Source organism: Brassica napus, chromosome C3 (assembly GCF_020379485.1).
Source record: "Brassica napus cultivar Da-Ae chromosome C3, Da-Ae, whole genome shotgun sequence".
Classification (NCBI taxonomy): domain Eukaryota; kingdom Viridiplantae; phylum Streptophyta; class Magnoliopsida; order Brassicales; family Brassicaceae; genus Brassica; species Brassica napus.
This window is the reverse complement of record NC_063446.1, coordinates 30842868-30899779: the sequence shown is the minus strand read 5'-3', so window position 1 is coordinate 30899779 and position 56912 is coordinate 30842868. Positions and strand designations below refer to the sequence as shown.

The following is a 56912-nucleotide window of genomic DNA, read 5'->3' as shown; positions in this document are numbered from 1 at the left end:
TAAATTTAGGGCTCCACTTATACATTTTACTTGGTTTACTGATCAAAACAGAATGCATCTAAGAACATATCCAATGACACTTTATTTTTTCTTCTATAATTTACTCTATTCTATAGTAACTCTATTATATAATAACTTTTGTTCTAATGATATTTATTATATAATTAATTATAAAGTAATACCATTGGAACAAAAATTACTCAAAAATAGAGTTACAATACAATAGAATTACTCTAAAATAGAGTAAATTATAGAATAGAGAATAGAGTGCCATTGGAGATTGTCTAACTTCATAGTTGGTCAATTACTTACATTATAATCTCTCCGTTCTAAAAAGATTCATGTTTCAAAAACAAATTTTAAACTATTATAAGAAACATACTAGATCTCAATCCGCGCAACCGCGCAGGTTTTTGTTTTCATTTATTTTTATATAAATATTTTGTTTTTAATTCTAAATTGGTATATATTATAATATATATGTGTCTGTCAATTTTTAAAACATAATAAGTTTACTGAATATTTTTTCATTGAATAGATTATTTCAAACTTTCACATGTATTTGTATCTTCTTCTTTATATATATTTTTGGATTATTATCTATACTATTAAAATAGAACTCATGACTTATTTCATGTGTGATTTTTTTATTTGGACCATCCTTAAAAAATTATTAAATTTTCCATAACTTAATTATAATCTCTTTTTATTTTATTTGGAATACTAATAAATATCTTAAAGAAATGTCTAAGAAAATATATCAAATATATTTTAGAATCTTTTTAAAATATATTTTCTAAATTAGTTAATTAAAATTTTAGTTAACTCAAAGTATAATTAGAAACTAAATTTTTGTTTAGTTTTGATTGTAATTTTTTATTAATTATATAAAATACTTTTAATATATTTTAATGATAATAACAATTTTAAATTTATTTAATTTTAAAAATTAAATTTAAGAAGTATTTTAAAAGATGTTTTTAAAAAGAAATATTCATTTCTATTTCTAATTTAAAAATAAAAATTCTTATATATTTACCACAGAAATTATGGCTTATTTTATATGTGATTTTTTAAATTTAGACCACTTAAAAGTCACACCTTTAAATGATTTTACCCTGTTTAACTAACTAATTTACACCTTTTTCATAGATGAAACATTTGATCTTTATTTATATCGTATATGTAAGACTTTACTCTACTGTTATTAACGTCTGTATATTCTCATGAGTTAAAAACAATTGGGTTTATTATTTAAACAATTATATTAAATTGGTTTAATTAATAACTATATACCAAATGTTTTTTAAAAAAATAAACTTTTCGCTTCATAGATTTATATTATCGAGTAAATAATTAAACATTTAGTTTTTTTTTTAATTTTTAAAATAAACTATATAGTTTAAAATTTGTTTTCATTGGTTTAAGTTAGTAAAGATTAATCATTGTTAGATAATATTTTTTTTTTAAATCTTTATAATTTTAAAAGTTAACATCGACAAATATTTAAGTATTTAGCATATAGAGGTATAGTATTACAACATTAAATTAAATCTATTTAATTTATACTGTCTATAAATCCAATGGATCATCTATTGTTTAAATCCAATTATTGATAGCCCACTAAAAATTTCTGGTATACCCAAAATTTAAATGATAAGATTAGATATTAAATGTAACATGACTTTCTATGAATATGTACATTATTTCCATTTTTTAAAAAATCACACATGAATCAAGGTTGTGACTTCTGTTTTAATATATAAGATATATTACAAATGAGCAAGACCTACATCTTTCATGATGCATAAATGATGGTGAAACCTAGAAGTCACTAGTGATGGTACTTTCCTTTTCCTCGAAGATTTATATTCTTTGTTAGATTTGAACCAAACTTGGAACATAACTGAGAAGAATTGAGATAGAAGATTTGTCTGTATGATACACTTCTATGTATTTATCCTCTCCCACAATGTGTATCTGTTGTTAGAAAACCTGTTGTTAGAAAACCTGTTATTACAAGACAATACAACTTTATTCTCCTGTCGACCAAGAAACTCATCCTATTATTAGGATCAGGACGATAGCATGCATCTCTTCCCGACACTTTTACGAACTTACTCCACGAGCTCACTTTTAGTTGCCACCCATATGTTTGTTTCAGTAAATTCAAATACTTGAGTAGCTAACATACAAAGCTGTTGCCCTTCTCTACTCACTGATAAGGCTACATCATTGTGATTAAAATGACCTTTTGGATCCTCTGGAAGAGACACTTGGATCTTCTTTACTCAAACCAAGCCAATAAGTATTTCCATTCACAGACACATGACCGCATATCTTTGAAATGGACCAGTCTCTAGTTTCATGAAAAATCTTCCACGAATTAGAGGCAAAGTCATATACTTCATACTCAATGTGAAATGTATCCATCCTCAAGATTTTGTAACAAGAGGACTTTTTATCATAACCAATAGTATAATAGTTAGAATCCTTATAAGAATTTCTAGGTTGAATCCACATGGTCTTCCCTGTACATGGATTCCAAACCACACGTCTATTGTCTTTGGTGGTGCATAGCAATAAGCCTTCACAGTGAAACACGTCTTGTATGTCGACTTCTTCATAAGAACTAGAAAGATAATCTCTGAGCCTGAGTTGACTTGTTATCTTTACAGATGGACAATGTTGTTGAACTCCACATAGATTGACACTCAATAAACAAACTCTGAACTTATTCAACAAAATAACAAGAGACTGCTTGTGCTTGCAAGGTCGGTGCAAGGTCGGCCCATGCCTATAATAGGCCCTATTCAAATTTTAAATTAAAGGCTTTCTTTGGGAAAATGGATTTTTTATTCCCCAAGTATTTAAAATTAACATTTTTAATACCCAACTATGGGTTGCGCAAATTTAATCCTCAAGTTCTGGTTGATTATGCAAAATCAGACTTAAGAAGGTCAATCATTAATTGTTTAACGGAGACGTTAAATAAAGTAGAAAAATGATCGAGTTCTTGCTTTCAAAACCCCAGAAATCTCTAAATTGATTTTTTCATGCGATTTTGACAGAAAAGAGACTATTTCCGGCAAGTAGAGGTCGGTTCCAACAGTGGAGAACGTTTGGCGAAAACTGACAAAGCTCAACAGTGTTTTGGTCTGTACCAAACCCTTTTATTTTGCTAGTTTTCCAAGTTGAAGTAATAATGTCTACAGACACTTCGACAGGTGAGATTTTAATGGATATGTTCTGTTTGTACCTGCAGATACTGAGATTCTCTTAAAAGTCTTCATTTGAATTGAAGTTATACAGAGCAGGAGTGAGAAATAGGTTTTTGTATGCTCTGTCGTTAAACTACACACAAGCTTTTTCTCAGTTATTGTATGATTAATTGAAATGGTGGCAATACACTTTTAAACCAGGATATTGTAAATTTGATGCAAATATTTTGAGATAAATGTTTCTCAAACTGTCAATGCTTGAACAACATAAAAAAAGTCTTGTTTAAACAGAAACAGTGAGGAGGCCGTGAAGTAACAACTTAAAGAAGAAAATCATTTGCAAAGAGTTTGTACCCCCAAACAAAATTAAAATCTTTCGATCCAACAAAAAAAAATTAAAGATTCATATCTTCAAACTTATTAGGTGAGGTACCCGAAAACAACATCTCTCCCTGTAAGTTTCCTGTAGACACAATCATTGTCTTAAGCTTGTACTCAGTGTTACTCCTCTCCTTAGAGCAGCTGCAACGGTGATTTTAGATGAATCCTTACCGTTAATCCTTAGCATTATTTCAATATAATATTATTATTTTGGTTTAATTAGCTAGGGATCAATCCTTCGAGAGGGATTGGAAGGACTCAATCCTTAACACACGTGTCTCTCTCTGTCTCTCCTCCCACGCTCTCTCTCGATGTCTCCTCGCTCCATCATCTCCCACCATGGCTCCTTTATAATCTTCCTCTTCATCTCCCACCACGTCTCTTGCTTTACTGCTTTCTCCGTTCTTTCGGTAGGCGCAAGTGTTCATCATCCATCCGCCCTCAAACACAGAAGAGACAATCGTTTCGTTCGTCATCTTTGAAGGTATTTACAGTACTTTCCGATTAACGATTAGCTTAATATTTGATTAATTAACCATCTGATCCGACTGTTGTTCGAAAACTCTGGAGTGTAGATTCATAAAGTATCTATCCGTACTCTATCAATTTGATTGGCCCATGGTTATTCTCCATAAATTTGTAATGGAATCGGTAGAAATTGATTGTACTTGTCCTGGGTTTGTTAATTGTAAATCCCGGAACCTCTCTTTGTTTTCTGTTAATTTTTGTTTTTTTTTTTGTTTGTGTGTTTTCAAGATTTAGGAAATTTCCGGTTAGATCTCCGGCTTAATCTTGTACAGTTGGTATTGGATTTTGTTTATATTGCCTTGTTGTTTGAAATTGAAACGCTCAAGTTTTTGTTTTGCTTAATATGAGAATGTTTCCGCATTGTTTCCTTTTGCTTTGTTTCCTTTTCATCAGTATTCTCTTCTCTGTAATGGTATTGTCACCAACCTTGTATTGATCGACTTGTAATATACTCTGTTTCTCTATTAACCAAGCAAGTACAAGGTTCAATTAAAAAAAAATTTAATAATTTTTCTAATGATTCTATCTTCGGGAACACCATTGGACGATCAGTTTTTATTCGAATCCTTAACTATTCAAATCAAAAAAAAATTATTAAAAAATTGTTAAGGATTCATGTGTTGTTTGAAAACTCTGGAGTGTAGATTCATAAAATTAAAACATTTTAAATAAGAGCTTAACGCAATGAAAGACCAAGCAGAATGTGTTAGCCTTTTACCATCATGATCTTGGTGCCATCAACATGGTATCTGGTTCACTTTCCAGTAATCTCAGCAGGATAAGAATGATTTAACTTTTTTTAATCAAAAAGAACGATTTAACTAAGTTAACTACCTTTCACTCTCTAAGGGTTGGGAACTTCGGGTTCTACATTCAATGGCGCCCTTTGATTCAAATCTTCTTTCGTCTTCCTCCATGATTACTGGAGAAGGTTTTCACCATCTTCTCGTCTGAACTCACCTTAATTATTCTTTTCTCATCAGAAATCGTCTCCTCTCTGTCAAAATCGCATGAAAAAAAAAAATCAATTTAGAGATTTATGGGTTTTGAAAGGAAGAACTCGATCATCTTCCTATTTTATCTAACGTCTCCGTTAAAATAATTGATGATTGACTTTTGTAGGTCTGATTTTGCATAGTCAACAAAAACTTGAGGATTAAATTTGTGCAACCTATAGTTGGGTGTTAAAAGTGTTAATTTCAATTACTTGGGGAATAAAAGACCTATTTTCCCGGCTTTCTTTCTATTATAATTTTTTTTTAAAAAAAAATTCAGCTGAAAAAACTCAAAAAAATTATGGGCCCTAAGCCATGGCTTACTTTGCATATGCTCTGGGCCGGGCTTGCTTTGGTGCATTAGCATAGTGCTTTTTTGCAAGTCTTACATCTCTGATCAAAGTGGGATGTAGTTCGAAATCGTGCCAACGATATTGCGGGGACCTTAGAAAGTATTTCCACTAGCAAATCTTCTGGAAGGTTTATGCGCGTCATCTCTCACAAGATGTTCAAATAAATTTCAAAGTAAGCAAATGATGGAATCAACACACGGTAGTTGTTTCTTGTTCAATTTTGTCTTTGTATCTGAGAAGATGAGATCATATATATTGAGGTAACATTTAAGGGCAATTCTCGTAAATAGACTATTTTTAAGTTTTGGTCACAAAAATAGACCACATGGAGGAAAATGACTAAAATGTTTCATTTAATAGGTAAAAATATACTAATACCCTAAATATATTTTTTTTATATAGTTTTAGATTATATGTTTTCAAATTCGAACTTTTTTATAATTTTTTTTTTGATTTTTTTTTTCGAAAATTTGTTTTTATTTTTTTTTTCAAATTTTCTTTTGCAATTCGAAAATACTTTTTGAAACTATTTTTAAAATTTTCATTTTCAAATTTTTAATATTTATTTTCTATTTTATAAAATTTTAAATCTCAAACTCAAATCTCTACCCCTTAACTCTAAATCATAATGTTTGGATTAGTTAATCCTAGGGGTATAGGTGTATATTTATCTCTTTAATAAAATATTTTGGTCATTTTGATTTTTAGAGTCTATATTCGTGATAAAATTTTTTTTAATGTTATCATAGGCTATTTCCCAATATTTAATGCACATTAAAGATTGAGAGATACTCTTTCTCGGAAAAAAAAGATTGAGTGATACTCCCACATTTTTTTTTCCTTCCAACTTACCTGATTTTCTAAGGACAGATATTAGGATCATCCCCTAGGGTGAACCTTTAAATTCACCCCATCTTTTAGAACCAATTAAAGTGACACATAAATTATTAATTAAAAATATTAAATTAAATAAAAATAGCTACAAAAAATAAAAACGCTAATTTTAACAACGCAAACGCTTCCAGTTAAACCCTAAACACTAAATCTTAAATTCTAAACTCTACACCCTAAATTCTAAACCCATATCCAAACCCCTAAATCCAAACCCTATACCCTAAACCCTAATCCTAGACCCTAAACCCAAATTATATACCTTAAACCCAAAAACTAGACTATAAACCTAAACTCTATACCCTAAACTCAAGTCCTATACCCTAAACCAAAACCGTAAACCTTAAACTCAAATTATATACCCTAAACCCAAAACCTTAACCATAAGTCCAAACGGTAAATCCTAAACCCAAACCGTAAATCCTAAACCCAAAACCTATACCCTAAACCCAAATCCTAGATGTAAAACCCAAACGGAAAACCCTAAACCCAAACCCCAAACTTAAATGCTATAAGGTTTGGGTTAAGGTTTACGGTTTGGGTTTAGGGTATATGGTTTAGGTTTATAGTATATTTTTGGGTTTAAGGTATATAATTTGGGTTTAGGGTCTAGGATTAGGGTTTAGGATATAGGGTTTGGATTTGGGTTTAAAATTTAGGGTATAGGGTTTAGAATTTAAGATTTAGGGTTTAGGGTTTCGCTGGAAGCGTTAGCGTCATTTTTTTTTTTTTTTTGTCATCTACTTTACAGACTCATATAGACTCTGTGAACCAAACTGGGAGATCTTGATCCATGTGAACTACAAAAGACGTTTCTTTCCTAGCGCTACGGGCTAAGCTATCCGCCTGCTTGTTCTGCGTTCTTGGGACATAGATAATCTCTGCACAGGAAAAACTCTCCTTCAAGCTGTTTATATCCTCCAAATAACTTGCAAATGCTGGCCAATCCTCTGGTGTTGAAACCATCTTCACCAATTGAGAACAGTCCGTTGCAAACGTAACCTGAAATTGTCGTAAGTTTTTCATACATTCCATTGCCCATAACAAAGATTCCATTTCTGCATGAAGTGGAGAAAGGGACGCCCGGACATTCCTTGCACCCATCAAACCCGCAAATCCCTCTAGAGTACTATACCATCCTTGTCCTGAGAAAATATCATTGTCTTTCTAGGAACCATCCGTAAAACACCATCTTCCTGGGATTGACGGAAGAACCATTGCACCAACCTGTTGAACTCTCTTTTCATCAGTCAGAATTTGCGACTCAGCCCAAAGCTTTGATTTCGTATCAGCCAGTTTAAGGGTATCTAGCGGATCTACATCCATATTACTAAAGACTTTATTATTTCTTCCCTTCCAAATATACCATAGTATCCATGCAAACTGATGATCCTCCATCTGTGGAAGCACTCTCCAAAAAAGATGATCCATGTTCACAAAGAGGGAGCTTGTCGGAAACATATTTGGATTTGTTGGAATCTTTGAAAGAGCCCATGTCTGAAGTGCAGGAGGGCATTCAAAAAACACATGGTTGATTGATTCCTCCTCCGCACCACATCTTGCACACACAATGTCTCCGGGTATCCCTCGCTTATGCAGATTTTTCTTGACTGCTATACACTCTGTCACCAATTGCCATAGGAAATGTTTAATCTTTGGTGGATACCGTATTTTCCAGCAATGTGCCTTCAAAATATCCACCGTAGGTCCAAACACTACTGGTGGTTTTTCCCTATATGGATATATCCTTTCCACCTGATATCCAGATTTAACCGTGTATTTTCCATTATTGTGAAATGCCATCCATCTTTGTCTGCCATCCGAGTCCTACTCAAAGGTATACTCTCTATTAATTTCACATCCTGTGGGTCCACCAAAGCCCGAATCGCCTGCGAATTCCATCTTCGCAAATGAGGATCAATAAGCGAATCCACTGTAAGGTCTGAGTAAAGATTGTGTTGATTTTTATTTGCTGGTCTCGGGAGAGTGGTTGGGAGCCAAGGATCATTCCATACAGATATGGAGGATCCTGTTCCCACCCTTTTGATTAGTCCTTTGCTTACCAGAGATCTAGCAGAAACAATACTCCGCCAACCATAAGACGGAGAGTATGAACGAATCGGTTCCAGGGGTGAAGCATTCCTGTAATACCGACCTTTAAAAACTCTAGAAAATAGAGTATCTGCCTTTTCTATCAGCCGCCATAATTGTTTCCCAAGCATTGCGGTGTTAAAGTCAGTGATATCTTTAAACCCTAAACCTCCATCTTCCTTACTTACACATACTTTGTCCCATGATTTCCAGTGCATTCCTCTTGTGCTACCGCTTGGGCTCCACCAAAACTGAGCTATTGCACTCGTCAATTTTTTTGCAGTAGCCTTGGGTAAACGATAGCACGACATCACATGATTTGGCAAAGCCGTAATCACGGATTTGATGATCACCTCCTTTCCTCCTTTTGTAAAAAACTTAAAAGTCCAACCATTGACCCTATTATTTAATCGTTCCTGAACAAAGACAAAAACTTGTATCTTAGAACCTCCAAGACTCTCCGGTAATCCTAAGTATGTTCCCATTCCTCCCAAATTTTGAATGCCCAAAACATCCCTTAGCTCCTGTCTGACAGATTCTTCAATTTTGTGTCCAAATTGAATTGAAGACTTATCAAAGTTTATAAGTTGACCCGAAGCTTTCTCATATTCCTTTAATATCCTTAGAATAGTATGACACTCCTCCTTTTGAGCTTTGCAGAAGAAGAGACTATCATCCGCAAAAAGCAGATATGATATTGATGGGCATGCCCTGGCCACCTTTATTCATGTTAATTGTTTCTCCCTCTCCGCCTTCTTAATATTTGATATCAGAGCCTCAGTACACAGAATGAATAAATAGGGAGATAAAGGATCTCCTTGTCGTAAGCCCCTCTGTGGTATAATAAGTCCTTTTGGTTGGCCATTCAAAAGAACCCGATATTGAACTGATGATATGCATTCCACCATTAGTTTAATCCAATGCTCATGGAACCCCATCTTTTGTAATAATGCCTTAATAAATGCCCATTCAACCCGATCATAAGCCTTACTCATATCCGTTTTGACTGCCATATACTTGCCTTTACACGCCTCATTAGTCCGTAATCCATGAAACGTTTCCTGTGCTATAAGGATATTATCAGAGATCAGTCGCCCTGCCACAAATGCCGATTGCGTTTCTGAAACTAGGGAAGGCAGCAATACCTTCAGCCGTTGACACAAAACTTTCGAAATAATCTTATACCCTACATTACATAAGCTGATAGGTCGCAACTCCGTCATCCTTGTAGGTCTCTCCGTCTTTGGAATCATGCAAATATTAGTAATATTTAACCTTGAATCCATTTCTCCAGACACCAAAAAATCATTCACCATCTCCACCAAATCCCCTTTAATAATATGCCATGAATGTTGAAAAAACAGAGCTATCATGCCATCCGGTCCTGGTGCCTTCTCAGGATGCATCATAAACAGAGCCTCTCTGACTTCCTCCTCTGTCGCTATCCTCAATAATCGTTGATTCATCTATGGAATTATACCCGGTGTTACCTCTGAGAGAAACGCATCAAACTCCGATGGAGAGGTAGTAGTAAATAAATCCTCAAAATATTCAACCGCCACTCTCTCTATTCCAATGTCCTCTGTAACCCAATTTCCTTCCCCGTCATGTAACCCAACTATCCTATTCCGGACCCTTCGTTGCTTAGTTAAAACGTGATAGAATTTTGTATTGAGATCTCCAGATGAATACCACATATTTCTACTTTTCTGATGCCAATACTCTTCCTCATCCTTATATGCCTCTTGTAGCTTCCTGGACACCTCAATAATATCCTCTTGAGTTCTAGTATCATCTGTTTGTACCTCTTCCAACGCTCTCTGTAATTCCGATATTTTTTCCTTCCCATAAGGTGGATTATTTTTCCTCCATTTGGCTATCTCACGACGACAGTTACTAATTTGTTCCACTATACCCGGTCTTGTGTCTCCATTATTATCAGACCATCCCAGTGTGATTGATTCGATAAGACCTTCCTTACCAACCCATCTTTTATCGAATCGAAACTGGCCTTTCCTCTTGGGGACTTTATCTTCTAGATAAGCCACCACAGAACGATGATCCGATGCCACCATCCCTAGATATTCTGTATAAGAACAGGGAAAAAGCGTATGCCATTCTTCATTTGCTAACGCCCGATCTAACCGACATCTAACCATAACTGCGCCTTTGCCCTTACCCCTCCTTCCTTGCCATGACAACTTATTTCCTTTAGCCAGAAACTCAAGTAAACCACAATTCCTTATCATATTATTAAAAGGAACAAATGAACTCACACTCCGTAACCCTCCCCCTTCCTTTTCATGATTTCCTGTAATCTCATTTAAATCACCAATAATAAACCAAGGTTCTGAACGCGAGATTCCATATCTGGTTAATCATTCCCACACTTGTTCACGCAAGTCTTGCACTGGTTCTCCATACACAAACGTCATATAAACCATTTTCTCAAGAGCCACTGCTTCCACATCTTTCATTCGGTTACTTGAATATAACACGTTAACCTGATACTCATTATTATAATAAAGCGCTAATCCACCACTTCTTCCAGCCGGATCCACTGTGACCAAATTATCAAATCCGAAATGACCTTGAAATTTCTGGACAAACCCAAAATCTTGCTTTGTCTCCGATAAAAATAAAAAATCCGGTTTTGTGTTTATTCCATATCTCCGTTAAATAACTTATCGTCCACTTACTTCCTACTCCTCGGCAATTCCAACTTAATATTCTCATTTAAAAAACTCTTTTAAGATGGCGAAAGTGGGTGTAATGAAACCCTGAGTTCTCCCCAAAAGTGACCAAAGAAAAACCGTGTTGCCAATAAAATAACACTAGACCAATCAAATGTATTTTCTTTATTTCTACTACCCAATACCACATTACATATTCCACATGAGAGCCAATAATGAGTTCCTCAAACTGTTGCCACTTTTCTAAGAGAACCATGACTCCCAGCACATAAGCGGACCACACATTTATATGCATTCTGAAATCAATGCCGCTGATCCAGGGACCAAAATATGCCCTGACCCTCAAACCACTCCACCAAGCGAAAACCAAATACCTCCAGACCCAAATGTCCCCCCTGGAATCTGATCTTGAAGAAAACATATCGCAACAAAAGTAGCAACAAGCAAAAACCCATTTATTCCCAACCAACCAAGAGACAACAATACATACCGAAGTCAAAAGCCTACTAAGATACCAAGAAACCACAACAAAATAATATAGATAAAACGTGTTATCCTTGTCCCACCTGTGTCCATGAACCAATAACCCCAATTCAAAACAAATATAACTCCCTATATCCTTAGGTTCACCACCAGTTTCATGCATCAGTCCCTTCATCGAGTAGCCTACTACATCAGAGACAACTTCTATATTCACATACCGCCAACAACATAAAGCACCATTTTTATTCCAAATATTAAAAAATAACAACAACCACAATACGAAAAGACAAAACCACAGACCCTTAGCTGCAACTAAAACACAATTGCCCATAAGGCTAACCAATAAAAGGATCCAAATCAAAACTTTAAGATCAGAGCCAATACCATCAGAGATCTGCGATTTCGTGTTAATGATGATCGAAATCTGACCCAGATCGCTCATAATCCTGTCTTTCCTTAATATCCCGAGATTCCCTTCGCCCATAACCACCAAATCTGGAGACGATCTCCGATACCATTCACCATTATTGTCAACATAACCCTTGTCTCTTCCCGAACACTCCTCTTTACCAATACCAGGATCCCATCTTCGCAAAATCATTTTGAAAACCTAGATCGCCATTCGCGTCGCCATCAGAGAGAGAGAGAGTCCGTGTTCCATTTACAGTTAGCGTTAGCGTCATTAAAATTAACGTTTTTATTTTTTGTAGCTATTTTTTATTTAATTTAATATTTTTTAATTAATAATCTATGTGTTACTTTGATTGGTCATAAAAGGTGGGGTGAATTTAAAGGTTCACCCTAGGGGGTGAACCTAAGTTTTGTTCATTTTCTAATATATATATCAATTTTTTTTTTTTTGAAACTATATATGAAAACTTTTTAAAGTTTGTAATCTGTTTCATATTTTAAAGATGAATATCCTATGTAAATTTATTTGTTTCACAAATATTTTAATTTTTGTTAACTATACTAAAATTTAGAATTTGCATGTTTTTAGAATAATTTGATTTATTGGGTGAAATTACATATATTTTATACAAAATTTGGTATATCAAAGTTGATTAGTTACATGAACGTGACACATAATAATAAAAATTAATGTTAAAAATAATTACATATTTATAAATAAAATTGTTATAACATCTGTCACAATATTAAATTTGTTTATTAACATGTGTAGGTCAATCATCAATTTGTTTTTTTTTTTAAATTACATATTAAAATTTGAAATAACTAAAACAGATCATTTATAAATTAGATAAAATAATAATTAATATACTTAAATATTTAATTAAAAATTTTAAATAAAAATTTGTTACACCGATAACTTTTAACTAAGCAGATACTTTTCATATTTAAACTGCTGGTTAGAAGAGGGCCATTTTGTTGAGCTTTTATTCCACTACCTTCATTTGCTCCATGCCAAACACTACATTCTCTTTATGCATGTCGGACAGTGACCAACGAACGGGTTTCTATCAATATTTTTAAACAATTTTGCATTCAGTGTTTTTCAAATGAACTAAATTTTTCATGAATAAGAGTTTGTCTTGTCATTATGGAAGTCATCAATAGTGGTTTTCCTTCCGGCCTCCGTCTGAAACTCCAATCGAGGTAAAGATTCAAGCTTTGGTGGCTCTCCTGTTTTGCAGTGGCTGTGTCTTCAGCCTGTTTCGAGTGGTTTTGTGACAATTTGAAAGGGTTTGAATCCGGTTCTTATCTCTGGGTTTTGAGAGTGTGGCTTAGTTGGTCTTTGATTTAGCAACGGTGTAGCAGTGATGTGGTGGTGTGTGTTGAGCTGGTGAAGGTTCTGGTCTTTGTGATGAAGTTGGTTCAAGGTTACATTTTCACCTCCTGGTATTGAAGTGGCCCTCCTCCGCCCTTTTAATAAATGACCTCCCTATGCTTTTGCTCTCTTTATGTCCTCGGTGGCTTTCTTTTGTTAAGCAATATAATGAGGCTGAGGTGCAAAGGCTTCCAGATGAAGGTGCGTTTGAGTTAGGTATTCCTTTGGTTACTGTTTTCCTGGTTTCTGCCTTGGTATAGGCGTGGTGGTTCGTTGGTTATCATCGTAAACTTGTGGTTCAGATGAGATCGTTGTGGTTCGGGTGTTGTCATCGTGAACATGCTGTTCAGATGAGGTCTCTGCTCTTCACGAAGAAGTCTTCTACGTTGCATGTTCTTGTGCTTAGTTCATTGCAAGTTCTCCGGCTAGTCATAGTCTTTTTTTTGAAGTCACTGCTCTTGTATCTTTTGAGTGTTTGGTTCTGGGTCATTTGAAGGAGCATTAGGATTCGTTTTATATTTCGATGTTGGTATGTGACCCGTATGTTTGGGTTCTTGCTCCCCTTGTTCATGTTGGGGTTAAGTTTCCGGGGATGGTTATGTGTTCCACCGTCTCTAGTGTTTCACTCTGGTATTCTTCCTTTGCTATCAATAAAAATGAAAATTAGATGGGGAAAAAATTCAATTAATTGGGAAAACTGATGGATATGATGGTGGGACTGAAAAGTTGAAGATAATGAATAGTGATTTGTAGTGCTGAAGAACATTCAAAGATAATGAAATTGTCTGATTTTCCACATATCGAACAAATGTTATCACATTTCATATTACATCTCATTTCTGATTCGTATAAGATAAATTTTACTTGGATATTGCGTAAGTATTGATAGCCCTACTTTTAAAAAATAAATAAAAAAAAAATTTGATTATTTTTTACCTTGTTTGTTTAAATATTAAAAAGTATAAAAAGGAAATTTCGCTCACGAACCTTTATCCTATAAGATATAAAAAGGAAACTTGGATATAAAAAGGAAATTTCGCTCATGAACCTTTATCCTATAAAAAGGAAACTTGGATATTGCGTAAATATTGATAGCCCTACTTTGTTTTGAGCTAATTGTTTAAATTTATATTCAGTTGACCCCGTAAAGTATAAAAAGGAAATTTCGCTCACGAACCTTTATCCTATAAGATTTTTATTTACAAAAATTGAATTTTATTGGTGCTTGGCGAGCTAAACTTAGGCCTTAGGGGCAGCCATGTTTGTATCTCTATCTCTAAGATTCTAGAAGAAAAAAATAATAATCCTAACAAAAATTTTGGGTTAGCTTTGGTTCCCCGAACAAAACCTCCACCCATGGAGCATAGGCGAGGGAAGCGACCGCTTAGAGCGTCATATATTTTAAGCGAAAACTATAGTTGTATATAAGGCATAAAAAAGATTTTACATGGATAACAAAAGCATAAAATTTTAAGTGAGTTTAGGGCGTCAACAAAAAAATTGAATATGCTGGACCGGCACTTCTTCCACCAGGACTACCACTGGCGTTCCTATACCGTGTATCATGGGTTTATTATAGTCTTTGTCGTAGAAGTCAAATCTTTTTTCTTTTTTTTTTTTATCAAGTCAAGTCAGTTGAAAATTCTTGAGAACCAAATCCCAAACACACGGTGTTTTGATAGAACAAAAAGAATGGGGTGCTAGCTAGTCAATGTAACCCGTCTCACACTTCTATACACACAGCCAAAGATGTAAACCGGCGGTCAGCGTTATATAAACTAAAGAATAAAAAAAAGGAAATTTGGGAAAAGAGAACAACTAAACTGTGTTATTCCTTAGTACAAAATCAAATTTTGTCACTATTGAATTTTCACTACCCTTCAAAGTTATAAAAATTCATATCAATTAATTTACAATGCAAAAAAATTAAGAAAAATCTAAAACATGAAGTAGTGTGTATATATGAAAAATATTTTTGGATTAAAAAAATATTTGGAATGGTAAATTGAAAAATAGGCTAAAGGTGTTAGTATATAAGATCTACCTTCTACGGCGATTCAGAATATGCATTCTAACTGATACACAATGATCTACATACCGAAGAATGCGCATTAGACCGGAAACATTAAGATCTAAGATGGCAGAATACAAAATCAATAATTTCTTCTATGTTCTGCCTTTCTAGTAGATCATAAGTAATAATAAACGTTTTTATATCTTCTATGGAAGAATATACATTCTTCTCACTTCTCATATATCTATAATATATGTATTCTATATCTACCACATTATCTTTATTCTACCATACGTAGAATGTAATTTCTACTAGATTTTAAACAAAATCCAAAAATCTAGGAAAAAACGGTTAGAAAATATTCCCTAAATCTATTAAATCTTTTTTATTTCATTTTTTAAATCTCATTCCCTAAATTTTTGTTTCTTCGTTGCCAACCACGATTTGGACCAAAAAATCGTGGAGCTTCTTCTCTTTTTCATAGTTTCTCCAAACTTTTGTCAATCTAACGTGAGAATATGCACATCTATGCCTATTCTGGTTTTTGGAGATCGTTCAAAACAAAAGGGTGGAATTTTCTTGTTGATGAAGAAACATGAGGTAGATTACTTACTTTCGACACAAGCAAAAACTTTGACAACCTAAGAGTTATGGTTTGTGAGGACTTTGGAACCGATCTAAACTTGGTCAATATCGAGCTGAGTTACTTACCTTCCGATTTGGTGATTGGCCTCGACTCACCACCTATTTTCATCACCAATGATCGACAATTGCAAAATTTTCTTACATATGTGAAGACCAAAGCTTCAACAAGGTTATGTGTGTGTATTCGATCTAAGGTTGGATTTAACTTGAATGAAGAGCCTGCTGAGTTGCCTAACAGAGAGGAAGTGGGTATGTCGGGTGAAGTTTCAGATGATATTGATGGTGAATCCGAGCTTGAAGAAGAAGATGCGAAGATAGATGAAAGTGATGATGAAAACAAGTGTGAGAAAGATATGATCAACAAAAAGTATGTCTGTTTTTCTCTGGTTGATGTTGTAAAGAAGGGTCAACATTTTACTAGCAAAGCAGTTCTGCAGGCAACAATGGAAATATGCGCAATGAAACATAATTTCGACTACAAGGTTGGCAAAACGGATAGAAGAGTTTGGTACGTTCGTTGCGCGGATGATGATTGCCGCTGGCGTGTTCGCGCAGAGGGATTAACAGGTTCTTCATATTTTATCATCAAAAAGTATGTACCTGATCATTCATGTGCTCCATCATCAAGGAACCACTCTGTTCGGACCGCTTCATCAAAAACAGTTGGTAGCCTCATTAAGCATAAGTACGAAACTGTCAAGGAAGGGCCGAAACCTAATGATATCATCCAGTTTATGCGTAATGATCATGGAGTTGAGATATCCTACTCTTTAGCTTGGGAGGCACGTGAGTATGCAGTAAATGTTGTGAGAGGCATTCCAGAGAATGGTTATGAAAAAGTTCTCAAATACTTGCACATGATGAAGGAAACTAATCCAGGATCACACACATTTTACGAAACTGATAGCAATGGGAGATTCAGATTCCTCTTCATCTCATATGGTCAGTCTATTCGCGGTTTTTATGCTGCCATTCGGAAAGTTATTGTTGTGGATGGGATTTTCTTGAAGAGCAAATACAAATAAGTGTTACTGGTTGCTACTGCTTTGGATGGAAACTCGAACCTATATCCTATTGCATTTGGAGTTGTCGACTCAGAGAATGACTGCTCGTGGAAATAGTTTATGAGACAACTTAATGTTGTCATTGCTGATGATCAGGGTTTAGCTTTTGTGTCTGATCGGAATACTTCACTTGCTATAAAGCTATTGCAAAAGTGTATCCACATGCTCATCACGGAATTTGCATTCACCACTTGCTGAACAATGTTGTTACATATTTCAAGGGTAAAGGAGTCGCTGGTTTGGTTGCAAAGGCTTCTAAAGCTTATTGAGTTGCTGATTTTAAGAAGCAATTCACTGTTATTTTCTCAATTAGTCCTGCAATTGGAAACTATCTAATACAAGCTGATGTGAGAAAGTGGGCTCGTTGTCAATTTTCGGGTTATAGGTACGATGTTAGGACCAATAACCCTGCTGAATCAATAAATTCTACTTTGCGTTCGCCAAGAGAGTTTCCAGTTATGCCTTTGTTGGACAGCGTAAGGGAAATGATGACTCGATGGTTTTTCAAACGTAGAACTTTAAGTTCTAAGCATAAACAGCCATTGACCGTTGCCGTAGAGAATAAGATTGATTGAAGGATTAAGAAGGGTAAGAAGTTTCAGGTTTTCCCAGTTAGCGATGACAGGTTTTTGGTTCGAGGTGACACTTTTGAATGTATGGTCGACTTGGTCAGACGCACATGTTCATGTGGGAAATTCGATCTGATGAAAATCCCATGCAGACACGCCATAAAAGCAGCTTTCATCGTAGGCATACAAGCACACACACTCACTGACGACATGTACACCACTGCTTCATGGAGATCGATTTATGAGGAAAGCATTAATCCTATTAGTGTCCCGGAAGATGCATGGATTGTCCCATCTCACGTTCAGCAAGCGAAAGTCCTTCCTCCAGAAACTAGAAGAGCTGCAGGTCGGAGAAAGAAACATAGGTACGAGACAGTTGATGACAAGATCCACTTGTCACAAGGAACTCAAACCTCTAAACGTCGTAAATGCAGTCGATGTGGTATTGAAGGTCACAACTGGTCGACTTGTGATAGAGCAATATAGGATTCAAGCCATTCGGTCTATGCAAGTTACTTTTCAAAGTTTTTTCTAAAATTATCTTTGTTGCATGTCAAACTCCGTTTTTTCAGGACCAATTCTGTTTTATGTTTTGTGCACGTTTCCAGTATTTACTTCGTTTTATGCAAGTTTTAAGTCTAACGTTAAGATTTGATCCATAAATTGACAACACATCTGAATACCAAATTGATTCGATCTTTGACAAAGTAGAAAGATTCAGAAAGCAATTACAAGACCAATCAAATTTAGAACAGAGACATAAAATAGTGAGAATGGATCCAATTAGTCATACATCTCCTGACTTCTTGTGCTCGATAACTGCTTCCTCCACTGTCTTTTCAAGGAACTTCTCAAATCTTCAATTTCTTCGAGCATTCTCAACTGTTGCTCATGCATCCTTTGTATCTCATCAAGCAGAGCCTCGTCGACCCACTTAAAAAGATGTTGCTCTTTCTTTCTCTGAATTGAAACACAAAAACGTCAATTGGAACATAGAAGAATTAAAAGTCATAATTTAAGGTAATTACCTTCAAACCAATCTCACATCAGAAGAATCTTTTGTATGGGTTCTCCTCCATTTTTGAAACATAAGTGACAATCTCCTTCCCAAACCAGCATCTGGAAGGAATCCCTACATTGTTAGTCATGATCGGTTTTTGAGAAGGAGAGAAAGACGGAGAGGAGAAATAAACGATGAAATAAGTAGGGTTTCTGGTCATTGGTGTTATATAAGTTTATCTTTAGGGCAAACGACTACTGTTAATCGGGGTTTAGGGATTCCTTCCAAATCTTAATAGTCAATACAAATCTTATGACTATCACAACACATACAAGTAGACCCTATGCTATTGTCAATACTAAACTAAGATTTGTATTGACTATTAAGATTTGTAGCCTAGTTAGGTAGATCGTGTATGGCTCCCTGTTTAGATTCATTTAGGGTATCGTTAGGGGTTCATATGTTGTATGGCTAGTTTAGATTCATTTAGGGTATCGTTAGGGGTTGATATGTTGTATGGCTTACTTTAGATTCACTTTATTTAATTTTGTAATCAGCCACTAATGTCAATAGTTTCAATTAGTCCAGTGGTTTATGTTGTAGGTGTAATTACCGTAGGTGAAGTGTTCGATGCCCCCCCATCTCCATTTTGTTCCTACGATAGACTTTAATAAGAGAGTCAAATAAGACCATTTACATTCATTTCTTGCCGTTAATCTCAATAGTTTCAAGTAGTCCAGTGGTTTATGTTGGATTTATAAAAACCCAAGTGAAGTGTTCGATGCCCCTCGTCTCCATTTTTATTTAAAAAAAAATTTGTTTGCTACAATAGCCTTTAATAAGAGAGTCAAATAAGACCATTTAGATTCAGATCATGTATTCCTTTGTTTGTTGTCATGTATGAAATCCAATGCTAAATAAGATTCAAATTCCTCATAAAAGATGCAAATCAATGCTAGTTACGAGTCATATAAGAGTAACTAAAAACGTCAATAACAACCTACTTGGTAAACAAGACATAGTGAAAATAGCATTATAAAATCTCAACCGTAGGAGAAGTTGTAGCCTTCGGAGGAACAAACATTCCCATTCTCGAAATAAGCTCAGGATCATTAGCAGCTTCCCATAGGTCATAAGCAATCTTCTGGCGAGCTTCACAAATATTGTCGTCATTCACCAACGTTAAGTCCATGCCTAAAAGATGTGCTTCAATGTGCTTCAACACATATACTCCACAATCGCTGCTAGTCTTGTTTAGGAAGAAGGGCATTGGAGCGTAAGTGACATCATAGGGCTTGACGGTAAATCCCCTCTTCTCTGAAGACTGCACGGCTTTGACAATTCTAGGGATGAGATGGGGAAATGGCTCCAAGTCCTTATTGTGTTTCAGTCCCGCACAGTCAAAAACCTCTATGGAACGAGTAACAAAGTTGACACACATAGAGATCCAGTGGTTACCGTCCACAAGAAGAGGCACATGCATACGATTGACATCAAGATCCCACACTGATCTTGTTCGTCCGTGTGAAGGAAGTTCACCAATTCCGTATTGGTGGAGCAGTCCTTCTACCCTGAATTTTTTTCTGTCTTTCTTGAACTCTATGTAAGAATTCTTCATTTGATTACTGAATATGCAGCTCATGAAAGCTACTTTGGACGGATTCCATCGTCGTAAAGAAGTCCTCTCGCAGAAGAGCATAGCATCAATTTCCTTAAAAATATGATACAAACAGAGTGAGTTGGCGTGTTGCTAAAGAAGAAGAACAGTAAGTAGGTGTGCAAAGTAATGTATAACTTACTTGATTTTGCAGCCACACTGCAGGTCCCATAACACGTTCTGCTAACTCAGTTGTGTACATAGAAGGTCCAATTTTAAGGTGCCTGCGATGCAACATATAATTAAAAATTTGTTGAATTTAGAACATAGGGGGAAGGCATAGACTTACTGTTTGGTAGTTGAGCACCAATGAATCATTTTGGCCCATGAATCCTCAGGGACAAACACTAATGAGTAATCGTCGTCGTTCACCCGGTCCTCAGGTAATTCCATATCTTTGAGAGTGGGTGTTCTCCAATCTCCAGGCTTCAAGGATGATAATGAAGTAACCTATTTAGATGATTCTTCATCACTCGTTTTTTGTGAGGGATCGAAACCTTTAACATGTGATACTTGAGAAAGGTTCCCCATGGCGTCTTGTAAATACTCTTGTGTACTCATTTCTTTTTTTTCGATGAAGGTTCCCCATGGGTAGATGATTGTAACAAATTCTTCAAAAAATCCATCATATCATCAGTTTCGGTTTCAATCTCATGTTAATAAAACCAAACTTAACATTATTAGCCAAAACAGTCGATATTACAAGCAAACAACAATGACATTACAAAAGAGTCAAGAGAAAATTACAACAAAAAGACAGTCTGACATATTACAAAGCTTCATTTTATGGTTACCTTTCTTCCTTGCCGAGGGCTACGACGAACCGTAGGAGGAACCACACTCTCCTCAACCTTGCCTTTGCCTTTTTCCTTTGTTGCTGCAAGACACAGACTCTGTGATGATTTCCCCATTGTTGCTGAAGGACAAGGAATGTCAGATGTGCTGTCTTTTCCCATTGTATCAGAAGGACCCAGAATCTATAACACCGCTTGCTTGAGCTCAGCCATCTCTTTCTGGACCTTCTCAAAACGCTCTTGAATGTCATTCTGCACCACCTCCTTGAAGAGTTGAAAGCAGAGGTGAACAAACCTTCAATGAAAGTCTTCATTCCACTGGAGATACCACTGTTATGTTCATCCGCCCGTTGACAAAGTAATTCTTTCTTTCGAGCCTCCGCACCAGGATCATTTAGCTTACGCTTGCCCCTTCTTGCAACAACAGCCGGTTCCTCTACATGTGTATTTGTGACATCTTCGACTTCAACATTCTCTCCATCCTTTTCTGAATCAGAAAGCTCCAAAGTTGGAGGCAAAGCCTCAACTTCCCATACGAATTCCGTCCAATCCTGTTTAGCATTGAGAAGAGTAACAATATGACCAACCCGTTCATCTTTCTTCTCATCTTCCCTATAGTACTCAGTGCTATCAACCACATCATTGTTCCCAGTAGCATATATAAATGGGAACAACTTTCCCTGACAAGAACAAACCCAAACAATAAAGTTACTCTTTGTTTGTTAACTGAACCGAATATAGTTTTTAAAAAATTATTACCTTATTAAAGTGGGACTCTAAGCTGCTGATATCTGCATAGGAAACTTTTCCACTTCCTTTCCAATTCCTACATCTCACTTTGGTCATGTTCTTTTTATCTTTTTACCCACCATACTACCAATGTCTAGGATTGCCTCCATAACCCATATCTGAAACGCATAGGAGAATCCATCCAACACGTAACTATTCTTCAGATGCACATCTCTCCTTGCTTTGAGTATTGATGCAAGCAGCTCGTCATACGCGTGAAGACCCCACGGATACATCCTCATCTTCTCAAAATCTATCACCAAACGGATGTATTCATGAGGGATGAAAACTCTTGAATCCTTAGCTATGAGGAATCCATGTATGACACACAGATACACTAGCCTAACCCTGTCCACATACGTCCACTTGTTGCATTCGTGAAGAAGCTTCGTCCTTATCATGAATAAGTTGACCTTTCTATTTTTCCTCAGCACATTGCTCCAGAACCCCTTATCATCCTTCCAATCATTGAAGTTTATGTCAGGTTCATCTTTGAACTTCAATCCTGTCACAACATGAAATTCTTGCGCAGAAAACCTAAGAGGCCTCTTTGCAAATAGAAACCACAGCTCGTGAAGCTTCGAAACCTTGAGCTGCTTGCATATGAAGCTGTGAATGATCTTCCCTGAGTAGATGAGCTTGTTCTCTATGATTGCCAAAAGCGGACCGAAGACAGGATCTTTCAAAACTTCCTCATACTCAATGTTGAGAACACCCTTCACTTCCTCCAGAATTGTACGTCTACACGTGTTGTTAATCTTATCAATTTGCGTCTCAGATCCTTCTTCAAGTATGCGTTGTGGAAACTCGTATGCCATTCCTATAAAACATAAAAGCAATAACTTCAACTCGTTAGTAATGCCTTAAGGAAATCAAACTATAACTCGCAATCAAACAAGTAAACATTTTATATTGCCATGTAACTCACAATCAACTCAACCGCAAACTACAATGAAAACCATCAACATGAATTAATTTGTTTTTAAACAATTCAATCTCTTCCTAGTACATAAGGAACATATAACTCCATCTCATCTTTGATAAACTATAAAACATTCAAGTATAACCAAACCCCCTCACAAACATAATGCATAATTGATTTGATTTCTACTCCATTCAATCTTAAAATTTCAACAAAAAATAAATTTCAAACAATAAAATTGAATCAATTTGATTTCTACTCCATTCAAACTTTTACTAAGATATGAACATCAACAAAATCAAAAAAAAAAAAAACGAAATGGGGACCTCAAAACTTTACCTTCAATTTTAGGGAAAGAGAAACCGAGATAAAAATCGAACAACGTCAATCTCTTCGTCCGTAGAACAACTTAAATCTTTTCCTAGTGCATGCAAATAAAGAAATTAAGATCAACACATCAAGAAAACATAAAAGGGATTTCGAAACCCTAACCTCAACGATTTTGGAACCAAGATGAAGTAAGAGGAAGAGAAGAACAATGTGAAGCTAATCGTCCTTTATCAGCGACAAGAAGCTTCTCCCGAGCTTGAACAACTTCAATTGTAGCCGGCGGAGATTGCAAAGTAATCTTACTCTGTCGTGTTTAGAGAGGAGAGAAGAAAGAAGGAGGACGAAGGAGAAATGTGACGATGAGTTCAAGGTCTCCGACGAACTAAGACGGCCGGAGAAGATGGTGTCGATAACGAAACCTAATCGCCGCCTCTTCGTTAGAGAGAAAACAAAGTTGGAGTCGACGACATGTTATGATTTTTTACTTTGTATCTGTTTTTTTTTTACTTCTTAGTTATTTCTTGAGTAAATTACATGATTTTTTAATATATGTATTTTAAAATTAATAGAAAGGACAAAACAGGATTAGCATTATTGTTTATACTATAGAGACAAAGATTTTGGTTTTAATTCTAAGGGGACAAAGTAGTAGTTGTTTCGTTCTCTTTTCCCAAATTTATGTAAAAAAATTGTACGCTCATTTGTATTTATATTCTTTCCGACACTTTTCATCATCACCCAACTTGTTTGGTTTTTCTCTTTCTATCTTGAAAAAAAACAAACCAATGTTTCTCTTCCTAACTGATTCTTACCGGATCTCCCTCAAAGTTCTAATCGAGATGGCGAGGAGTAGACTGGTTACTGGTCATGGGATATGGAAGTACTTCAACCCTGCTTATTATCACGGAAGGACTATGCGTCTAGCTTTGCTTTTCATGCTCTTCATCTCTGTTTCAATGGTCGTTTGGGACCGTCAAACGCGTGGACGTGATCACGAGGTACTTTCTAATCTATCGAATAGTAGCTCTAGCATCATAGCTCAACTGATAGACGCTAATCGAGTTTAATAATCACAACCCAATCCTAGACTCTCTGTTTGAATTGAGAATGTATCTTCTTATGTGATTTTTTCTTGCACTTATGCGTTGCCAGCTTGAAGTTTCGAAGTTAAATAAACAAGTCTTGCGGTTGCAGCGGATGGTAAGAAGACCCAAAAACACTTAAGAGCTCATTTGATCTTAAGAAACTTTAGGATCTTTATAAAGCTTTCTCGAATATTTTATATATTTCTGCTAGTTAGGAGATGTAAAAAGCGTCAAGGAGGATGCAACTGTGAGGACACTAAAGAACGTCAAGGAAGAACCGGTTGATGCCAAGAGAAAGCAGAGAGTAAAAGAAGCAATGATTCATGCTTGGAGTTCATATGAAAAGTATGCCTGGGGAAAAGACGAGCTTCAGGTACAGCTTCTTCTGAAATTTTATGCTTAAGCTGCAATGCCAAAACATATATGTGTAAGCTATTTTGTTTCTTTCTTTCTTTTTGCATTATCAGCCCCAGACAAAAGATGGCGTTGACAGCTTTGGTGGCTTGGGAGCGACTATAATAGATGCATTAGATACACTCTATATAATGGGTCTACACGAGCAGTTTCAGAAAGCTAGAGAGTGAGTAGATTCTCTTCCATCCTCACCATTTTCTAGGCATGATATAAATAAGCATTGCTTATAGTCTTTCATTTGCAGGTGGGTTGCAACATCATTAGATTTCGACAAGGACTATGACGCCAGTATGTTCGAGACAACCATAAGGTTGCATATAACTTGGTTTACCATGTTGTTTTCTTACCTGTACTAAGAAGAGTCAACTTGTTTAGGTTATTCTGCGCTTATATTTTTTTCTCTTTGTTGGCTTATAGAGTGGTGGGAGGGCTTCTCAGCTCGTATGATCTTTCTGGGGATAAACTTTTCCTTGAAAAGGCCAAGGATATAGCAGATAGATTATTGCCTGCATGGAACTCTTCATCTGGGATCCCATATAATATTATCAACTTGAGGCATGGAAACGCTCACAACCCTACATGGGCAGGGGTAAGTCCTACATTACTTAATGCCATATCTGTATATTATCAACTACATGTGGCATATAAGTTTAGTTGATTGTGTTTTAACATGTTTCTTGTACTTAGGGAGACAGTAATCTTGCAGAATCTGGTACTGAACAGCTCGAGTTTATTGCCCTTTCTCAGAGAACTGGGGACCCTAAATATCAGCAAAAGGTGCGTTTCTTTATTAACTTGTCGCATGATTAACTTACCACATGTTACATACTGATTGGTATGTTTGACCTGTTTGTGTAACTCTGTGTTTCAGGTAGAAAAGGTCATTACAGTACTAAATAAGAACTACCCTGCTGATGGTTTACTTCCAGTCTATATAAATCCCGATACAGCTGAACCATCATACTCGACCATAACATTTGGTGGCGGGGGAGACAGGTTTTTTTTTCAACTGATACCTTCTGGTTAATCTCTGGTTTGATATGTGACTGCTAATGTTTTGCTTACAGCTTTTATGAATATTTACTCAAAGTTTGGGTGTTTGTGAACAAAAATTTAACAGTGAAACACTATAGGTAAGTTTTAACTTTTTTTCCTACTGATCATATATGTATGTATGTATAAGTCAAAGACAAGAAGAACAGTTATATCATGGAGAAAGCTGATGCTTATTTTTGTCCTTGATATCTATGTTCTTTTCTTTGCTGGTATTGTAGTTTTGATATTTAGTATTGTTATGTGTTGGAATCTTGGCATCAGAGATATGTGGGAGAAGTCAATGAATGGTCTGCTAAGCTTGGTTAAGAAATCAACACCTTCCTCCTTTACATATATCTGTGAGAAGAGTGGAAGTTCGTTGACCCATAAGGTATAACCAATATATTCATTGGTGCTGTTGTGATAGATGACAGTTCTCATGTTTCTTTCTCATCAATTTTCAGATGGATGAATTGGCTTGCTTTGCTCCTGGAATGTTGGCTTTAGGATCATCTGGGTATGATGATCCTACTCAAGCAAAGAAGTTTCTCACCCTTGCTGAAGAGGTAAAGCTATGTCTTGAATGGACTTTGGTCATAGCTTCATCAGTAGCTGTTGGAGCTTTAGACTTTATTTTTGTGTGTTTCCCACTTATCTGCAGCTTGCATGGACATGTTATAACTTTTACCAATCAACACCAACAAAACTAGCTGGAGAGAATTATGTCTTCAACTCTGGGAGTGTATGTCAATTGCTTGTCTTTTGCAAATACATTGTTTAGTTTTGTTGTTTGGTACACAATTCATAAAAATTATTATGGTTCAGGACATGAGTGTTGGGGCGCTTTCGAACATCTTGAGGCCAGAGACTGTTGAATCACTGTTTTACCTCTGGAGGTTAACTGGTAACAAGACATATCAAGATTGGGGCTGGGATATTTTTGAAGCCTTTGAGAAGAACTCGCGTATAGAAACTGGATATGTTGGTTTGAAAGATGTAAGTTCGTTCTCCTTAGGCTCCTAAATTGAACCAGCATTATTATGTATAGTCTGATGGTTGATTCTTCAACCTTTTCTAGGTTAATACAGGAGTTAAGGACAACAAGATGCAGAGTTTCTTCCTTGCTGAGACGCTTAAGTATCTCTATCTCCTTTTCTCGCCCACAACGGTTATTCCCTTGGACGAGTGGGTGTTCAACACAGAAGCGCATCCACTTAAGATAGTGCCCTGGAAGGATCAGGTGAATCCCGGACAATCTAACAGCGTGCAGCGACGCAAACCAAGAGTTACATTACGCAAGAGGCGTTTTGGTCGGATGGAACATAAGTAAGCACGCTCGCTGTGGAAGTTTCTTAACTGAGTAATGTGGCTTGGCTATACATAAATACCTTTTAATTATGGTCTTTGCTTTATATATTCAAGGAACCATTAAAAAATTGATTTCAAGATAGGCACTTGTTGGAATAGTTTGACAAAATAACCAAACAGGTTTGCCTTACCTTATACATTGTCTGTTTGTACCCTTGGAAAATAAGATTAGTGGAGTATTAAGTCCTTATCAAAGTTTAAATGAAGGATTTTTTAATTTAAATCTCTCACTATTTCCTGACTTTTACTCCAACCGTATTAGGAAACTTAATAACAAAACGAAGAACATGTGACCGGAAACAAAGAATCTAAAGGTCGAGTATTGTACCTATAATACTACAAAAAGACAGAAACAATGCAGAAGAAATGTAATGGAAGCAACAAACAAAAACAAAAGGCAAATTGCAGTGAGCAAAGACTTTGGTGTTGACAAAGTCGCCACGTCACACGAAAAGACATGGCGGCTAGTGCGATGGTTTAAAAATAGCCACAGATCTCACTGACCTCAAAAACTCTCGACACGTCACATTCAACCAACTCTCCAAACACCACTCATTCATTTCCCAATTTGCAATATTTATTAAACAAATAAAATATTAAAATAAAAATCTGGCTGATGTAAGTTTCTATTAGAAGAAAGATATAAATAAATAATAGCCACTATATTCTATCGTCAACTATGAACCATAAAGCTTAACCGTGTTATTCTCCTTCAATCATAATAAAACATCATCTCCTCCTTTAAATCTCTCTTCCCATCGTCATATAGAAGAATACATTAATACACTAAAACGAAGATGGTGAAACTCTGTGAGCTGTGTGGTGCAGAAGCACACCTCCACTGCGACGCAGACTCCGCTTACCTCTGCCGCTCCTGCGACGTTAAGTTTCACGCCTCTAACTTCCTTTTTTCCCGCCATGTCCGCCGCGCCATCTGCCCTGGTTGCAGTTCCCTCACTGGAGATATCGTCTCTGGTTCTCTTTCCCCTTGGCCTGCTAAAATAACCTGCTCCTGCTGTGGAACGTCTTCGTCTTCGGCTTCGTCTTGCTGCTCCGAGCTATCGTCGTCGACGACGAGGAAGACTATCGTGAACAGAGGGCCGCGAAGGAGGGAAAAGGGAGTCAATGCCGTGGCGGATGGCATTTTTGTAAATTGGTGTGATGAGTTAGGACTAAACGGAGATTCGAAAAACGAAGTCGTTTCGTTGGCGTCTCTCGCTCTGGCCGTGTGGAAAACAAGAGGGACGAAGGTGATTTTAGCAGCTGCGTTTTGGTTCGGTGTTAGGAACGCGCGGAAGACGATGACGTGTCCGAGGCTAAAGAAGGTGGAAGATGTAACCGGAGTTGCAGCAGGAATGATTCGAGCCGGCGAAGGCAAGCTGGCGCGTGCAGTGACGCTACAGCTCAGACGGTGTCGCGTGGATTCAGAGGAAGGATGGGCCGAAAACGACAACGTTTGAGGCGTGGGGGTCCTGCGTTGCACCTGGGCTTTAGTGATAGTGATACAAGTTGCATGTATCATCGATCGACGTGTTGATTTTTATTTCCAAACGTTTTAAATGGTTTTGAACCGCCGCGTGAGATGATAGAAATTTCTTTGTAGAGTGGAGAAGACTACTAAAGTAGTGGTTATTATAATATTCAAGCTTAGATAAAGAAACAAAAAACTTATAATATTGGAAAATCAAAATTATTCTTGTTTTAAATACTAGTATTGATTGAGTAATCAAAATTTACTCTACATCTGTTAATAGTTGATAAGTATACTATTTTAGGCAGTTTATGTAAACAATAATGTACATAATTTAAAAAAAAAAAACGTAAATATTTGTAAGAATTCTATAGTTTAGCTAATCTCTCTAAAATGTGTACAATTAAAATTGGAATTCCCCCTATATTAAAAAAAAAACTATTTATAACTGCTGTTGTTATCAGTAATCATTTATTGCAATGTAGTCATAAACTTATAATGATAATCATGATCTTGTTCGTGAGATGATGATTTGCGTTGAAAAAAGAATATCATCTTTTCCTATTTTTCCTTAGAAAAGGAAACTAATAATAGTATTATTTATTTTGTATTAAAGCCGAAAGGTGAAAAACAGAACACCACTATCCCAGACGCTTTCCGTGAAACCACTGTTTCTTGTTTTAAAGCCCTACTCTGGAAAACTCGTATAAGCTTAGCTTTCAGCTTTCAGTAAAGGCGTCTTGACGAATCTGCCATACTCAAAAGAATCTTACCATGGAAGCTCTCTCTACTTCAGCATACATCTCCAATTTGCCTGAGACCAAGCCTGTCTTCAAATCTTCGCTAGCTTCATCCCAGTCTTCGTGTTGGTTGTGTAGTTCGCCAGCCAAGCGAATCCCCAAGATGAGGGATGGGTCAAGTCACGGGCTTCGTATACAAGCTCTCTTACACAACGAGACACCAAGTGAAGGTGGAGATAATCTTGGGAAGAGTAGTGAATTTAACTTCTTTCCTGGTGATATCTTTTCTTTGTCTTTGGTACGCTTAAGCTACTTCTTGACAGAATATAAAGCATTGAATTGAATCTTGGATTGTTGTTAATAATGAACCTGAAGTAAATAATTCCATTTGGATGGTTTGCTTTGGCTTATAGGCTGGCTAATAGGATTCTAATTGTTTGTGTGTTAGGAAAAGCTTGAGAGTGTAATCGATGTGGAGACATCTCTTGCACTTCCTCAGGGTGCTGGGGGAAACCGAGCTGGGCTTTTTAGAACTCCTATATCTGGCGGAGTTCAGAATGCTACATCAGCTCATGCGTTACCTCGTCCTGCTTTAGCTGTACGGAACTTGCTGGAGCAGGTAAAACAGATTTGTAATTAAACTTGAACGAGAAAGATGATGATAAGTTGTTTAACTGTCTGGTCTTTTGTATGATTCAAGGCTAGGTTTGCTCATCTATGCACAATGATGTCTAAAATGCACCACCGTAGAGAAGGGTACCCCTTTGGCTCTTTGGTTGATTTTGCTCCTGATCGGTTGGGGCGTAAGTCACCAAACCTTTCTTTCTTTCGTTCTTCACTGCTTCTTCTTTGGTGACATACAAAGTCTTGAGTTTGCTGGCTGAGATTATAGATGCACATTGGCTTATACAGTACTTTTTTGTTTCCAGATCCAATATTCTTACTTTCACCGTTGGCCATCCACACACGAAACCTCTTGGCTGAACCTAGATGCAGTCTCGTTGTTCAGGTAACTTTGTGCTATTGGGTTTAAACTACAAAAAATCAAAAGGTTCTCTCTCTTTTTTTTTTGGCTCTCTTAACGGGGTTTTGGCTGGCAGATGCCTGGATGGAGTTGCTTATCTAATGCAAGAGTGACATTATTCGGTGATGTGTACCCATTGTCCGAAGATGAACAGGTTCCTATCTAACTAGCTAGTTGCTAATCTTTGGGTTCAGTAATCTTATCTGTTAAACCAGTTGCAATATCTCTGGTTGTGTGGCTTGGTAGGAGTGGGCTCATAAGCAATACATTGCAAAGCACCAGCACGGAACTTCTGAGCAGTGTGGAAACTTTCGCTATTTTAGAATGCACAACATAAGGTTTTGTTTCCAAAACTTATGTAAGATGATGATTGTTTGTTCACTCCATACTCAAATTTGACTATTGGCAGTGATATATATTTCATTGGAGGCTTTGGAACGGTCGCATGGGTTGATATCAAAGAGTATGAGGCCTTACAGCCAGACAAGATCGCTGTTGATGGTGGTGAGCAAAACCTCAAGGTGCTTCATTTTCAAATCCTTCCTTGGTCCCCCTTACAAACCTCCAAATAAACCACTCCTTGTCCTATAGTAAATTGAAACAGACTCTTTACTTTTACCTCTTTAACCTCTGGTAGGAACTAAATGCCATCTTCTCAAAGCCGCTTAGAGAGTTACTGTCATCTGAATCAGAGGTAGACGACGCTGCTCTCATTTCTATAGATAGCAAAGGGATAGATGTACGGGTTCGTCAAGGTGCTGAGGTAAAAAAAAAAAAAACATTGTATATAACAATTTGGTCCAGTTGATACACATAATCATGCGTAGTGCTTATCAGCTTTCTCTTCTCTGTGTGTTTGGTTTCGTCAGTTCAACATACAAAGGCTAGCATTTGAGGAAGGTCATGGTGTTGAAACGTTGGAAGAAGCTAAAGCTGCACTATGGAAAGTGATTGAGAAGGTCAAACTGTACTATTTGCCGAAATGACCAATAACCTCGAGTTTGCAGAAATGACCAAACCTCTTTTTATCTATGTTTTTACCCAAAATGGATGTTAATCTGGAACTACGGGGTTGAAATCTGAGTTTAATAAAATATTTGGGGGTTACTTTTGATATTTCTATAAGTTCGAAATTACCAAAATTCGTTAGGCCGGAGGAAAACCCCAAGATCCTAATCAAACCTGAACTTATAAACCCAAAACAGATCCGAGTTATAAAAATACTAGAATGTATTTTAATAGGATGATATAAAAATACTAGATTTTGTATGACTATTTTTTCTTTTTCTTTTTATTTGATGAAATGTTAAATTTATTGATCATAGTAAAAGAATGTATTTACAAGATTCACATGGCTAAAGAATAACTAGAGTTTTAAGTGAGATGAGCTTCAAACCATCTACAAAGCAGATCTTTCAACTTCGGCTTCAAGAAGTATCTAGTGGATGAGATGCGGTTTCGCATTGCCTTGTCGACTATACGAACTAACTGATCCACCGGTTTTGCAGTGTTATTGTGCCTCCTGTCGTTTCTCTCCCTCCAAATATAATAGATGGTAACCTGAAGAACCATTCTCAGCAATATATTTTCTCTTTTTCAAACCAAAGCGAACAAAAAAACAACATCGTTTAGTTTAACTATGGTGTTTCAAAAAAATGTTTTTTAACTCTGTTCTTACTTCTAAGTTATGTTAATTTATTTAACAGATGTCTAATTTGACTTAATCAACAAAATTTTAAAGATTTAAAATGAAAATTAAACACAGTTTAATGTTTTAAGTTGTCAGCACAAAAGTTGTTGATTTAAATGATTGAAATTTAAAAGATGAAGATTTTTATCCAATTATCTCAAATTTATTAAAATATATGAATTCAAAGTACTATAATCAAAAACGATCTTAACATGTATATAAATAAACCCCGATTAGAATTTAACATGCTAAATTAAAATTCTAAAATCCCAAAAAAAAAATTGCTCAAAAAGGGATTTGACCAAATTTTTAGGAGCTAGTAAGGATTTTAGGAGTTTCAGAAATAAAATAAAATATTTTATTTTTAAAAAAAACTAACACACGAGATTTGCACGCTACAGTTATAAGGTGTAAGAAAGCCAAATTACAGCTTAGCATATGTCACTAATCGAGGGGGAGGGGAGCATGTGTTACAATAATAGGCATTAGATGTAGCTCGAGGTGTTGAGTATGCACATGCTTACTAATCAGGATTCCATAGAGATCTAAAGCCATCAAACATACTTCATGGTGATGATTTGTAACAGAGTAAACAAAAAGAGATGAAGATGGCCTGAAACAACTTTAGCCAGTATCAAAGAAATTTGGGAGCTTGCAGGTCATTGATGTGCTCATGAGTGTTACGAAAGACCTGACATGGATCACCTCATTAAAGTCCTTTCTCCACTCACAGTTCATTAGAAAATACAGTGACAAGTAGCCCTATTCGCCAATCCGGATTCTCTTCCTCGTTCACTTACGTGGATAGGAGTCGAAGAATAAAGACTGCATTGTTTGATGATTTCGTTGAAACGTTTATTGATGAAGTAAACATTACCACCTAAGAAAATTAATCTGTGAGAAACTCTTCTATCGCCATCGAAGAAAGCCCTCCACTTGTCTGATTTAAGCAATTCGCCGATCTGCTCCACTAAAACACACAAAACTAATAACTACATAAACTGAATCCATGAAACGCAAGTAATGCATTTAGCAAAAATCTATCATAGACGAATTCATTTCTCATTTTTCCAACTGATTCGATCCCTTTTTTTTTTTTGTTTCATACGAAGAGGATGAAATCCTTGTTTATATATCTTGAAATACCATCTCTATAGGTGGTATTTTTCCTTTAATCAAATTTTAACTACAAATGTTTTTTTTTCAGATAATCCATGATAACTTTTGATAAAAACTATCGATGAAATCCCTTTTTTCAATAAGGGGAGATTTTTAGTAGGATTTATATAAATGATAAGTCCAATAACCTTGGATTTATAAGAACTTTTGTAAATATCAAATACAATAAGGGGAGATTTGGTAAAAAATACTCAAATTCAAATTCGAGCACATACATATACCCAAACGTACAAAGCCTCAATTATTTATTTGTCACTAGGGACTTTTCCGGGCTACGCCCGGGGTATTGGTATAAATTTCAGTTAAATTTAAAATGTAAACTTGTATTTGAATATAAATTGATTATATATATTACAATCAATTTTTGCTGAGTATATATTCATTGCCTTGTAACTAAAAACTTTCAAATAATTTAACTCACAATTTGTTGTTTGTTATTACTGAAACTATATATAGAATGATATGTAAGATGACTAAAAGTTAACTAAGCCTAGTTATAATTTAAAATACATTTTATCTTATTTATTTAAGTTTTTTATTAAAAAATTGTAAAATTTACAGCCGATTTAAACTTTGTTTTAACTTTAAAACTATTTAGTTCTAATACAAAATTGAACAGTTTCATAACAGAAATAAAATTGAATCAAAAATTGATCCAAGCGTAAAAATAATATTATTCTCCAAACCGGTTCATGAAATGCATTATAACTTAAAAAAAAATATCACACAATCCAGATAAAAACAATCTTTTAAAACAAACCATCACCAAAATTTTATATTTAAATCATATAAACCAACAATGATCCTAAATTAAGAATTTCTGCCTCGTCCCAAAAACATTAGTCCTTACTTTTATGTTGGTTTGTAGTTTTGATAACTTATTTTAAAGTTATAGTCTGATGTCTTAAAAAAGTTATATATGGTGAAAATTTAATTTAATATTCACAATTTTTAAATTACTTATGAAGATTGTTGCTGAATGCATATAATTTGAAGTAGTGGTGACAATGTTGATGCTCTTGGTCCAAGTCTCCGTGATGTGTTTAAATCTCTATTTAACACTTTTTTAATCGCAACTATTACCAATGAAATGTGTTACAATCTCTATTTTATATTCTCTTCATGGTAATTACTACCAGTGTTCGTGTTTATGTTTTAGACTAACTATATACTTCGTTTTGACTTTTGAGCCCGCTTATCATCGTAACATGTTATAAAAGAACATATAAATCTTTTTAAAATATAATGTTTGTTTTCTCATTGGAACAAAATCAGCCTCGCGTATTGTCTTGCTAAGTTCTATGTATCTTAGCTAATTTATTAATCAAATAATTTTTAAAAAGATCCCAACTTGAATTTTGATATATGTTTTTATGTTTACATGGTCTTGTTTATCTTTAGAAACATTTACTCTTTCTTTCTTCCGTGCAAAGATCACTTTCTTGTCCCCAATCGATATCTTCTTCTTCATCTGAGATTCTTCCAGACATCAGCAATAAACCAGAAGGGAGAGAGAACTAAAAGCTTAACAATCATGAAACTCAGCAGATAATTACTTAAAACCTACTGAAATAAAGATTAAAAAATAAGTTGCAATGGTTGCCACAGAACTTCATCCTCCGGTCATGTCTTCAATGGACTCGCCTCGCCCATCCCATGTCATTTAGCTACGGTAATAAAGTTGACAAATACTTTAGAAGATTGGGTATCATCTTCAGATGTCTCATGGATTTATTTCTTTCGAGGCTATGGTTTAACCTTGTCCCTGTATTAAAGAAAGAAACACATCTTTAGTCTCAGCAATTGATTAGTGAATAAAAGATGAATGATAATTTGTCTAAAAAAGGAAAAATTAATGGTAACATTTAGCACCATTTTCTCTAGATGGAATTTACTGGCAACTGTTTCGGAATTAGCAGTGAACTCATGCAAAAAAATAAGGCTTCAACAATCTGGAAATAAACTCTGATTTAAAAAGAAAAGGACTAAACATAAACATTGCTATCGATCTTTTACAACTCCTGAACACAGAAAGGAGTTTGGTTATTTAAACTATTACCTCAGACTCTGGGATCTTGATGTTTACAGATGACCCAGACTTAAACGAAAATTTCAGAGACAGCTTCGTTGGAAAATTTGGTATCATCGCCTCTTTGGATACCACCGTACTGAACCGGGATCTCCTATGCAAGAATGTACCTTCATCAAGCCACAATGCACTAATGTTATGGTAAAGATTGACCTGTAGAGCATAGTATTGGGTTCTTACTTAGAAGAGTCTGTGACATTAGCTGGAGGAGACAACTAACTTGCTCTGGGTTCATTGTGTTAAGAATGGAGACAGGAGAGTGCTGCCAGCTTAGAACCCATTATAGCTCCAAGGTACAGCATCAATACATCTCAAGCTTGTTTGTAAAGCTCGAGCCGTTCGGATTAGGTTCCTCTTTGTTCCAATGTGCTGTGTTTCTTCGTCCAGCATTGTCCCCGACTTCTCCTTCTGCACCATTTATTTTATTGAATCATTAGAAAATGCTTTCCAATTTAATATGAAAGGGTAATAATATTGTTTACCTCTTTCCTGCCGGGGTGAGGGTAGAAGAATTAAGTTGAGGAAGGATATCTTTGCTTCTCTAACTTGGCAGTAAACAAAAGCTTTGGGAGGAGAGTCTCTCAATGAGTCACAGAGCATGTTTATGTACGCACTTACGTTGTATCCTGTGATAATTAATTCATTGGCATGTCAGATTTGATATGTCTCATTCGTAGTAAGGGAAAGAAGAGACACGTACCAATCTTTCTGAAGTGATTATCGGAGTATATTTCTGCATTTTGGGGTGTGGCATTTCTTGGGTTTGGTTTCTTTTGCTAGGGCTCAAGGTGAATTTTTCTGAAGAACTCAACCGTGAGGTAGCTGGATTCCATGTCCACCAGAACAAAACCGTTTTCCAGCTTTCATATCTGAATCTTTTAAGAGCTTCATTTACAGCAGCTGCTATATGCCTAAATCACTTGCTTGAGTGGGGAATTACTTCAGCTCATGATAGAAAGAACAACAACGGGGCATTTTAGGTTTGAAACCGGAAGTAAATATTAGATAGCAGCTAGACATGAGTAAACCAACAGCTAAAAGCTCAAAATTTTAGCAAGAGGAAGAGAAGATAATACCTACATGTGGAGAATCAGCGGTGCTCCTGGGGCTGTTGAAGCTGCTCGAAACTTCCTGAAATGGGAACAGTGACTGATAAGGATTCCATGAGAGAAAAATGCAATCAGAAACTCTTAAGAATCAATTCTGAAACATATAAACAATTTGGAATCAAAACAAACCTAAAATAACGGAAATTGGTAAGTACAGTAAGAGATACAGAGATTGAAAATGATTATATTAGGTAGCTTTAATACCTGCTCATCTGTAACAGCATCGCAAACCAAGTCAAGGCCCTTCAGAAGGTTCTACTCTGATTGGGAGACACAAAGGTGGTAGGTTTTGTCAATCTCCGTGTAGTGGGGGTGATGGAATAATATCAACAGTGTTTAGATTGTAGTGGTTGAGAGAGAGACACTTTTGTTATTTATAGTGTGGGAAGGGGGAATCTGAAGAGTTGCGACTACTAAACTAATCACGATGAGAGCAGTGGAGAACTTAATTGAATGATTAAAAATGGGGCTTGATGACTTCACAGTAAGTCAGTAACGGGTTTCAGAAATTGAAGACGATGATGATGGAGTGGAAGAGTCTCGAGTACGCTGAACATCGTGCAGGAAAGGAGGTAAGGGTTTAAAATGGGCCACTTGATTTTATATCAGCCCACATAAGTGTGGTCCAATTGTAACTTCGGTCTGATGTGGCAAAACAAAGCTTCACTATTGGTTGATTTTTTATAGTGAGGTGGATAGCTTTAGAGTGGAGAATATTCCCCTTTTAGTATAGGTTAGATTACTGCACTTTACATGACTTTTGTCAAAATAGGAAAAGATTGGTTTTTAGTGTTTTTTTTTACAGTCCCTCTTGTCGGCTCCGTGACACGAGAGAAGAAGAGATCTCTAATCTTCTTCCTCCTTCTTCTTCGTCTTACTCTCTTCTGTCCTTCTTCATCGGTTGATTCAGTAAACCTCCTCTTCTTCTTCAAGACATCATCAACCCCACCGATGGCGGAGATCGCTTCCACCTCCTCCGGCAGAGGCCACCAATCTCCTCCGGCGCCGATAATGAACTTAGCCGACGACCATCTCTTCACCGTCCTCCTCCTCCTCCCCGTGGATTCAATCCTCTCTTTCTCAGCCACCTGCAAGAGGTTCCGTAACCTCGCCTGCTCCGACAGCCTCTGGGAGTCCTTATGGCGGCGAGAGTGGGGCCCATCATCGGCCGAATCAGTAAAGTCATCGGGGTTGTTATTACCGTGGATGGTTCTGTTTAAGAGAGTCTGCAAGCTCGATTCCGTCTCTTGCCACAGAATCTCGGACCTAGACGATGATGAGGAGGAGTCTTCTTCGTTGCTACCTCTCCCGAGAGCTTCTCACTCTCTCAACTTCGTTACTGATTATCTCGTCCTCTTCGGTGGTGGCCGTGAAGGAGGTGTCAAAGCTCTCTCCTTTTGTTGAATCAGTGAACTCTCTAGTGCTTGCTTGTTTCATGTTTTCTTGTGTTTTTACAGGACGTCATCTTGATGACACGTGGACGGCTTACGTCGGAGAGACCAATCAGAAGACGTTGAGGTGGAAGAAAGCTGATTCAGTAACACCCGGTGGGAGATTCGGACACACTTGCGTCGTCATAGGAGACTCGCTGGTCTTGTTCGGAGGGATAAACGACCGTGGAGAGCGGCTGAACGACACGTGGATAGGTCGAGTGGGCTGCCACGGGAAGCAACTCTTATGGAAGCTGCTAACCGTTGTGGGAGCTCCCAAGCCGCCTCCTCGAGGCGCTCATGCCGCTTCTTGTATCTCAGAGAAGACGATGGTCGTGCAAGGAGGGATCGGTTTGAGCGGAGTGAGACTGGGGGACACGTGGATTCTTGAACTCTCCGAGGATCTAAACTCGGGGACGTGGCACGAGGTCGTGTCTAACGCCTTGTTACCCCCACGGTCGGGGCATACTCTGACTTACATAAGGGAGAACCAAGTGGTTCTCTTCGGAGGAAGAGGGTTGGGTTACGATGTGCTTAACGATGTTTGGCTGTTGGATACTCAAGAGCAGTGCGAGCGATGGATACAGATCTTCTACGACTTTCAAGACTTGGAGGAGAGCGCTTCGTTGCCAAGGGTTGGTCACTCGGCCACACTCATATTGGGCGGTCGGATTCTTATTTACGGAGGTGAAGATACGTTTAGGCACAAGAAGGATGATTTTTGGGCGTTGGATGTCAAGACCATTCCTTCTAAGGGTCTGCAGGTGGATGGAGGAGCGGTTTGTTTAAACGGTTCGAAGGCGTGGAAGAGGCTTGATGGGGTGTCTTACAGACCCAAAGGGCGGTCGTTTCATCGCGCATGCGCTGATGGTTCGGGACGGTATGTGTATGTGTTTGGTGGAATGGTTGATGGTCTGAATCTTGCTGTAACATCAAGTCTTAGATTTGAGAATGAGCTCTTTATGGTGGAGCTTCTTCTTGGCTTGTAGGGACATGGAAGGACTATTTTTGTTTCTTTGAATTAAAGGGTTTTGAGTTAAGAAACCTACAATAACATTAGTATTGGGTATTGACGCATTGTTGATTTGTTGTGCTGAAATGTCTGATCTCTATGGTTTTTAGCAATGCAGACATTGTTACCAGTTTTTTTCTACACTTGAAAAAAAAATCAAGTACATAATTTAACATATGTATAACTTATGTGTGTGTGTTGGCCTGTTAGATTCAGCTCAAAGCTGGGTTTTGAAAAGAAACAGATTTTGCTACATGAGATCTTGGTTACGGCAGTACATAACTGATCTTTTGAAAAAAAACGTTTGGTGATTAACAAGAAACAGAAGACAACTGTGAGATGAAGAAAGCACACAAAGATGTGTTGGAAAAATTGAAATTTTCTATATAAGTTTGTGTGTTTTAGTCTACAATATACAAATTCCTCATCAACATAGAAGATAGACATAGCAAGTGTTATGTGGAGTGGGATGAGTTAGGCTCAAAGAATATGAACTTCAAAAAGTATTGTGACTTTGCATTAGTAAAGGGAGATAGGTTTCTTCTCTCACTCTCTCCATCTCATTTGTTCATGGATTCAGTATCAGTTTGGTTCTCCACATCTCTGCAATTACCTTGCGTGGTGCAGGATCTTCAGGACCTTTGTCTCGTTGCCCCGAGGTGAAGTATAAATTCCCTTCCCAATACCCAACCAGTGTAGTCTTCACACGGTATGGCAACTTCCCAATCACATACCATTTCTGCAGACGAAAACATAAAACTCAGCCACTGTTTACAAGCTAAAGAGGGTATTAAGCTGGCAGACAGGGACATGGTTTTTTTTACCATTGTATTCAGGTTAAACTGGAAGATTTCGCCAACGAGAACCATCTTCTTGGTTTCAGGATGCTTCTCTGTCGTCCCTCCAACGATCACAATGGAGTTGTTAACCACCTTCCAAGCAAACTCAATATGTGAATCCGGTTTTGGCATTGATGGCATAACTTTCCACTTCATTTCCTCATCCAGCATGTAAACATCACTGAACACCACCTTGAGAACCACCAAGGTGAAGAAGGTAAGGACACACATACACAACGTTCATAAAATAGCAAAAATATACCTCCAAACGGCGTGAGCATTTGAAGATGGGAGATCCTGGCTTAGCCATGAAATCACCTTCTTGACCACCAATCACAAAAAGCTTGTCATCCACTACTACACATGCTCTACAGTCACCAAAAAAGAAGAGTCAAACCTCAGATAAAAATTGAGGATGATGCATGAAGCTATTAACCAAACCTGTGAGGACCTCCACGAGGGATAGGAATTTCACTTCTCCACTCTCTCTCCAACGCTTTGCCATCTTTAACAGCGATACTCCAGTGTTCAAGTCCTGGTGTATGTCGATTCTCTTTGCTCCCACCCATCACGTGGAGTCTACCTCTCCATAGCTGAGTAGCTGGAGCATACCTGAAGTTAAATAAACCCTTGTCACTCACTTTCTCTTAATGATGATAAACAGAGAATAGCAATCACCTAGGAACTGGTAAAGGAATGAAGTCACTCCATGTATTTGTATCAGTGTCTAGCACAAATGTTTTAGCAGTAGGTCCTCTACATTGAGGGCCATACTGACCAGTGACGATGTAGATGAATCTCCCATCAGTTACCATCCCTAAATGAGAATGTGCCATCTCCTTAGGCATATCGAATCTTCCTCCCCATGTGTTGTCCACGAAGTTGTACATATCAACATGCGAATGCACCTGATATATTGAAAGAGAGAAACATCAATTCATCTAATGCTACTGATCAAAGATCTCTCTCTCTCTATACAACGCTTACGAGATTAATGTTGCCGTAACCAGCAAAGACGTAGAGGAAGTTTCTGATCTGAATCGCAGCTCCGTCTAGACGAGGCACTGGTGCGGCTGACATCTTCTCCCAATGTAGCTGAGGAGCAGGAAGATCTTGAAACGTTGCAGAGAGCTTCCGTTCACGAGCACTATCGTTCTTCTTCTTCTTAGTATCTTTCTCCTGAACAAGTGGCATTTGAGCTGATTATATTCTCTCTGAGACATCAAAAAAAAGAGCAGATCGAACACTTACATTGGAACTAGGAGGGAGTTTTCCGACCACGGTGGTTACGGAGGAGGGGAGAGAGATCATGGCGGAGGAGAAGCGATGAGAAGAGGCCCAAAGGAAGTCGGCGACGAGGCCGAAGGCCAAAAGAGCGAGGAATGAAGCGAACACAAGGCGCCCACAGCTCTGCTTTCCCGCTGGCTTCACCATGTCTCTCTTTCTTTCTATGATTCTCTAAATTGGCATCTCCGTGAAGGGTTTCACGAACTTTGAGCAAAGCTTAAACCTTTGGATTCGGTGGAAACACAGAGAGATTGTGGAGGATGCAGAAGAGGTGACGGATCTAGTGATTGATCTCCTAGAGAACGCGAGTTTTTTCCCCTCTGTTTATATATTTACTTTCCTTAATTAAATAACGTTTTGATGAGAGAGTAAGACAAAAAGGAAAATACATTCAGATTTCCTATTTGTTTTGGTTTCGAGGTTTCGTTTATTAGTTTTTTGGTTTGGTTTAAATAAAAATATTGAATTCATTTTTCAGGTAACTAAATTTTATACGTAATATTTAAAAATATTTAATTATTTCAGAACTAAATTAATTAATATTTTGGACTCATTTATAAACTCTATTTTATATGTTGGAGTTTTCATGGTTAATTTGATTCTGGTTCAGTTTTATTTTCTCAGATATATAAAAATAAAATCGTTCTGATACTTAGCAATACTGGTACGGTTTCGGTTGGTTTAGTCTTGGTCCAGACCAACAGCTACAAGACAACAGGGTTAAAAACGCAAACGCTAATTCAAGCTTTTAGCGTTCTCACTTATATTCGCCGCCGGCTTCTCTTGCCTCTGGAGAAGGGTCTGCTTGTCTCGATAAAAAAGGTTTTAACTTTCTCCATTTCTCATGTTCGTTTTTCACAAGTTGCGGTTTACTCCCTTTCGCGCATATATCTCTCTCTGCTTCCATCTCCCTTGTTAAGAGTTTAGTTTGGTCTAAAGCCCTAGCCTTTTAGAACAATAATACGTTCTGTTTTGAAACAGTTTCAGGTTTTGGTGCAGTTTGTTGCTTTTGGAGTTTGTTTCTGGAATGGCTCAGTGTGTGAGGTCGTCAAGAACCCCCCAGAGCTTTATTAGGACAGTGTCTGCAAAAACCCCAGCTTTTGCATCAGTCTCGTTTCCTAGAACATTGCCCGAGTTCAAGAAGTACCCAGTTATGTCTTGCCAGGGAAAGCCTCAAAGCCAGCAAGAGCAGATACCACCACCACAATTGTCCCTTGACGATCTTGTTACGAGTAACCGTAAAGGAGAGGTTCTTGGCACTATCAAAGACTCGCTCTCTAACTGTCTCTCGGGTACCAATCTTCTAGAGACTGTTCCTGGTCTCAAATCTAGAATCAAGGGCAAGGTTTGTGGTTCTTTCCTTTTGTCTTCTTCCAATTGTTATTCTCTACAAAAACCAATGCTGAAACCAAAAATGATTATGCAGGTCAGAGATATTTATGATGCTGGTGATTATCTGGTTCTTGTTACAACCGATCGGTTGAGTGCATTCGACAGGAATCTTGCTTCAATTCCCTTCAAAGGCCAGGTTTGTCTTCCTAATGTTTACGATGTGAGTGTTACAGAGACAGATACTAAGTTTGTGCTGCACCTAACTTTCAGGTTCTTAACGAGACCAGCTTGTGGTGGTTCAATAACACACAGCACATAACTCCAAACGCAATCGTCTCATCTCCTGATAAAAATGTTGTTATTGCAAAGAAATGCTCCGTCTTCCCAATAGAGTTTGTCGGTTAGTATGTTTATGCTTCTCTATGCAGCCTCCTGTTTGCTTTAGTTCTAAACTTGAACTAAACTTTTTCAAATAATGTTTTGGTGTTTGGTAGTTAGAGGATATGTGACTGGAAGCACTGACACATCTTTATGGACCGTATACAAGAAAGGTGTTAGGAACTATTGTGGGAATGTTCTCTCTGATGGTACTGTTTCTCGTCTGTTAGCTTCTTTTTAAGTCCATGTCAGAATATCATTGATAAACTGATATCTTTAATTTTGCAGGATTGGTGAAAAACCAGAAGCTTCCAGCTAATATACTCACACCAACAACTAAGGCTGACGATCATGATGTGCCCATCACTCCAAATGAGGTCTAATTAATCTGCTTACAAAAGTTGTTTAGTTTTTTGCTGCTTCTTATGCGGTGAATAATTATCTAGCAGATAGTAGAAGGTGGATTCATGACTCAAGCTGAGTTTGACGAAGCAAGTATGAAAGCTTTGAGCTTGTTTGGGTTTGGGCAGGTTAGTTACTTACAAAGCCATAGACTGTAATGGTTTTAAAGAATCTTATGATTGCAGACCACAAGAAACCAGATTCTTTATATATCTTGGTTTGCTTCAATACTCCAATCTTCTGTGCCTTGTTGGAAGGTCTATTAGATTCTAAATACATTATGATTTCTTCAGCGTGTTGCCAAGGAGCATGGACTGATACTGGTGGACACAAAATATGAGTTTGGAAGAAGTAGCGATGGCTCCATCTTATTGATTGATGAGGTTAGTTTTAATACTTCCTCTTTCTTTCCCTATCATCTCTCTTTTGAATGCACAGTTTATTCGAATCATCTTCTTGTACACATTGTATATAGATTCATACGCCGGATTCAAGCAGATACTGGCTTGCTGGTTCCTATGAAGAGCGCTTCCAGAAAGGTCTTGAGCCTGAAAATGTTGATAAGGTCAGTGATATTTCTTGTTTTTTCTCCTTGGCCATACAGTTCAAGTCAGGTTTTATTAGTACAGAGTGCATTGTTAATCACATGTTTGCCCTCTTTTTTCAATCTAAACAGGAGTTTATAAGGCTGTGGTTTAAAGAGAACTGCAATCCATATGAGGACGAGGTATGCTTGCTTACATCTTCAGAATGTAAACTCCAGCATTCTATGAGAAACTCTGTTTAGTTTCGGTTGTATCTCGATCTTTTCAGGTCCTCCCCGCTGCTCCAGCAGAACTCGTTACTGAATTAGCTTGGCGGTATGTTTCTTTATCTGGAAAACTCGGATATAAACTTTCTTGACTATGTATTTGTTATATGGGAAGAAACATTGAACGTGTATACTCTTTAGAGACTGTGAGATTAAACATTTGCTGGACAATGGTAGCTTTAACTAGTAGGCTTAGTAGTATTAGTTTTAAAGAACTCATGGTTCTTGACCCAAAAAAAAAAACTAATGGAAGAAACCTGTGACTATGGCAGGTACATTTTCTTGTATGAGACAATCACTGGATCAAGAATTGACATTCTTCCTACACAGGTATGATAATGTTCATCCCAAAGTCTTCACTTCTCACCTGTGTTATGAGTTTTGATACATTTGAGATTAGAAGCGTATTTGATGCGTAGATTTATCAGCAGGAACCAATACATGACAGAATCTCAAGAAACACAAGCCAAGCACTTTCATCTCTCCGTCAACTTTAATATTTTTTTATATAACCTGAAGCCAAGAAGGCAGAGAGCATAACTATGTTTCTTGTTGCAGTTTGTATGTTATATTGTTGTAACGTTTTCCTAATTTATTATGAGCCAAAGAACTTAAGTTCGAATAGATCAATTTTAACAAAGAATAGAACCAATTGATCGGGTAATAAGAGCCCTAGAAGAAAATACTAGATATATTTTAAATGGGTAGATGAAAATAATACAAGAATGAATGAAAACAACATTCGAAGACATACTAAATACTGTGTATGGTTTATTAATCTTTATAGAATATGAAGAAAACTAGCAAGTCATTTATAATAACATAGTCAACGTCAATGTAGCTAATCTCTATGAAGACTTTGGATCAGTTCTTGACTTGACCCACATATTCTAAGAACTGTTATCAAACATTTCCATGTAAAATGGGTTTGGATCATTCTTATAAAATGCATTAAAACCTGAGAGCAATCTTCTTGGAAAGTGAAGGAAAGACTATCAAACATATCCAAATACTCGAAAAATACTCCAATATTATTATATTGTTCGGCTTGGATTGGATGGAACGCAAAAAGATCACGAGAACGTGCAGAGATTAAACGGCCGAGACTCACTCCACCAAACATATCCATCTTTCTTTTTTTTTTGTAAATGATATTACGTTTACTACGAAACAACCCCGCGCGAGCAATCAAATTCTTTACTTAAAATTTAAGATTATTTTATATTAATGGAAAAATATATATTTAATAATTATATTATTTTAGTTAATATTTTAAATTTTTATTTCGTTTAAGTTGTGAATACATTAGTTAAAATAACAAAAATTAATAACTTAAGAATGAGAATTTAAATGTATGTAACAAATTAACTACAAAATTGGCTGTTGAATTTAGAGAAAAATATATATACATTTTTTGACAACAAGATATACATATTTATTGATATATCAAAATACATGTTTTTAGTTGATAAAAAAAAATACACGTTTTTAACAAACCTGTTTATTTAAATGATATACCAATTGAAATATATATAACGTTTCGAAAGTACATAAAAATGAAAGTAATAGTTATATAAGTTCCATCGGGACTGAGTGGTAAAGCCATGATCTGCAGGGGAACGGATCACTCATTCTTCCATTAGGGTCAGGTGCACGAATGACAACTCCAAATGTCACACATCCACTGCCTACTTACCATTTAGGTTGCATCAGTGAGATCCAACTAAGTAAAAAGAGTGTCACGGCTGCTCCGCCGGAGTCTCATGACTTCATGAAGGACCCTAGCTTCTTTAGCGAAGCTGGAGGAACCCCCCCCCCCCTCCCCCTCCACAGCCATAGCATAGAGTAGCTGCTCCCATGCTACAACCAATCCAAATTTATACGGATCAATATATGATGATGCTAAACCGAGACCGAGATAGTGAAAGATGACGAATTGAAGAAACTCATTAATTCATTGATGAGGACAATAACGATTCCCTTTGTTGGCTCTTCAAGACAAAAACACTCATAGGAATTGTGCTAATTCCCATGTTCGTTCTAGTCTCGTTTGGTTTCAAAAGCCTCCCCTTCTGTGTCTCTTACTCTTTGAAAGCTGATACTATAAATGAAACAATAAAATCAATGAATTTCAACCTTTGTAAAGTAATAGGTTACACAAAATCGGTTTGTATGATAAAACCACTAAATTTTTTTCTTCAAAACTAAGATAATACAAAAATACAAAATAGAGCTTTAAATGTTTGTATGTACTTCAAAAACTATTGGCTTTATTCGAGATTCTCATATCAGTTCTTTTGCATGCCTCGAATACAATTTACAAAAAAAAAGGAGGTACAACAAAAAAAGCAATGAGTTTAGAGAGTAGAAAGAAAATATAACTAACCAAAGTTCAATTGTTTTGAGAAAGTATCAATTTCAAAGGTGAAAGAAGTTGGAATCTATAAATAATCTGAGAAAAAAACGAAGTGAGTTGCTGATTGTCCGTTGACCACAAAGAAGACCACTGAATTGTATAACCAACTCCTCCTACGCATATCCATTAAAAAAATTGTATCTCTTAAATAAAACAACAACTGAATTGATTTATTTTCCTATAATAGTGGAGCAAGCAAGGAAATCAGAAAAATTAAAATTGAGGAGATATAGGGAAGAATTATTGAAATTGATTGAAAGCTTGATTGATATTTTTAAAAGATGTAAATAAAAGTTAAAGCTAAAGTAAGTATCTACAGTCCAATCGATCAATTCCCAACGGTTTAAAAATGATGATAATTGTGTATGAGAAGAAAATCTAGCTTTCTAACATATTTGATGATGATGGTTGAATTATGAATGAGTAACACATTTGAAATATATACATATATATATTCCAAAAGTTTGTGGCGAGGGGGGCGGACCTACAAAGGGGCGTAGGGGGTCATGTGGCCCCGTCTCATTCTTTTTTTTCTTCTTTAAGCAATTAAGATTAATCACATGACAGTGCCCCCACCTCATTATAAAATATAGTGAAAATGTTAGTGTGCCCCTGATTAATACAGTTCTAGATCCGCCCATGGGTGTCTCTCCTTGAGGATGCAAAATCAAAACCAAATGCGACATCGTTAGGTTAATTAGAAATGACGTCAAATCTAGTGTTTTCATTTGTGTTTGCGTTGTTTATGGCTAATGCAGTCGCAAATCAAAGTTTAACATGGAACACAACTTATACGTAACTCAGAAGTTTTCTCCATTAGCCCCATTACGTACATGCTACAGTCAGCTTAATTATTCGAATAGTAAAAATACAAAGGCAAAATGGTTTGGGAGGAGAGTGGGAGGCTTACGACACTCGGAATCTATTATTATTAATATTTTTTTGCGGTAAACAGATTGTCTAAAATTCTGAGCTACTATCAAATAGATAATGGTAACTTCTGGTTTACTCCGGTGAACAGATTAGTTTGAACATTGACTTGGATGACACATCTGCGCATCAGTGGGAATCTGCCTACTTGCAATAAAACAAAATTTCCTACCTATTGAAAAATATTACTTCAACATTTAAATTATATTAAGATATATTGTTTATACAAAATGTGAAAACATAAAATATAAAATGTATTAACCTCAAATTTCTGGCTCTGGTAAGTGGACAAGAACAAAACATCATGTAGACAGTAAAATAAAAGAATCATACACTCTTAAGAAAGTTATTCAACCATCTCTTTGTAAATGTTCCAACTCTTTGATCAATAAATTTGATATTCAATTAAAGAAAAGGTTCTTGAAATCTAAAAGCCATGCTCGTGTCGCTTCAGTCCTTGTTTTAGTGCAGAACTGCAGACCTTCCACTGAGGGAAGTATAAACTGCCTAGATAACTTTGATCAAATCTCCTTCCACGGGCTTCTAGTCGACTATCTTCCCTAGTGGAAACAGTTTCTCCTGTGAAGGAAGAGATAAGTTGTTTATATATTCATCAACTAAGTTGTTATATTTCATTAACAAAAGGTTTCCTCTTTCTCTGCCTCGAAAGTATTCTTCTCCCTTCTATCTCTTCTCTACCACCTTTCCAAAATACTTGTCTTCATATTGCTAACACCAAAGGTTTCCTGTAGCGACCGTGTTCCGAAGATCGATGTTAGGATGATCTAAGGACTGACTGGCCGAACTGTGAGAACGTACTGAATGGATTAGATGATGCTAGAAAGAGCTGATCAGAGTTCGAAGGACTTTCCGTGGGTGGATGGGAGAACTTGGATCGGCGCTTGATTAGTAGCGACTGAGCGGAACCATGTACCCGATTAAAGCTAGGAACAGATCTGTTTTTGAGCCAAACAAAGCTCCATCAGTCGGTCTTACGCTCGGGTTATTGGACAGGCCGTTCGGTTTGTTGAAACTCAGGATGTTCGGACAACTCGATGAAAATCCAGGCAAAGCGGAATGTTCGGACAGCTATGGTCGGATCCGGACAAGTGTTGTTGGATTCGGACAAGACGGTTGAGCTGGTCGGCTAGACAGCGATTGTCGGAAATCAGACAAGGCGGTTAAGTCTGCCGGCTAAGCTGTGATGAGCTGATTTAGTAGTATCAGTCTGATTCGGACAAGGCGGTTAGAGTTGTCGACTGGATCAGTCAGCTCTAACTCGAGTTTTGTCTAAGTAAAACTGGCGGGAACAGTTAAAGTCCGAAAAGGGGAAAAACTCGCGCTGGAACGCTTTGGAGCGCGGGGTGGCGGTTACGGACTTAAGGGCCGCGAGTAAAATGAGTGGGGATGGTTAACTTGGCAGTTTTTCGGGCCTAAACCGCCCAACTGCCCATTTTAATCGTCTCCTTTGCCTTATTTTGCCATTGCTGTACGGGAAACAGAAGGGAGAACTAGAGAGAAACTCCGAAGGAGAAAAGTCCGATTAAGAGAGAGAGTTTTCGATATTTGGCTGGATTGATCAAGTCCGAGTCAAGAACGATCGTCTGTGGGGTAAATCCGACTGTCTGAACGTTCGAAGATCCGACGGAAACCGCTCAAGAGGTGTCAGAAGAGACCGAATCAAACAGAACAAACCGACTCTAAGAAAAAGGTGAGTGCGTGACCGTAGTCTAACGTATTGAATCGTAGTCTGATTGATAGGAATGTTCTGTGTACTGATTGCTTGTCTAATTCGAATTATCTGCTAAGTTCTGGCTTGGTCCGAACAGTCGGTTCCTTCCATCGACGCATCTGGATCAGATCATGCGCCTAGAGCCGTATTGGCCTGCTAGGGCTTGACTGAATCTGATGGCGCTTTGGCTTGGAACGATTGGGTCGGCTAAGTAACTGACTGATGATAAGCATGTCCGTTTATTGACTGATTGACTCGATTGCTTTACTTGGCTGAGTGGGACGGAATGACCGCTCTCACTAAGCAAACTGTTGCTTATGCCTCCTTGTTTGGATGCAGATCAGGACCAGACCCGAAAGGGTAAAGACATAGCTTGAACGCGAGACAAGGGCAGGAAGGAAGGATGGTGGGTTTGGGTAGATATAGGACGAGATTAACATGTAATAGCCTATAGCGAACTGACTTGTTAACTCGAACCTCAGATTATCTATTCAAATCGTATTATGCTTTACTTGACTGTCTGAAAAAGAACTAAAACTCTGAAATAATTCTAAGTAAGGAAAAATTTGAAAACGGCCCAAGTCTGATCGAGGAAGTCGAGCCAGACTCGTACTGGTGTTACGAAAAAATGGGTCGGGTCCTTTCAAGTGGTATCAGAGCAGAGTCGAGTTCTAGGACAATCTAAGTATAGTGGGTTATTGGGGCAAACCATCCTTCCAAGCCTGACGTCTCGCGGTAAATTCTATGTACCGAGTCCTGATCCCAAGTTAGTTTTGACTAACTTGCCTGTGATCTGTTTGCAGATGGCAAAAAGTAACCGTAACACAAGAAGGACTGTGAATGAGACCGCTGAGGGGTCTGCGAGCAACGTGGCCAGGAATGAAGCTGGTACGGAAGAGGCTCGGAACGCTGCTCAGAATGCAGGGAACTTGAACAATGTTGCAGCGGCTGGTGCTGCTGCTGGAGCTGCTGCTGCTCCGGTGGTATTGGAAGCCGTTTTGGCTATTTTGGCGCAAGTCTTGGCAAGATTGCCTGCTGCGGCGGCACCTCCAGTGGCTCCACCTGTTGTGGAGGAAGTGGAGAACGTGGTGCCAGATGGAGAAGAGGCACACGTTGCTAGGAATCCGTCTTACCTCAAGGTTATGGACCACATGCAGAAACTGGGAACAAAGTTCTTTTCTGGTGGTTCCAAACCAAAAGAAGCAGATCAATGGATTGACAGGATAGGGCGGAACTTTAAGTCGATCCGTTGTCCTCTTGCTTACAAGAAGGACATTGCTGTCCACTACTTGGACGGTGATAAACACCTTTGGTGGCGAGGTGTAGCGGCTCGGATTGGTGCAGAGCATTGCACATGGGCCAACTTTAAGACTGAATTCCGTGGGAAGTATTTTCCGCCGGAAGCATTTGACCAGCTCGAAGGAGCTTTCCTCAGACTGGAACAGGGAACTATGACTGTGAGGGAGTATGAAGCGGAATTCAACAGCCTCAAGAAGTATGCTGGGCGTGAGGCCGAGTCGGAAATCTCCTTGGTCCGCAAATTCATGCGCGGACTCAGGGTTGATCTCCGAACTCGTTGTAAAATCCGCAACTATGATACTGTGGCCGAGCTGGTGGAAAAGGCCGCAGAACAGGAAGCTGGAATCAGTGAGGAAGCCAAGGTGTTTGGCACAGTGGCGCATGTCCATCCTGGTAAGCATGCGGGAAAGAATCAAAAGCCGGTGAAGGCTGGCTCTTCCAGCAAGCCGAATGCAACAGGTCGCAGTGCGTGTTCGACTTGCGGGAAGATGCACTCTGGTGTCTGCCGTGCTGCTACGGGAGCTTGTCACCGTTGCGGAAGTATGGACCACAAGGTGTGTGATTGCCCTGAGGAAGACCTAAGGCTGAAGAGCCAGAACAAGGGTACTGGGGAACGTGTGTGCTACAACTGCGGCGAAACGGGGCACTACAAGAATCAGTGTCCGAAGGATGCACAATCTGCTGGGAAGCGTCCGAGTGATGGGCCTCATCCGGCGGCAAAGAGGCAGGCCATCATGCCGCGGGTGTACACAATCGGTGATGAGTCAATGGACCCAAGCACGTCTCGTCCGATCACTGGTGAGTCATCCTATCTCTCACTTTTGCCTTAAGAATTTCTGTGTGAAATTGCTTGCTTGTAGAGTAGGTCCTTAGTGTTCCGAGTGAATATGTAGGGACCTTAGTCATGGGTGGAGTGGCAACCCATGTTCTGTTTGATTCCGGTGCATCTCACTGCTTTGTGCAACCTGAGATGATTGGACTTGGGGAATTCCAAAAAGAACCAGAAGAAGAAGTAAGAGTGGTTCGGGCAGCTGGTGGTCAGATCATGTACACTTCAGGGAAAATCCGAAACGTCTCTATGATGATCGGAGGAGTGAACATGCCAGCCGACTTGGTCGTTTGTCCAGTGAAATCATACGATGTGATCCTTGGAATGGATTGGCTGAGTAAATACAAGGCACATCTTGATTGTCATCGTGGCCGAGTTCAGTTTGAGATATGCAATGGGAAGCTTGTCTATCAAGGGGTCAGACCGACCAATGGGAGTCTGATCATTTCAGCACTTCAAGCAGAAAGAATGCTAGAAAAAGGATGTGAGGCTTATCTGGCTTCAATCACAACTGTGGAAGTCGGACCTGATACTGAGTTGGAAGGGATTCCGATTGTAAAGGAGTATGATGACGTGTTCGAATCCTTGGTAGGATTACCACCGGACCGTGCTGATCCTTTCACGATTGAGCTTGAGCCGGGCACAAAGCCAATCTCGAAAGCTCCATACCGGATGGCTCCGGCTGAAATGGCAGAACTTAAGAAATAGTTGGATGAACTGACGGAGAAAGGGTTTGTGCGCCCAAGCAGTTCACCTTGAGGCGCACCAGTTCTGTTCGTGAAGAAGAAAGATGGTAGCTTCAGGCTATGCATTGACTACAGGGGAATTAATAGAGTCACAGTGAAGAACAAGTACCCTCTTCCAAGGATAGACGAGTTATTGGACCAACTCCGAGGTGCTACTTGTTTCTCCAAGATTGATTTAGCTTCGGGATACCATCAGATCCCGATTGCTGAAGAGGATGTCCGTAAGACAGCCTTCAGATCGAGATATGGCCACTATGAGTTTGTGGTCATGCCCTTCGGATTGACCAACGCCCCTGCAGCCTTTATGAAGATGATGAATAACGTTTTCAGAGATTACCTGGATGAATTCGTTATAGTCTTCATAGACGACATCTTGATTTACTCATTGAATCAGGAAGAGCACAAGGACCATCTGAGAAAGGTTTTGGACAAGCTGCGGGAACATAAGTTGTTCGCCAAGCTCAGCAAATGCAGTTTTTGGCAAAGAGAAATATGTTTCTTGGGTCATGTAGTCTCGGACAAGGGAGTGTCTGTGGACCAAGAGAAGATCAAGGCCATTGCGGATTGGCCCAGACCAAGGAACGCAACTGAGATCAGGAGTTTTCTCGGACTGGCTGGATACTACCGACGGTTTGTTAAGGGATTTGCCAGCATGGCTCAACCATTGACAAAGTTGACCGGGAAAGATGTTCAGTTTGTGTGGACAGAAGGCTGTGCTGTGAGTTTTAGCAAACTCAAGATGATGTTGACGACTACTCCAGTATTGGCTCTTCTAATGGACAACGAGCCATACGTGGTGTACACAGATGCATCCAAAGTTGGACTTGGGTGCGTATTGATGCTGCAAGGAAAAGTGATCGCGTATGCTTCTAGACAGCTAAGGAAACACGAAGGGAACTACCCAACACACGACTTAGAGATGGCTGCTGTCGTGTTTGCCCTGAAGATATGGCGGTCATATCTCTATGGTGCTAAGGTCCAAGTCTTCACGGACCATAAGAGCTTGAAGTATATCTTTACTCAACCAGAGCTGAACCTTAGACAGAGGCGTTGGATGGAACTGGTTGCAGATTACGACTTGGATATTGCCTACCATCCGGGAAAGGCAAATCTGGTCGCGGATGCCTTGAGCCAGAAGAGAGTAGCTTCGGCTTCAGAGAAAGACATGGAGGAATTGGTTCACATGGTTGGAACCTTACGATTAGCTGCCTTGACTGACGAATTGGAACCGTTGGGTCTTGGTGCAGCGGATCAGGCGGACTTATTGTCCCGAGTTCGCCTTGCACAGGAAAAGGATGAGGATCTGATCAAAGCTTCCAAGAACGAGAAGACAGAGTATCAGACTTCAAACAATGGGACAATTCTGGTTAATGGCCGAGTGTGCGTTCCTAACGACAAAGGATTGCGGGATGAGATCCTAAAGGAGGCACATCAGTCAAAGTTTTCGATACATCCAGGAGCCAATAAGATGTATCGAGACTTGAAGAGAAACTATCATTGGGTTGGAATGAAGCGGGATGTTGCAAAATGGGTAGCTGGGTGCCAAATCTGCCAAATGGTTAAGGCAGAAAATCAAGTTCCGAGTGGACTACTTCAGAGTTTACCCATCCCAGAATGGCCTTGGGATAAGATCACGATGGACTTAGTGACTGGCTTGCCCATCAGGAACGGCAAGGACGCTATCTGGGTGATAGTGGACAGATTGACCAAGTCCGCACACTTCTTGGCTATCAACAAAACAGACAATGCAGCGGTGCTAGCCAAGTTGTACGTGGAACAGATCGTCAGACTTCATGGAGTTCCGGTAAGCATAGTGTCAGACCGAGACTCCAAGTTTTATTCGACCTTCTGGAGAGCTATGCAGAAGTCGATGGGGACCAAGGTCCATATGAGTACAGCATATCATCCGCAAACGGATGGACAATCAGAGAGGACAATCCGAACATTTGAAGACTTACTGTGATCTTGTGTTCTGGATTGGGGAGACAAATGGGATCAGTACTTGCATCTGGCTGAGTTTTCCTACAACAACAACTATCACGCAAGCATTGGAATGTCGCCTTACGAGGCATTGTACGGACGTCCGTGTAGGACACCGCTATGCTGGACCCAAGTGGGGGAGCGCAGCATATTTGGCTGAGATTTTGTGGAAGAGACAACTGAAAGAATCCGAGTCTTGAAACTGAAGATGAAAGAGTCTCAGGATAGACAGAAGAGTTATGCAGACAGACGCAGAAAAGACCTTGAGTTCGAAGTAGGAGACATGGTATATCTCAAAACCGTCACCTACAAAGGAAAGGACCGATCCTCAAAGAATGCTAAGCTAAGTCCAAGATACATGGGACCGTACAAGATCCTGGAAATGATTGGAAAGGTCGCCTACAAACTGGAACTGCCCTCATCGATGGCTCAGTTTCATAACGTGTTCCATGTATCTTTGCTGCGAAAATGCATAAGGAATCAAGACAATGTGGTTCCTGAACCACCATCTGACTTGAGAGAGAACCTTACTGTGGAGGGACGACCAGTCCGGATCATTGGTAGAAAAACCAAGTCTGAAGGCAGAAAGAATATCAAAATGATTCAAGTCGTTTGGGACTGCGATGGAGAGGAAGAAACGACTTGGGAGCCAGAGGCGAGAATGAAAGTTGAGTTTCCAAAGTGGTTTGACAAACTCACAGAAGATTCAGGAAGAAAGACTCGAGGACGAGTCTGAGCCAAGTGGGGGAGAACTTGTAGCGACCATGTTCCGAAGATCGATGTTAGGATGATCTAAGGACTGACTGGCCGAACTGTGAGAACGTACTGAATGGATTGGATGATGCTAGAAAGAGCTGATCAGAGTTCGAAGGACTTTCCGTGGGTGGATGGGAGAACTTGGATCGGTGCTTGATTAGTAGCGACTGAGCGGAACCATGTACCCCATTAAAGCTAGGAACAGATCTGTTTTTGAGCCAAACAAAGCTCCATCAGTCGGTCTTACGCTCGGGTTATTGGACAGGCCATTCGGTTTGTTGAAACTCAGGATGTTCGGACAACTCGATGAAAATCCAGGCAAAGCGGAATGTTCGGACAGCTATGGTCGGATCCGGACAAGTGTTGTTGGATTCGAACAAGACGGTTGAGCTGGTCGGCTAGACAGCGATTGTCGGAAATCAGACATGGCGGTTAAGTCTGCCGGCTAAGCTGTGATGAGCTGATTTAGTAGTATCAGTCTGATTCGGACAAGGCGGTTAGAGTTGTCGACTGGATCAGTCAGCTCTAGCTCGAGTTTTGTCTAAGTAAAACTGGCGGGAACAGTTAAAGTCCGAAAAGGGGAAAAACTCGCGCTGGAACGCTTTGGAGCGCGGGGTGGCGGTTACGGACTTAAGGGCCGCGAGTAAAATGAGCGGGGATGGTTAACTTGGCAGTTTTTCGGGCCTAAACCGCCCAACTACCCATTTTAATCGTCTCATTTGCCTTATTTTGCCATTGCTGTACGGGAAACAGAAGGGAGAACCAGAGAGAAACTCCGAAGAAGAAAAGTCCGATTAAGAGAGAGAGTTTTCGATATTTGGCTGGATTGATCAAGTCCGAGTCAAGAATGATCGTCTGTGGGGTGAATCCGATTGTCTGAACGTTCGAAGATCCGAAGGAAACCGCTCAAGAGGTGTCAGAAGAGACCGAATCAAACAGAACAAACCGACTCTAAGAAAAAGGTGAGTGTGTGACCATAGTCTAACGTATTGAATCATAGTCTGATTGATAGGAATGTTCTGTGTACTGATTGCTTGTCTAATTCGAATTATCTGCTAAGTTCTGGCTTGGTCCGAACAGTCGGTTCCTTCCATCGACGCATCTGGATCAGATCATGCGCCTAGAGCCGTATTGGCCTGCTAGGGCTTGACTGAATCTGATGGCGCTTTGGCTTGGAACGATTGGGTCGGCTAAGTAACTGACTGATGATAAGCATGTCCGTTTATTGACTGATTGACTCGATTGCTTTACTTGGCTGAGTGGGACGGAATGACCGCTCTCACTAAGCAAACTGTTGCTTATGCCTCCTTGTTTGGATGCAGATCAGGACCAGACCCGAAAGGGTAAAGACATAGCTTGAACGCGAGACAAGGGCAGGAAGGAAGGATGGTGGGTTTGGGTAGATATAGGACGAGATTAACATGTAATAGCCTATAGCGAACTGACTTGTTAACTCGAACCTCATATTATCTATTCAAATCGTATTATGCTTTACTTGACTGTCTGAAAAAGAACTAAAACTCTGAAATAATTCTAAGTAAGGAAAAATTTGAAAACGGCCCAAGTCTGATCGAGGAAGTCGAGCCAGACTCGTACTGGTGTTACGAAAAAATGGGTCGGGTCCTTTCATTTCCCCCTTAATGGATGTGCCAATTACACAGGACTTGTACCACGTTTCAAAGGAACCATTGATAATTGATTGGTAAATTACAACAGGTCAGGTAACAACTTTAGTGAATGCTCACCGGTCACAAGAAGCAAGTCAGAGAGAAGTTGCTAAAATAAATACCACTCTCTTGCACTTGATCTGCTATACAATCACAAAAAAAAAAAAAAAACTAATCACACTGCAGAGTATAAATATTCAATAGACATCTCAACGTGTTGCCATCGACATGGAAAGCCTAACCAGACAAAACAACATCCACACCAAAGGAAAAACAAACCTGACAGTTTTTCAACAGAAGTTAAGATCTTTTTTTTTGAGAAAAGAAGTTAAGAACTTGTAAGAAATAAAAAGAGGATATGTTAAACTAACGAAAGAAAGGGACAGTAAATTAAATAATTAGCGAATTACAGAGAAATAGCAATACTTTAAAAATTATCTGCAGCGGGGTCGGAGAGAGATAAGAAGCACAGAGGAGGATCAGAGACAACTTGAAACAAATCTGAAAACCTATATCTTTGACAAAAAATTCTGAATCCTACACAATCTTTTTCAATATATAAACTTCTGAAAAGATACGACTCTTAAGTGAAAGATGATGAAGTTTCCACTGAAACCCTGAATGTGAAAAGATACAACTTTTAGAGGGGAAGA

At 38.2% G+C, this 56912-nt stretch overlaps 7 protein-coding genes and 2 long non-coding RNA genes across 21 annotated transcripts; 7 read left to right on the top strand and 2 right to left on the bottom strand.

Annotated features, from left to right (window-relative positions):
- Positions 1-1648: 1648 nt before the first annotated feature.
- LOC125584545 lies at positions 1649-3616 on the top strand. The gene is made up of 2 exons (XR_007321459.1): positions 1649-3156; positions 3266-3616. It is a non-coding gene; the product is annotated as an uncharacterized LOC125584545 (long non-coding RNA).
- Positions 3617-16089: 12473 nt separating this feature from the next.
- On the top strand, positions 16090-17109 carry LOC106384400. Its single transcript, XM_013824366.1, has one exon. The coding sequence runs from the start codon at positions 16090-16092 to the stop codon at positions 17107-17109; it is 1020 nt and encodes a 339-aa protein (XP_013679820.1).
- Positions 17110-23925: 6816 nt separating this feature from the next.
- On the top strand, positions 23926-27334 carry LOC106389364 (mannosyl-oligosaccharide 1,2-alpha-mannosidase MNS2-like). The gene is made up of 14 exons (XM_013829590.3): positions 23926-24207; positions 24362-24409; positions 24506-24667; positions 24762-24874; positions 24953-25018; positions 25126-25297; positions 25396-25485; positions 25580-25704; positions 25776-25841; positions 26026-26134; positions 26208-26309; positions 26405-26485; positions 26569-26739; positions 26822-27334. Exons 1-14 carry the CDS (start codon positions 23995-23997, stop codon positions 27071-27073), a joined length of 1770 nt encoding a protein of 589 aa, XP_013685044.1. The 5' UTR covers positions 23926-23994; the 3' UTR covers positions 27074-27334.
- A 337-nt stretch (positions 27335-27671) lies between these two features.
- Positions 27672-28787, top strand: LOC106424372 (B-box zinc finger protein 32). The gene has a single exon (XM_013865133.3). The coding sequence runs from the start codon at positions 27909-27911 to the stop codon at positions 28569-28571; it is 663 nt and encodes a 220-aa protein (XP_013720587.2). The 5' UTR covers positions 27672-27908; the 3' UTR covers positions 28572-28787.
- Positions 28788-29201: 414 nt separating this feature from the next.
- On the top strand, positions 29202-31462 carry BNAC03G41910D. The gene is made up of 9 exons (XM_013829585.3): positions 29202-29620; positions 29771-29941; positions 30023-30125; positions 30252-30331; positions 30423-30500; positions 30593-30684; positions 30756-30867; positions 30984-31109; positions 31216-31462. The coding sequence occupies exons 1-9, from the start codon at positions 29357-29359 to the stop codon at positions 31330-31332; spliced, it is 1143 nt and encodes a 380-aa protein (XP_013685039.1). The 5' UTR covers positions 29202-29356; the 3' UTR covers positions 31333-31462.
- Positions 31463-34544: 3082 nt separating this feature from the next.
- LOC106351431 lies at positions 34545-37044 on the bottom strand. Of its 7 annotated transcripts, none has more exons than XR_002652570.2 (7): positions 36618-37001; positions 36381-36507; positions 36005-36249; positions 35787-35930; positions 35485-35712; positions 35275-35414; positions 34545-34980 (listed from the first exon to the last, which is right to left on the bottom strand). It is a non-coding gene; the product is annotated as an uncharacterized LOC106351431 (long non-coding RNA). The 7 variants fall into 7 exon arrangements; XR_002652568.2 differs by having other exon boundaries at positions 36005-36243; XR_001271282.3 differs by having other exon boundaries at positions 36381-36435; positions 36618-37000.
- A 118-nt stretch (positions 37045-37162) lies between these two features.
- LOC106389361 (F-box/kelch-repeat protein At1g51550) lies at positions 37163-39041 on the top strand. Its single transcript, XM_013829584.3, has 2 exons — positions 37163-37791; positions 37871-39041. The coding sequence occupies exons 1-2, from the start codon at positions 37167-37169 to the stop codon at positions 38830-38832; spliced, it is 1587 nt and encodes a 528-aa protein (XP_013685038.1). The 5' UTR covers positions 37163-37166; the 3' UTR covers positions 38833-39041.
- A 175-nt stretch (positions 39042-39216) lies between these two features.
- On the bottom strand, positions 39217-41351 carry LOC106389360 (kelch repeat-containing protein At3g27220). The gene is made up of 7 exons (XM_013829583.3): positions 40946-41351; positions 40682-40873; positions 40373-40602; positions 40136-40306; positions 39957-40062; positions 39680-39886; positions 39217-39594 (listed from the first exon to the last, which is right to left on the bottom strand). The coding sequence occupies exons 1-7, from the start codon at positions 41126-41128 to the stop codon at positions 39424-39426; spliced, it is 1260 nt and encodes a 419-aa protein (XP_013685037.1). The 5' UTR covers positions 41129-41351; the 3' UTR covers positions 39217-39423.
- Positions 41352-41695: 344 nt separating this feature from the next.
- Positions 41696-44528, top strand: LOC106389359 (phosphoribosylaminoimidazole-succinocarboxamide synthase, chloroplastic). 7 transcript variants are annotated; one of them, XM_013829580.3, is made up of 13 exons: positions 41696-41803; positions 41963-42326; positions 42408-42509; positions 42584-42713; positions 42808-42900; positions 42980-43068; positions 43141-43221; positions 43387-43476; positions 43569-43658; positions 43770-43820; positions 43907-43953; positions 44177-44234; positions 44324-44528. In XM_013829580.3, exons 2-13 carry the CDS (start codon positions 42009-42011, stop codon positions 44399-44401), a joined length of 1227 nt encoding a protein of 408 aa, XP_013685034.1. In that variant the 5' UTR covers positions 41696-41803; positions 41963-42008; the 3' UTR covers positions 44402-44528. The 7 variants fall into 7 exon arrangements, with proteins under 7 accessions (XP_013685034.1, XP_013685036.1, XP_048609174.1 ...); XM_013829582.3 differs by having other exon boundaries at positions 41707-41803; positions 41981-42326; XM_048753217.1 differs by having other exon boundaries at positions 41785-41803; positions 41969-42326.
- The last annotated feature ends 12384 nt before the right edge of the window (positions 44529-56912 follow it).

What these genes read in the sequence shown, in the direction of transcription:
- LOC106384400 (XM_013824366.1), top strand. Translation starts at nt 16,090, where the DNA reads ATGGTTTGTGAGGACTTTGGAACCGATCTAAACTTGGTCAATATCGAG.
- LOC106389364 (XM_013829590.3), top strand. Translation starts at nt 23,995, where the DNA reads ATGTTTCTCTTCCTAACTGATTCTTACCGGATCTCCCTCAAAGTTCTA. An exon ending in CGCGTGGACGTGATCACGAG is followed by an intron (nt 24,208 to 24,361) that starts GTACTTTCTAAT and finishes ATGCGTTGCCAG; the next exon opens with CTTGAAGTTTCGAAGTTAAA. An exon ending in GATATGTTGGTTTGAAAGAT is followed by an intron (nt 26,740 to 26,821) that starts GTAAGTTCGTTC and finishes AACCTTTTCTAG; the next exon opens with GTTAATACAGGAGTTAAGGA.
- LOC106424372 (XM_013865133.3), top strand. Translation starts at nt 27,909, where the DNA reads ATGGTGAAACTCTGTGAGCTGTGTGGTGCAGAAGCACACCTCCACTGC.
- BNAC03G41910D (XM_013829585.3), top strand. Translation starts at nt 29,357, where the DNA reads ATGGAAGCTCTCTCTACTTCAGCATACATCTCCAATTTGCCTGAGACC. An exon ending in GATGCAGTCTCGTTGTTCAG is followed by an intron (nt 30,332 to 30,422) that starts GTAACTTTGTGC and finishes TTTGGCTGGCAG; the next exon opens with ATGCCTGGATGGAGTTGCTT. An exon ending in TTTAGAATGCACAACATAAG is followed by an intron (nt 30,685 to 30,755) that starts GTTTTGTTTCCA and finishes GACTATTGGCAG; the next exon opens with TGATATATATTTCATTGGAG.
- LOC106389361 (XM_013829584.3), top strand. Translation starts at nt 37,167, where the DNA reads ATGACTTTTGTCAAAATAGGAAAAGATTGGTTTTTAGTGTTTTTTTTT. An exon ending in CGGTGGTGGCCGTGAAGGAG is followed by an intron (nt 37,792 to 37,870) that starts GTGTCAAAGCTC and finishes GTGTTTTTACAG; the next exon opens with GACGTCATCTTGATGACACG.
- LOC106389360 (XM_013829583.3), bottom strand. Translation starts at nt 41,128, where the DNA reads ATGGTGAAGCCAGCGGGAAAGCAGAGCTGTGGGCGCCTTGTGTTCGCT. An exon ending in CCTCGTGGAGGTCCTCACAG is followed by an intron (nt 40,063 to 40,135) that starts GTTTGGTTAATA and finishes TGGTGACTGTAG; the next exon opens with AGCATGTGTAGTAGTGGATG. An exon ending in AGTTTAACCTGAATACAATG is followed by an intron (nt 39,595 to 39,679) that starts GTAAAAAAAACC and finishes TTTCGTCTGCAG; the next exon opens with AAATGGTATGTGATTGGGAA.
- LOC106389359 (XM_013829580.3), top strand. Translation starts at nt 42,009, where the DNA reads ATGGCTCAGTGTGTGAGGTCGTCAAGAACCCCCCAGAGCTTTATTAGG. An exon ending in AATCTAGAATCAAGGGCAAG is followed by an intron (nt 42,327 to 42,407) that starts GTTTGTGGTTCT and finishes ATGATTATGCAG; the next exon opens with GTCAGAGATATTTATGATGC. An exon ending in TTGACATTCTTCCTACACAG is followed by an intron (nt 44,235 to 44,323) that starts GTATGATAATGT and finishes TTTGATGCGTAG; the next exon opens with ATTTATCAGCAGGAACCAAT.